Source organism: Pezoporus occidentalis, unplaced genomic scaffold, assembly GCF_034315485.1.
Source record: "Pezoporus occidentalis ecotype Australia unplaced genomic scaffold, CSIRO_AGI_Poc_V1 ctg174, whole genome shotgun sequence".
Lineage (NCBI taxonomy): Eukaryota > Metazoa > Chordata > Aves > Psittaciformes > Psittacidae > Pezoporus > Pezoporus occidentalis.
The window spans coordinates 591,395-663,483 of NW_026913576.1; positions in this window are offsets into that span (position 1 = coordinate 591,395).

Below are 72,089 nucleotides of genomic sequence, written 5' to 3' on the forward strand. Positions count from 1 at the left end.
CAAACACTTCTACCTTTATTGGCTGTTCTTAATAGGATGTTAATAGAAAATTTACTGCATTTCAAACTCTCTTAGCAAGCATGATATCTGTCCTAGTGAAGGCAACATGTTAGGAAATCTGTGTGCAATTGACTTTGTCTCTCATGTTTATATAAAAATCAATAAATGAAAATGTAGACGAGAGTCAACATGTCTCCAGATAAAATTGAGACTTGGACTGTGATTAGGACCAAACTTTTTTACTTTCAGGATAGTGACAGTTTATCTTTGATTTTGCACATTTTGTGTACTTACAGTCAGGATTTAAGAAGAAAGAACCAACCATTTGCCTCCAAGACAGTGTGAGATCCAGTATAAAGAACTGTCTAAATAATTTTCTGGTCAGACCATATGAGAAAATAAGAGACCTTCCACCTAGGATAGACCCATTCCAAGAAGGAGAGAACTGAGGAATAAGAATGACTGAACCCGTGGAAGAACTAGAGGACAATTCATTTTTAAGGAGTAAGGATCAGGAAAGGGACATGATTTTGTGAAGGTACTAGATCAGGCCCTATGGATTGTTGAGAGGTTAGTAAGAGTGTTGTACACATGTTCAGCTTTTCTGCAGAAATTTGTGTGCGCTGTTTTCTCTTTGGAGGAAGAATGACCTCAGTGCAATTCTGCCTCTCTTTTGTTTCAGTTGTCATAATATCTATGGAAGGTGTGATTGCAACGTAGTTGAGCTCTGGGGAGGGAGATCTGAGCAACTGAAGGTCAGCTGAAAACATGAAATTACAATGTTTGAAAACTATCCCAAATGTTTATGCCCTGAGGAGACCTTAGCACTCAGAGGTGAGCTCATGAGTACATCTTACTGTGATACACATCCATACTGCATTAGTGAGAATAAAAAATAAAATATAATAATTTCTGTTTGTTAACACAGTGCATGTAATATTTTAAGCACTAGTAAAATAGAACAGAAGCCCTAATAGAAGCCATTGGTTTGCCCAAAATATCTAATACATTTTAAGCAGCTATAAGGTAGAACATAGTTTCTAGGTAGTTATGAGTGATGTTATACATAAAATGCTAAAATCTCATTTATTATTTGGAAGCAGACGTGTAATTTCCTGATAATAATATCTCTGTTTTTCCTTTTGAATTTTTAGATTGTACTGCAAAATTTTTTTGCAGGTCAGTGTAAACGAGAGATCATGTTGAACAACTCACTAGAGAAGTGCCAAGTACTTCATGCTGACCAATTCTCACTAAACAATATAGATGTTATTTAGCTATGTGGGCAACAACTACAATGTCTGCAACAAAGCTGATCACTAGATTGTGCTAAAAAGCACTTTTTAAGCAAACATAAGCATTTGACCAAACCATGAACAATAGACATGCTGTTGTGAGGGGAAGATGTTAGGTAGAGCAGAACCAGAAGGACTGAACCATGAAAGAATAACAGAAAAAGAGAAGAAATTGTGAAGGGCGGAGAAAATAATTTGATTGTGATAAGCTAATTTTGAGGTAATCCTAACTTTTAAATTTTTATAATATAAGTTTCATTGACAATTATCATTAAGAGCAAGTAAAGCATGTAAAATGTTAGGAGAAAAACGTATTTGTCTTTTGCAATGGAGAGCATTCAGCATGGAACAAAAGCAGAAGATTGTGGTACATAGCCACTATAGAGAGGTACACATTGTGATAACACTTTATTTTATTATTTATTTGTTTACATATGTATTTGGACAGAGCTTTAAATGGCACATTTATTGACAGAAAAAGTTTTTGACAAACCCCCTCAGGTGATCATGCCTCTTTTAGTAGCCCATAGCTGACTGTCTAAAGTGTGACAATGCAGACATTTAATTTCCAACATAAATTCCTCTAGAAATATTCACTCAGTAACTATCAGGGAGAAGAGGTTACCTTGCAAAGGGGATCAAGATAGCAGAATAAGGTGGATTCTGAGGGAAAAGGGTAACATTGTTTGCACCAATGGTTTTGAAGGTGTAATTCTGATTCACACTACAAAGGAGAAAGAGCTTGTGTAACATGGACAAGCAATCTACGTCTAGCTGTTTTAAGTATCTATGGTGTATGGTTTTCAGTAAGAAAAGGCGCTTACACGGGAGACTCCTGTCTTATCTTTACATTATGGGCTTCATTTTGTCCAAGAGTCTTATCAGAAAAAAAGGATAGCAATATCTAGCTGAAAAAGTTGACTGAAGATTGCAAAGCACTACTTTCACAAGGGCTGGATAAGCTTGGAAGACAGGTGAAATGACAATAACAGATTTCTTTTGCTAATATTGGTCAAAGAAAAGCCAGAGAGAGGTCAAAGAAATAAGTAAAGGTTTTTCCAAGAATTCCCACACATCCATTTAATTCCTTAAATCCAGCTTCACTCTTAATTTATGAGATCTGAGAAAATCCTGTTCTCTTGCCTCTGCCTTGGGGAATATGCAAGTAGATCTGGCTGTACTAAGACTCTTGCACTTAGAGGTGTAGTGTGCTTTCCCTTAATAATGATGATGACAAAACCAGGTATAACTGTTAGAACAAATTAAGTGACTTTTATTAAAACAAACAAGGCAGTTCAGATCCTTTGATATATCCATAGTGCCTACATCCTGCAGATGTCTCACTTCAGTCAGTTAATCAGCCATTTCCCAGAGCATGGTAATTGTTTATGCAATCCACTTTGATATGTTTTATAGCATTTTGTTTAATCCTCCCCAACTTTTCATCACTGTCAAGAGCTTTATGGTAACATAAACCGTAATTGTGTAGTAAAGAAAACCACCTTATGTTACAGTCTACAACTGCTTTATCACTCTCATCCTAATATACATAACCTACACTCAAACAGCTAAATATGGTGACTGAGACTGGGCAGCATGCTGCTTTAATAGCGTGTAAACCAACGACTTCTTGACAAAGAACTTAACCTCTATCAGGAGAAAGATTCAGAACTGTCTTGAGGATTTTTATATTTCTCAGTCAATGACAGGAAAGGGAATATATTGCCATTATAGCTGGTAGACATTTTTCTGCATAAAAAAAAAAGCTTTCCTAAAAACAGAAAGATACAGACCTTCTCCAATCTCCCTTCTTCTCCCTAAGAAGACTTATTTTTTTTTTTAAATTGTCAGCATTCTAAAAAAAATTTTTATGTATAAATTAAAAATACTTTTTCAATTGATTCTCATATTTTTATTGAATGAAAACCGGAAACTAAGATTAAAATGAAAACTTGCAGAATATAAACAGATTATAAGAAATAGCTCAAAATCTTTTGCTAACATATTTTATTGGAAAAATAAAGTAAAAAACAGTTAATCAGGAACTGAAACTTATTTCAACTTTTCTTCAGGTCAGAAATGCATCAGGATCAGCCAGCTCCTCTGATCCTTTGTCTTATTCTGAATCCTAATTTCAGAAAAAAAACCCAAAAATATCTAATAGAAATCTTCTGGCAAACACAACCAGAACAAACACATCCTTCTGTGTCCTTAACAGTTGCCCCAGTGGTTGAGGTGGAGAATCAAAGGAATCAAAACAGGAAGGATCTTTCTGGAAAGAAGAAATGGTAAAACACACGTTGACACTACTGCTACTCGTTGCCTGCCACGCATTGAGCATGCTTGTCCTCTTTCCTTTATAGGAGAGAGGGTTAGGGTAAGTTGTTTGTTTTCTGCCACAGCCTGAGTATCTAGAGACAGTGCCTGCAGCCCTTACTGACAGCAGAAGGGTAAATGCACCTCAGACTTTGAGACTAGAAAAGCAACTGCAGTGACAAATAAATTCCATTTTGTCAGAGAGAAAGAAACCACAGTCATGAACCTGGCAAAATAAAATGTCAAGATTAAGATATATATACAGGAGACAAACCAAGTCCCTCATCCAATTCCACTCCCCGATGACGTCAGTGCCTTGTAAATTCATTTGTCTCTTGAAATCTCTTACCTTACCACAACTATTTTCTGATCTGTTCAGAGGTGCTGCCACTAATCCCTGTGCCACCCCACGACGACTCTGGTAAAGAAGGTATTCAGCATGTGAGAGGTGTTGATAGGCATCCAGGCATCCTCTCAAGTGTCTGCAGTCATCCTCTGCATTGTATCTTATAGCATAAGCCCCCCGCATCATTTCATGTCACAGCAAACCCACACTCCTCCAAGTCATAAGCATTGAAAACCATTGCACTGAAACCCAACTGTCAAGAAATAAACTTTCATCATAAAACTCAATAACTTTCCTCACTCCCTTTCCTCCTTTAACACTTGCTGGTTACCACTCACATAATCTAAGCCTGTGGAGGGATTTTCTAGGATTTATGAAAAGGATTTTCATGGAAATTAATCCATGTCAGCAGGTTTTGTTTTGTTTAGACTTCTCCTTCTCCTCCTGAAGAACAGATGAGCTATTTCCTCCTCAGCACATAGCCATAAAGCTTAGTGATATATAGTATCAGTTATTCTATTCTTTAACCTAATGCTGCATATTTCTTTACTACAGGTTTTGGTTGGTTTTGTGTTTGTTTTTTGGTTTTTTTTGGTGTTTGGTTTTTTTCCCTCCTTTCTTTCTCTTTAGGTTACAGAAGTTTTCTATATTACATTTGGATCATTTCCAGTCTTACTGTTGTGTGCCATAGTAAGTACCACAATGATCCTTAATTGGCAGTAAATAGAGAAAAAAGAGTCCTCCTTGGAAAGCAGCTGTTCTATGAATATGTGGTGTAACAGTAGTGTGAAGACTGTGGTAGGAAGGTTGAAGGTCACAGCTAGCTTAAATGGAGGACTTTGACATGCTGCAGTAATAATAACTCCACTCTAAATTTGAGGGAGCAGGATGGACAGGAATGTCTCACCCTTGGACAGAAATGAGACCACTCTGTTACATGAATTGTAATTTGTTCCCTTTTGTCCTTCACTGTGTTAATTGGATAAACATTTGAAGATTTCAGTGCGGACCAGTATGATGACTTCTTGCATTTCATACTGGATATGTTTGATAAAGTTTTAGACACCACCAAGAATGGAACAATGGGACTTGGATGTCAAATATGTTTTGTAATGTTTTGTGTATGAAGAGATTGACCTGCTTTTCCATAAGGGATGCTCTGACTTCATTGTTAACATGATATGAAAGGATTACCATTTTTCAAAGACAGGAAATAAATGTCATTTACTTGGTAATTTCTTCTTATCACCAGACAGAACAGAAGTTATCTCAAAACTCAATTTGTTTGAATAATACTCTTAAAAGAGATGGAGAGAAAGGTATTCACCTTTTGTATATGGTTGCAAATGGGCTGTACGCTCCTTTAATTCTCACTTAGAAAAGCTGGAGAGCTTTTCTGAGTGAGCAATTGCAACCAGGTGGCTGCAAACCATTGCCCAACAACAAATTAATTTACTTAGGTATGATACATCTTCTTGCTCTTCCCGTTATGGTAATTGAATATTCATCACATAACAAGTGCAGTTAATTAGCGGATTACTCATTTACTGGACAAATAATGAACATCTTATTCTGAACAAAGAAGGGGGATAGGAAAGCTATAGGGAGAGGAAAAAAAAAATTTTTTTTATAAGGCTATTATTTAAATTGGTCTTATTTTAAATAAGAAGACCAAAATGAATGACCAAAACTATTCGATTAACTTTTTTGTATTATTATTTAATGATAGCTATGCTGTATCCAGAGGTAGTGTAGTTCAGGCTTCATACAGAATAGGGAAGTTGCTTGCCACTATGCTCCTCCAGATACCAGTGGTAAGCTTCCCACAGTATCAGTGGGGCTGGATTTTACTTCTGGTATTTCAAAAAGAACAGAATATTACCATCACTTTAAAACAAACAGTAAACCTTTGAGATGTCAAAGTTGATAGAGTCACACTTTCTTTAATTTTTTATGCTGTTTTTTCCTGAAGCTTTTTTCCTTTACTTGCCCATCAGCATCATTCTTTTGTCTTCTATCTAATGTTTAAAACTCTTTCCAAAAGACCATTTTTTGTTTTTCCATTTGTGTAGAGTGCAGTCCTTGCCCATACTTCAGGCACTTGCATAGTACATTCTTGCTCTCACTAGCCAGAAAGAAATGTTTTATTGGTATGAATAGACATGGCTCCATTAAGCGGGATAGATCCAACCAAATTATCTTGATGGAGAATAATTCTGAATATTCAAGTTTGCTTACTGATATTGAACTTTCCCCCCTTTTTCTTTCTTTTCTTTTCTTTTCTTTTCTTTTCTTTTCTTTTCTTTTCTTTTCTTTTCTTTTCTTTTCTTTTCTTTTCTTTTCTTTTCTTTTCTTTTCTTTTCTTTTCTTTTCTTTTCTTTTCTTTTCTTTTCTTTTCTTTTCTTTTCTTTCTTTTCTTTTCTTTTCTTTTCTTTTCTTTTCTTTTCTTTTCTTTTCTTTTCTTTTCTTTTCTTTTCTTTTCTTTTCTTTTCTTTTCTTTTCTTTTCTTTTCTTTTTCTTTTCTTTTCTTTTCTTTTCTTTTCTTTTCTTTTCTTTTCTTTTCTTTTCTTTTCTTTTCTTTTCTCTTTTCTTTTCTTTTCTTTTCTTTTCTTTTCTTTTCTTTTCTTTTCTTTTCTTTTCTTTTCTTTTCTTTCTTTTCTTTCTTTTCTTTTCTTTTTTTCTTTTTTTCTTTTCTTTCCTTTTCTTTCCTTTTTCTCTTCTCTTCTCTTCTCTTCTCTTCTCTTCTCTTCTCTTCTCTTCTCTTCTCTTCTCTTCTCTTCTCTTCTCTTCTCTTCTCTTCTTTTTTCTCTTCCTCTTTTCTTTTTTTCCTTTTCTTTTCTTTCTTTTTCTCTTCTATTTTTTTCTTGTTTTTTTTTTTTCTGGTTTCTTGCTGAGGTACCTATCCATTATCCCAAAATTTGCCAGACTCTTTGCAGAAGAGGCAAAATGAATCTCTGAGATAAGTCTGCTAATGTCAGTGGTCTCATGACAGATTTAATTGCATCCAGCATGTTTAATCTGTGCCAAGCATAAATTCTTATTCAAAATTCAGTGGTGAGAGGAAACAATTCAGTTGTTCTGGATGAGGCTAGAGCAGTATTGTGTAGCTTTGGCAGCAGCTACATGGCATGCACTCTTTGTGGGAGGTTTTCTCACATTGTGATAGTTTATCATTAAAATACAACCTGTCAGCACCTGTCAGAATTGTTTTGATACTGGCTAAATTTTACATGCTCATGACTGTGCTAAAGCAAAGATATTGGACCAAAAACATCATATAATTGGAAGGAAATTTTGACAAATTGAGGGATTGAAGAAGAGAGCAAGGAAGGATGACGGTGAATAGAGTGAAAGAGGAGTTAAGAAAAGGCAAGAAATAATGCTTTCAGCTGGGTGGATTCAGGGCAGGCAGAGGAAGCAGGAGGTGGCAGCTACTTTATCTTAACAAATGCCCATTTGCAATTAATGTTCAGCTATTTATCTGTTGCATGTTTAGTTCAACTGGAAGGAATTGAAATTTACCCTGGCAAGTCACAGAGAACTGGAGCAGAAAGATGCTTTGGAAAGAAATTATACTGCTAGACTTTTGTGCCATACAAGAAGAAGTCTAGATTAGTTTTAGCATTTTACTTAAAACACTATTTTAACTTCAAGGACAGATGCTGGGTATAGCGTGTCAGAGCATGCTTAACCTAAGGGTGATATGTGGAAGAACAGGTTGAAAACTGTCCTTAGGACATTCCTCTGAGATAATAGTGGTGAGCTTCATCATGCTAGACTTGCACTCTTCATCTCTAGCAGTGCTTTTGGCTAGATTAAGGCGTTACTAGCTATGTCTTGGCATGCCACATACTGGAGTTAGAATAGGCAAATTACAAATGGCTTATAAAGGGGAACAGGCAGGTGAATGGGTTCATTAGCAATATAAACACAGCACATATACCTGACCCTCAGTGAAGGAGTCCCTGAGCTGATGAATGCTGCTATCTGGCACAGTGCATCAGGGAATGAACCATTTTGCACTGGCATTGTTTCCAAAAGCAGCTCCTCTGAGCCTTAGCCAGAGACGGACTAGACAGGCATTTGCTTGTTCCTGCCTACATCAGCAGAGGTTCACTACTAGTACTGTATTATAATAATTCAGTGAATCACTCAGTGGAAACTATTAACAACTTACTTCAAACTTTTATCAAATGGGTATGACAAGCCCAAACCTTCATTTAACATGCTGTTTCACACCACCAAAATGGTCCCTACTGAGAGCAAAGAAGGATTGCAGAGAGTTAAAAAAGAAGCTTTTTTTTTTTTTCAGAAAAAGGGACCATGTTACAGCTAGAAACTAAATACATGGTACAGAAATATTTCTCAGACTACTGATTTACTTTCAGTTATAATCCACCATCCAGTTTGGCAAACTGCATGGGCTTCAGAATGCAGTCACTTCAATCCTACAAATCAGTCTGCATCCAGAAGATTCAGGACACTGTCCCAACAGGATGCAAGTCTTGCTGCACATTTTCATATGCAGTTCCTTTACATTCTAAGCTTAATTGTTTAAGGGATTAAGTTTAAAACGTTACTTTTGTGTCAGAAAACAAAAATTTCTGGATTTTTTGGAAATTAAACAATAAAGCACCAGGTAAGTGGGCATATTATTGGACCTACCACCCTAACAGCTGTATATTCAACATCACTGGGAGATTGGAAGTCATCCAAAATATGAAATACACAGGTCTGTCTCAGCTGCAGAACAGGAACTTGAGTCCAGTTTACATTAGATAAGCACTGGTTTGTTCTCCACAGGGCTGTGGCTATTCCACAAGATCAGTCCAGAAATGCTACTCTGCAGTTAAAAAACTTTTCCAACAGAAAGTACAATTTTGATAAGGAAATATTTTCAGGAAATTATATATGCAATTAAAACATTCCTGATTGCTCCTTTAGTTAATATCCAGTCTCTTCCAGTTTGTGACCATGACTTGATAGTGCCGCCTTCTGCTAATTTTCCATGTGTATTTTGAAAGCAGCAGAAAGCATAGTAAGGGCTCAAGACAGCTGCAGATGGGAAAGGTGGAGTCAGCTCAGGGATGTAAGGGTTAAAAATGTTGTGGAATATTTTTCCCACAATGGTAAGGGCCACTGTGAGCAGGTGAATGGAATTAGTGATCTTACCAGGTGCCTGTCTGAGGGGGGAAAAAAGACACCAGAAGTGGAGCCTGAGGGAGAGATTTAATGATAAGGGGTTAGCATGAAAATATGTGGTTCATCTCTCGTCTATTGAAACTCATACACATGTTGGTTAAAGTTTACATGAAATCCTGCCATTTTCTCAAAGCCTCGATTATTGCAGAGTCATTTCAGAGGCTGCTACACTGGTTAATTGCTATCAGATGTGCTACATGAAACTCTTGCCAGTTCAGTTAGGTGAAAATCTGGGATGTTGCACATCCTCTAGATGAAAAGAAAATTCTGGCACACAGTGAAGTATGTGAGCAATGCACCAGCTTGAGTATCTAGAGCAGAGTGCAATATGAGAAATCCAAAGTGAAATGTTCGGTACCTCATAATTCAGTATCTGGCCTGTATGAACAGTTCAGAGAAACTCAGCTGTTAGACTGGAACTCTGACCCAGGAGAGAGGCAGCAGAATTATATAATGCAGGAGGAGCAGCAGCAGATATCCTAAGAAAGCTGGTTAGTTAAAGGCCCTCAGTTTAAAGACCGTTTTCATTATCTAAATTAAAAAAAAAAAAGCAATCCAAACAAAGAACTCCTTCCCTTCTAATATTTCAATTATTTCACTGAAGCATGTTTCTGTCTGAAATATTAGTAGCAGGATGTGAAACGTTCAAGGTCATTGCCTGTGCTAGGGATTGTTCTTCTTTTCTAAACAGTAAACTAAGTTAAGAAACAGACATGACTTGAAAAGAAGATATTGTTTCAAATGCAATCCATGTAGCACAGATGATCAGCCTGTCCTCTATTAATCTTGCTACACTTCATATATCTGAATCTATTATTTGTATAGTGTTTATTCTTTAATAAGATAAAATCAAAACCTGTATTCCCAAGAGCTCAGGGAGGTCACTGTTGTGAATTAATCACTAAGTAAAAAAACCTGTACTCCTAGGAAATTGTGATCAGTTCTGATCTGCATATTAATTGGTGGCTCCTTCAGGAAAGTGTTAAAAAGCAATTTTCAGTCAGACAAAATGAATTAATGCAATGGAAATGTTGCTATGTTAGATACATAGCTATCCAGCTTGGAAAGTCTCTGCAAAGGAAGACTGGTCTGAGCAAACGCACATGCATTTCCACCATCATATTGAAGAAGTCTGTTCCAAAGAAGGGAGGACTTGGAATAAGGATGGATGAGTCCTTCAGAATACTATTTTGAAGGAATGAATATACAGCAGAAAACTCACAGAATCAAAATCTGCTAGATAACACTTTAGCCAAGCAAGATCCTGCGCTTTTATCTGCACAAAAGGACTGTATTTTGAGTTGGACAGTTTAATTCTTTAGAGTAATGTTATTTTACCTTAAATAAACAGACCCACAAACTCCCAACATTTTTCTGTCCTGGACTGTATCAAACAAAATGAAATTCAGAATTAAATTGTTGGTACTTCTCAGTCTACTGAAGGTTCCAGGTCAATGATTTGACTGCTCCATCAGCCTTCCATATTCCAGCATGCCTGGGGACTGGAGGAATCACACTGCTTCAGATCAAGAGGGGTGTGTGTGTGTGTGTCTAGTAAGATGGAACCCTTTGCTAATGAACACCTTGGAGAGCACTGTGTGTGCTCTACTTCATGCTGAGTCATGCATGAGCTAGACACCACTACAGTGGACAGTATAAAATATTTTTTAAGCCTTAACTCTCATGTGTCATTTTATCACTCATTTCTGAGATATATATTATATATACCTTATTTTATTACTAATACATAATAATGAGATATGTCTGAACTTTTCACAGCCAGCTTTAACTTGGGCAACTGTAAATAATTATATATTGGCTTCAAACTTTGTCTCTTCTGTCTTTCATGTTGGTTTTTTTTCAAGCTTGTTTATGATAAGCTGCAATAGCCCAGGTTTTCACATAGATATTTTTAAGACCTCCCTTAATTGTGAAGTTGACTGTGATTCCTGATTTTCTATAGCCTGTTTTTATTCCTTGTAAATTCACCAAACAATGTGAAAGACTTCAAAATCTTTTGAAAGCTGTGTGTACTAAAGCAACAGGATCACCATAACCCACAGGCTCATTGATGCCTCTAAAAAAATCTAACAGGCTTTTTGGAGGCAAGAAATACCATATTTTGGAAGGATGGCTTCGATTTACAGAAAATACTATGGCTCTTCCCTGACATATTATGCTTAGATATGAATAGCTTGCAATACCAGTTTTATCACTTTAAACAAAATTAAGTAATAGCTCACATTTCCCAGTAACTCTGGAATCCCTTTGTAAACATCAGCATGACATTTTCTCTCTTTCAGTCTTCTCCTGATCTGATCTTGATGTCATATTGAAACATACATTGTGCTGAAAAGTTCATTACCTATTAGATATTCAGTAGTTCAATCGTGCAACACACAAGTCATAGGAACAGAGCCATAGGAGCAGCAAGCCATAGGAACAGAGCAGGGTTTGAGACAATAAGGTGACTGGAATGTCTGAAGGAAGCAGGGCAGAAATAAGTAAATGCAGATTTTTGCAGCAAGAACCTGAGCAAGGTGGCAAGATCTGAGAGAGACACCTGCATGTGATGCTGTCATGGTTTAAGCCCAGCCAGCAACCCAGAACCATGCAGCTACTCACTCACTCGCCCCCTTCCTCCCCTCTACTCCTGGAGGGGAGGAGAATCGAAAGAATGTAACTCCCACAGGCTGAGATAAGAACAGTCCAGTAACTAAGGTATAACACAAATCACTACTGTACCACCAATAATAATAATGATAAGAGAAATAACAAGGGAAGAGAATACAACTGCTCACCCCCTGCCCACTGATATCCAGCCTGACCCAAGCAGTGATCTATCTAGCCCTTCTGAGTTACTGCCCCCAGTTCTACATCCTGGGCATGACATGCTGCGGTACAGAATACCTCTTTGGTTAGTTTGAGTCAGGTGTCCTGCCTCTGCTTCCTCCCAGCTTCCCCTTCTCCCTGGCAGAACATGAGACTCAGAAAAATAAACATTACTGAGCAGCAACTGAAAACATCGGTGTTATCAGCGCTGTACCCAGGCTGAAAGTCAAAACCACAGCACTGCATCAGCTACTAAGAAGGAGAAAAATGACTGCTACTGCTGAACCTAGGACAGATGCAAATATCAAGATGAAGGATTTGGTGTGAAAATACAGTTAATAGTAACTATGTTAGAAAGATCAAATGCTCACCATATCCCAAAGAAAAGATTACAGTCACTTAAATGCAGTATCAGAAAGGTTTCTTTGAGAATACTAACAGTACTTCCAAAATATGAGTGTAGGATAGACATCCATTTATCTCCATAAATATTTATTTTATAGTTTAAACAGCTAGCTCACAATCATTTCTCAGTTTCATCCAAACATTGTCAGATGACCAGGTATTTAATGGCTAAGCAAGGAAAAAATAGGTGTGGAATAAGGAAGAATAAATTCAGCCTACCAAAAGCAGAAATAGTCTTGTGACTTTGAACAGAGGATGAGACCACTGGTGGCACAAGGGACTCCATGGGCAGCTAAATGAAGGCTGCCCAGCAATTGCCAAACATTAGTATTCTGGATGCTTGACTTGGATGGAAAACAGACATTCAAAATACTATCTTCAACCCTTCCTGTGTCAACAGCATTAGAAACATTTATTCCTTTCCCTCAGAAGAAGAATGATGGTTTTTCAGGTATGGAAATAAATGAGGCTAAGTATGTTTCTTTGAACAGCCTGCTTTCTAGCTGAAACTTTGTTTTGGGTTACTACGTAATTTTTTAATTTTTAAAATAAACATTATTGTAGAGAATCATTGAAATTTATAGAGAATTAATGTCTCTAGTGCCTGGAGGAGTTTATCTGTGAGCGCTTTAACAGTGTTTATTGCATTGAAACTCTACCCTACCAACAAAAGCACAGTTCAGATCAACTCTTTCATTTGCAAAGAAATCAGAACTACCTGCAGAAAAAGGGGGATGTTCAGTCACCGACACAGGACTATACAAGCTCTTTAGCACTTGAAAGAAATCCACTGATCAAAACTTTGTAGATTCTTCAAAGATAGAGAACCTGCTGTTAGCTTTTGGTTTTGATATGTTAGTTCAGTTTATGCAGCTATAGCAGAAAATAATGTTATCATTAACAATGTATTACTTCACTCGAAAGAATGACATGGTCCAATGTACTGTATTAAGGATGAGTAACTTTCTTCAAGTACATCTGCTCAAACAGCTCTAATTAGAAAGCATCAGACTGTAAATGTTTATTTAGGCTGAAGCAGTCTTGTGGGCGCAAAGCAATAAAGAAGCAGCACCAGGTTATAAATGCTTATTTGGGCTAGGATGTGATAATTGTGAGTCAGTTTTCCAGCACTGGACTTTGCAAATCTGGTTTGGAAATGAGAAGGCATTTCAAATGATTACCTATCCCACAAGAAAGCCCTTTACACAGTGCCTCAGTTCTGCAGATTTCTTCTCACCATTCTGTAGAAGAGTGTTGCATGTACATATTGTCAACTCAAGATTCAGGATGCTTCCCTGTTCATCTGTGATGCCTGCTGGATATCTGTTACTGCTGTTTGATGCTCAACAAATAGAATATTAATCCTTATGCAATATAGCTCTAGGATCAATCAGGTAGGCTGCTGGAGATTAAAAGAGAGGAATTGCAGTCTCAGATCAGAGTTGCTATCCATCTAGTCTGATAATCTGTCACTGATCAGATGTTTCAGAGGAATGACAGAGAGAGAGAGACCCTGTGGTACTTGCACACTGTAAAGTAATAAAAATCAGACCAAAAGTTTAAAATAATCCGTTTTTGTGAAGCTGTTAGAAAAGATTTGTAATCCCCTCTTAAACCATGACCAAAATTCAGGATTTCCCTTCCTTCTTGTTGCACAGGAAGGAGAAAAAGGAGATTTATCTGCTTTAATTTAACTTGTCTTCCAATTTTCATTAGTTTGTAACAAATAAGTGTCATTATTTAAAACTGTTTATTTCAAATTATATTTTAAAGTGCTCTGTCTCCCTTCAGCAATTATAGATACTTGAAAAATATTGAGGCTCGTTGTAATGGTTTAGATCAAATGAGAAAATTGCACTGATAGCACCATATGATTTAGAGATGGGAAGTTCAAACTCAGTGGGAAGTGTCTTTCAATTCAAAAAGCTCTTTCTCTCAATAGCAGAGAATGAATAAATGTTCAATATATAATTGTAGGTGGCGAGGAGAAGTAAGACACGCCAACCCAATATGGGTGATAAGCAAACTTCTACTTTATTTGTGGCGCACTTCGCTTATATCCACGTGGTGTTTAGCCACGCCTACTAGTCAGAACAGTATTGGTTAGTTCTACACAGCTTCCTTCACATTCTCCTCCCACATCCGGTTTCCGGTTACCTGTGAGGCCTACACCTTGCTTTCCTCTCACAAGGCCTCTAAGGATCCATGGCCTTGCTCTTAGAGCCATTCTGCGACACATGATTATATTTATCACACTGAAGATATTAAAATATTGTTTTGTTCAAGAAGCAAAACAAAATATGCAGAATTCGCCAAATTTGTATAAAACTGTCTTGGCTATATATCTTAAATGCTGATAGAGAAATATTTTATTTCCATTTCCTTATGCTCATGTTCAAGTTGATAAATAGTGTCTTGAGATTTATTAAATGTCTCACAAATAAAAATATGATTAATAAATTCAGCATATAGGTACTGTAAATCTTAATTGTATTTAGAGTTTATTCTTAAATCTGAATAAGTGGGCTATAATGAATATAAATTATTCATAGAATCATGGAATTGTAGAATGGTTTGAGTTGGATGAGACCTTAAAGATCATCTAGTTCCAACACCCCTGCCACAGGCAGTGGCACCTTCCACTAGACCAGGTTGCTCAAATCCCCGTCCAAACTGGCTTTGAACAGTTTCAGAATGGGGCATCCACAGCTTCTCTGGGCAACCTGTTCCAGTGTCTCACCTCTCTCATAGTGGAGAATGTTTGCCTTATATCTAATCTAAATCTACCCTTTTTCAGTTTAAAACCATTCTCCCTTATCCTATCACTACATGTCTTTGTAAAAAGTTCCTCTGCACACTTCTTGTCGACCCTCTTTAGGTACTGGAATACTGTTGTAAGATTTCCTCTGAGCCTTTTCTTCTCCAGGCTGAACAAGCCCAACTCTCTCAGTCTGTTTTCATAGGATAGGTGCTCCAGCCATCTGATCATATTCATGGCCCTTCTCTGGACTCGCTCAAGCAGGTCCACATCCCTCTTGTGTTGGGGGCCCCAGAGCTGATTGCAGTACTCTGGGTGGGATCTCATAATAGCAGAGTAGAGGCGGAGAATAGCCCCCTCGACCTGCTGGCCATGCTGTTTTTGATGCAGCCCAGTATACAGTTGGCTTTCTTGGATTCAAGCACATGTTGCTGGCTCATGTTGAGCTTCTCATCAACTAACACCTCAAGTCCTCCTTAGGGCCACTGTCAATCCATTCTCCACCTGTTTTGTGCTTGGGATTGCCCCATCCCAGGTGCAGGGCCTTACACTTGATTTTGTTGAACGTCATGAGGCCTGCATTGGCCCACCTCTCAAGCCTGTCAAGGTCCTTCTGGATGGCATCCCTTCCCTCCAGCATGTTGGCTGCACCACACAGCCTGGTGTTGTCAGCAAACTTGATGAGTGTGCACTCAATTCTACTGTCCACGTTGCAACAGAGATGTTGAACAGCGCCGGTTCTAATACCAACACATGAGGACTCATCACTGGTTTCCACTTGGACATTGAGCTGTTGACCACAACAATCTGAGTGTGACCATCCAGCCAAGTCCTTACCCATCAAGTGATCCACCTGTTGAGTCCATGCATCTTCAGTTTAGAGACCAGGATGCCATGCAGGACAGTGTCAAATGCCTTTAACAAGTCCAGGTAGGTGACATCAGTTGTTCTTCCCTTATCCATCAAAACCATGGCCCCATTGTAGAAGGCCACCAGATTTGTCAGGCATGATTTGCCCTTAGTGAAGACATGCTAGTTGTCACCAATCACCTCCTGTTGTTGATATGCCTCAGCATAGTTTCTAGGAGGATCTGCTCCACGATCTTGCTGAGCACCGAGCATATTACTTTAATATGCAATAAGTCTGAAAAATGCATTTAGTTTACATATAGTGTACACATTAATAATATACTTTATTAAAGGTGGAAAGAGAGCAATGCTGTGACTCCCTTGTTGTGCAGTGCTTATAATTTTGCTTATTTGTGTGTAATAAAAGTCATAGCCAAAAACCATCATGAGTCAGGCAGAGTACATCTTAGATCTGAAATCATTCAGTCTTTGCAGTCTCAGGCCCCAGGTGGTACTATGGTTTCATTTTCATTGCAAGCTTTTGTAATGATATCAAATCTTTATCCCTTAAAGCCACAGCTCCCACACTGCATAAACACCTAATGTTTCTGGTGAAGTAAAGACATAAATAAGTATTTATGGAATTAAGATAAGGTCAATGAACTGTGAGGCTAAAAGAGTTCATCAATAAAAATTAATGTGTTGAAAACTCATTATAAGGGAGGCCAACTCACAAAATGTTTAGAGTTCTTAGGAATGCTATGTTCCTGTTATATAAAGAAGGATACATGGATTATATTTCCAACTATTGCAGTACCCTGTCTTCTATAACACCACCAGAACAATAACAACAACAATACAATGGTAAAGGTATGATGAGAGCAGAGAAGAAAAATAAATATTAATCTTCTCAGATAATGCCTGGGTATTTACAAGTGAAAGATTTTGAAAGCTAGAAATAATATCTTTGTTCTGAATGCTTTTTATGGGTATTTTCTTGTTCAAGCCTTTGTTTTATTGAACGATTTGTCCAATCACATTTGAACCACTGTTAAACTTTAGCATTCACAACATCCTGTAGCAAGGTGCTCAACCATCTCAATATGTTTTGCAAGTAACAGTACATCCTTTCCTTTTTTTTTGAAACGTGCTGCCTGATAGTTGTATTTAGTGGTCCTGTGTTCTTTATTGAGAGAGGAAAAAAGAATAATTCCATGGTCATGTTCTACATATAATTCATGGTCTTATATGGGTTTCAGTAACATTCCTCCACAGGTATTTTGCCTTCAGTAAGAGTCCCAGGCTATATTCCTTGTTGAGGAAACCTTTCAGATTGCAGAATGGCTTTGCTTGCTTTATCTATTCCTTTCAAGTCACAAGTTATATGTTACAGTAGTTCAAGTATTTGATTCCAGTTTCCCCAAGAAGTCTTACATAAATGCTATCTAGTCCCACAGCATTCATTTTGTTGATTTTTAAAGTGGTTTCAGTCACTGCTACTTCACTTCAAACTGCTTCTTCTTCATAATTTCTCAAAAAAAAAACAAACCAAAAAACAGTTCCCAAGTGGGTGAACATGAGTCTGATATATTTTAAGTTTTCTACTGGAGCTCTGTTTTCCAAGTCCTTCTTTACTTTGATTGTCTACTGTCATTATTAACTATCTTTCAGGCTTCCTGCTCCAGAGATATTTCTGTGCTGTTGGCATCAGCCTTCTTGTGTTGCTGCAGTCATCACTGGAGCTTTTTTTTCTTCCATATTTTGCATATTCTGATTGTTGTTGCTTTGGTTGGAATGATAAATCTAAATACGCTATAATAATGGACACACTGAAAATAAAATTTTGAATCAAGTTCTGCACATGGCTCATTTCTTTCTTTGCTTGTAAATTCACCTGTGAGATTATAATACTGTTCTGTTTCAGCTGTCTAAAAATGTGTTTTTCTTATTCCGTCTTAATAAATCCATGCTAATTTAACTGTGTCTCTCTGTGCAACTGAATGCTCCTTTTATTACTTCTTTCTGCCCTGACGTGATTTCCCTTAGTATGTTTCAGCTACTCTTATTCACAGTATCACAGTATCACAGTATGCTAGAGATTGGAAGGGACCTCGAAAGATCATCTAGTCCAATCCCCCTGCCGGAGCAGGAACACCTAGATAATGTTACACAGGAATGTGTCCAGGCGGGTTTTGAATGTCTCCAGGGAAGGAGACTCCACAACCTCCCTGGGCAGCCTGTTCCAGTGTTCCGTCACCCTCACTGAGAAGAAGTTTCTTCTCAAGTTTAAGTGGAACCTCTTGTGTTCCAGTTTGTACCCATTACCCCTTGTCCTATCATTGTTTGCCACTGAGTAGAGCCTGGGTCCATCCTTGTGACACTCCCCCTTTATATATTTATAGACACTTATAAGGTCACCCCTCAGTCTCCTCTTCTCCAAACTATAGAGTCCCAGCTCCCTCAGTCTTTCCTCATAAGGGAGATGCTCCACCCCCTTAATCATCTTCGTTGCCCTGCGCTGGACTCTTTCCAGCAGGTCCCTGTCCTTCTTGAACTGAGGGGCCCAGAACTGGACACAATATTCCAGATGGGGTCTCACCAGGGCAGAGTAGAGGGGAAGGAGGACCTCTCTGACCTACTAACCACCACCCTTCTAATACACCCCAGGATGCCATTGGCCTTCTTAGCCACAAGGGCACAGTGTTGGCTCATGGTCATCCTGTCGTCCACTAGGACCCCCAGGTCCCTCTCCCCTACACTGCTCTCTAACAGGTCGTTTCCCAACCTATATTCTCCTGCCTGGCTCATTTATTGTACTGATTTTGTACTATGTTTTCATTTTTCTGTTTGGGATTTGAACCCTTAGGGATTCTTTGTTTCCTGGTAAGACAAAAGATTTATTTGTCTGCTTGATTCTAGGCTTCAGTAGAGTGCCACCTCTTTCAAGAAGAGGGACCTTCTTGATCTGAAACTTCTCCTCCATATCCCGTATCTGTTAAAAATATCTGATTTCCTGGAGATAGCTATCTTTGCTTCTCATTGGCAAATGGCAATCAAAATGACGAAGATCTAAGAAAAAGAAACAGTGTACTTGTGCTGGCACATATTTATTCCCCACAATCCCCAATGGATTGTCTTTGCAATGGAAAAGTTTGAAACTAAATGAAGCCCTGAGCTACTATCAATATGAACAGTAGACAATGTTTAAGACAGCCATTTTTTTTTTTATTTTTTTTTTAAGTCTAAATAAGCAAGGGAACATTTCTTTTAAAGTAGAAAACATTCTAAAATCACTATTTTGTCTTCTAATAAAAAATTGTCTTTCTAATAAAACTGTTTGGTATACGAAGAGGTACTCTCCATCTTAGCAGCTTTCCCTCATGACCAAATAAAACCCTTTAAAAAGTAAGAACGCTTAAGTGTTTAGTTTTGGAACATCTCAATAGCAATGATGTATACCATAGCACAAGGTGAAAATATTAGTATAAATTATAAATATAGGAAATTACATGAAACTATACTCAAACCCTCAAGAATCATTTTTTATACTCAATCATTTCCAAAGATTAAAATGTTATGATACAAAATAAACAATCATTTTTAGTACAGAACATTTTTCCAGGCAGACTTCTATGGTAGGAAAATATTTTAGATAATATGTCTTGACTACTTTACCAATGACTCACTAAGTGAAATTCGTCCTGACCAAGGAGTCTTAGTTCTGTTTTTGCTGTCCTATCAGGCTGCTGAAAGATCATGGCAATCTGCAGAACAGCTGGAACATTGTTCTCACTTTGACCAGGTTAATATATTGAGACAACTGCCATTCATGAGGATACATACCACTTGGAATGGTTCAGAGACTAAGGTGAACCACAGTACAATGTTTTTCAGCCTGCAGAATGAAGTATAACAAAATGTGTGTGTTGTAAGTAGATGCAATGATATTGTGACTTACTGGGATGCTGGAAAGATGAATTAAATGTATGATGCTTGGGCAAGGAGTGGTTTAGATAGCCCATTATCCCTACTGTGTGAGATGGGTCAATATACACCAACTCAGGACATTTTGAAAGCCTCAAGACAACTGGAATTGAAGTATATGAGTTAAGATAACCCCAGAACACTGGGAACAAATACAATTCTCTCCAGTTTTTCACTGGAGAATCAGCATTTTTTTTTGTTGATGTTAAGAAACCTTTCAAAATAGGAAGTGTGTGAGAAGTATTAGAATTGGCCTGTAGTTCAGATCTCTGTATGTTTTTCATCCTACATCTGCAAAAGGAAAAAAAAAAAAAAAAAAAAAAAAAGCAACACATTTTTGTAAAGTGTAATTGTGGTGTGATTTGAATGCCAGAAAGCTAGTGCCTAAGTGAGATGTTTGTTTCAGTTGTCCCAGCTGTATGTTGCCAATGTAGACTTCAGTTTAATTGCAGGCTTTCTTTAAAGTAAATCATTATCTGTCATTGTCATTCTAAAATGATAAAACATTAAAATAGATGCACTATTCAGCACTATTTAGACAGATCTGAAAACATTTTAAAAGTATGTATTCTGTAGTCTTTAGATCACAGAATTTTATGCATTTGCTAGAAAGACCTTTCAGATCAAAATATAAGCCAAATTGCCCATAAAATATTGTAAGTTGGTAGAGGAAAAGAGGATAAGCTTTCTCATTTCCACATTTGTCTGAAATTGGAAACATTAAAGAGATGTTCAATTATCATCATTTCATCAGGCTGTCTCTTCAGCCAATGAACGGAACAGGGATGTTAATAGATCATAGAATTCAATGGGAGGAAATCCAAAGGTCCCCAGAAAGATGTGGTAACAGAAAAGTGGATGTGACATGCAACCTGACATTTTAGGAGAGTCATATAAATATAACAAAAATAGTCTTGAATGGTCAAGAATGACCATTCAAAATTAAGGGACCTATATTTTGGCACCCTAGAAATATTTTAAAGTTCTTTCATGAAGCATGTAATACAAGTGTAACATGCCTCAGAATTTTTTAATTTGATGATGTGTCAGCCAAATTTAAAACTATATGATACTCCCCAACTTCTTTCCCTTTCTTCTGAATCAGCAGTATAGTTTCTGTATCAGAAACTGTATTCTGCCCAAATATTCTTTCCCACAGCTTCTTTGCTACATACACACTTGCTATCCAGTGGGGAAGTGGCTAAAGGGCACAGTGTGTGCAGGGACACAATCCAAGACAGCAGAGTCACTTTGTAGCTGAGACAGTCATGGAGCAACAGGTCTCAGATGCTGTGAGCAGTAAGTGGATTCATTCAGTGGTCATGGGATTTACGTTGAATCTGTGTGTCACCCTAGCTTAGTGGTTCTGACATATTGCTCCTTACAGCACCTTATTATTGATTTAAGCAAGTATCCACTGTTGTTGGAACTTTGCCTCAAACCATTTTCCCTCTTAAAAATCAGAAGGAAAAAAAAAAATCTGCTTCCCTAGAGGGGATAATTTTTCATCTAACCCACCTGCAGATTAAAATATAATGCAGCTCTGCATAATATTTTAGAACCAAGGTATAGTAAAATAAATTTTGTGATAAAGGAGAGCCACTGCCACATCTACCATCAACCCTCTTTGGAAAAGTGTGCAGCAAAGGAAAGAGAAGGCAAGAGAAATGTATTGCTTTTTCCCATGTAAACACAATCACTTTCATATAGTCACAAGCAAGCCAATATCCATTATCACTTGGCAACATAATTATAGCAACTGCACTTGGGTCAAAATGTTTATGCTTTGCTCCAGAAATATATTGAATATCTTCATAGCACATCGTAGTTTTCAAATCATGTTATTTAGAAGATGTTTGTGTGGTAGGATTCTAAGGATGACTTAATTAAGACTTTCTAACTGTATCTAGGGACACGTTCCATTGGGATTGCTTTTCCTTTAGATATCTGATACTGGATGCAATCTATTTCATTGCAAACAGTGTTTACTCTGTTTGTACAGTACCAGTCAAGTCGTGTTAGACCTGATCTGGTTGGAGATAAGAGATGCTCTCATCATACAAATAGTAATTTAGTTTATGAGCCTCAAGAAGTGCTTTAAAAGGCAGGAGTGATTTTTCTACAACTAGGATGGGCATAAAATCTGCCAGTTAAAGCTGGGAAATTAGGTCTACCTAAGTATTCAGTGTGTCAGGACAATTTGCCAAGAGTCTTCTTCAACCCCTACTCCTACTCCATGGAACAGTGTCTCAAAATGCTCCTCCTTTTGGACTAAATCCAACTGCCATTTAGATTGATATGCCAAGCCCATCTGGTTTCAATAAGATCCTCTAGGTTTAACAAGGCTTCAGCTACATTCTTTGGCTCTAGCTTGCAGAATGTGCTTCCAGGGTGGAGGATCTCTGTCTGCTATCAGTTTTTGGAAATGGATCTCTAGCTATAAAAATAGCACTGAGTCCCCTAAGGGCACCTCCACATTCTTAAAAAACTTAGCTCCCCAGTTCATTCCCAGGTCCTAACATCCTGGTATTGAGGTCATAGTAGATAGTTTTAGCACTGCAGACATAACCTAAAACTCTATGGGAAGGACTGTATGCTCTTTTTCCTCCCATAGCTTGGACTCTGAATTGTGTGAGTGCATGCTATCTGGAGAAAGGAGATGCAAACTTTTCAAGAGATTTCTAAAACAAAACTCTTCAGTTTGGATAGCACAGAAAACAGTGGGAGAATAACCAATAAGCATATACTGACCTTTCTTTCATTGTTCTTATTCTCTGAGACATGAACTATTTTTAAAAAAAAGTACATACAATTTTTTGATGATGTTTTTTTTTCGGGATTTTTGAGGGGATTGGGAGGGTGTTTTCTTTTGAGAGTGCTTTTGGTTTGTTGGGGTTTTTTCTGTTGTTTTGTTTTTTTTTTGTGGTTTGTTTGTTTGTTTGTTGTGGGTTTTTTTTGTCTTTTACCTGCCACATCACCACCTTTGCTTTAAAAAACAGTTTCTTCTCTTGTGCCTGAAGCAACATCCCTCTTCACATCTGGGCAAACAATCAACAGACCTTTTCTTACAGAAGACAGACCCATTCTCCAATGAATTCACCTACAAGTTCCCCTTAGCTGTTGTGTTTTCAAACACTTGACTTGGCATAGTTAATCTGCTTTTTTTCCTTTTTTTTTTTTTTTTTTGGTTTGTCTAGGGACTTTTTACTCCCAAAAGAGAGAGTTCCCTGCAGTGGATCTACAGAAAATTGCTTTTGCTGAGGATGCTTTGTTTGGGTAAGATATATTCAAGTACCTGTGGCCACCAGCAGGTGTTCTGAAAGACTCTGCTGTTCCTAATTTATAAGCAGTTAAGTATTTTACTGATTATACTCGTGACACATTTGGGACACAAAAATTGCTTTTCCCAAATAACTTTAATATTTGTGCAAAGTAATGACCTCAATAAAAGGTCATTAAAATAAGAAATTTTAGGTAATCTCCCAGTTACCTATACTTTACAAAATAATCACTTGTAAGATGGGAATACTACAGGTACTAATGTTTGAGTCATTGTGGCTCAAATTACAGATAAATTTGAATTTCTGTGACAGACAGGTTTAAATTTTTCTTTCAAGTATTTATTTTCTTTACCCCATTACAAAACCTATCTTTTTCCCCTTCATTTTGTTCCTTGCTTTTTTTTTTTTATATGTTGAATATCATATTGGGTTTGAAGCCTTCCCCGATATCCCAGATAGATCTCTGTGTACTTATAAAATTATACATATTTTTTTCTTCTAAAGCAATAATATAAGGAACAATAAGATCCATATGGACAGGTAGTTGGAATGTCTGTCTAGAATTGCAAGTGTAGTAAAACACTTATGCTGAGGATGCAGTGTCCAACCTAGATCAATTTCACAAGTTTGTGTTTAGGAATTGCTTGTCTAGTCCCATTTACTGAGTTTCCATTTGAGATTGAAGTGCACCACCTGCACCCCTAGAGTGCTCTCTCCAGCTGATAGAAACCTGGAAGGAATTCAGTGCATGCATAATGAAATGTCTCCAAGACCACTGCACAAGACCCTTAAGAGTCAGAACACAGACCCAGACCGCAGGAAATGGTGATGACACTGCTTAACTTCAGAAGCATGCTTCTAATCTGAACTAAACAGACATATAGATGAAATTCTGGACAGACCCTTCCTAGCAACAGATTAAGAGACATGATTGGGTCATAAAACATTTTATAGTATCTTTCTCCCTGATTTCTGCCAGAATAGAAAACATCACCCTTTTCACCTTTTATCACACTATCTTTCCTTACAAAAAGTGTACCCAAAAAGCAAGTGAAAACATTCTTGATCTAACTTCTATGGTGAGAGGGGATATTTTATTTACTTTCTGATATGTTTATCATGTGTCTGACATCATAGACAGATCAGATGATAGATAGCTCCTAACCCTGTCTCAACAGATACCTCAAATTACGTGTATTATCTACTTTAGGACTGAAAAAGGACCAAGATTCCACTGAAATCAGCAGTGTCAAAATTTTGCATATTATTGCATCAAAAAAATGTATCAAAACAACATTGTTGGACTGCAGTACTACAGTATCAAATACTCTCTGTCCACTGACTCCTATGGAAAGTGCAAGAAAGGCCTGGTTCTCCTGGACTGCAGTATCACAGCAGTGTTTGTGTCATGAGGAACAACACAGAAAACAGCTACAAACATGTTTATGGTCCTGAAATTTTGCTAAGAGCTGTAACAACTACGTGGGACAGAAATGGTTTTTTGGTATGAACTTTATGTAATATACAGGTGTGTTCTTTACATTATGTCTCTACAGGATAACTGTTCCAGTCAATGTACAGAATGTATAATGCTCTCTTAGACAAAGTTTTTTAACATTTTTCTATTCACTGTTCAGTGTATACTTTTGCAAGTTATCTACTGCACACTATTTTGATCTGTTCCTCATATGAGTTTTTCTAGTGTTTACCTGCTGATATATATGAGTGCTTCATAAACAATTCCTCCATCTTCACAACACCTCTCTGAGAGGACTACTTCTCTTTTATGCACAAAGAACTGAGACAAAGGGAGATAAAGGAGAAAAGTGTAAACTAATTCTGAGTGGCTAATTTGACATGTTTCAAACCTGATTATTTGCATTTTAAAGTATGAAATAGGGGTCTATTATACTGTAGAATTGTATCATACAATGGTTTGGGTTGGATGAGACCTTAAAGATCATATAGTTCCAACAACCCTGCCACAGGCAGAGGCACCTTCCACTAGACCAGGCTGCTCAAAGCCCTATCCAACCTGGCCTTGAGCAATTCCAGGGATGGGGCAGCCACAACTTCTCTGGGCAATCTGTTCCAGTGCCTCAGCACCCTCATAGTGAAGAATTTCTTCCTAATATCTAATCTAAGTCTACCCTTTATCAGCTTAAAACCATTCTCCCTTATCCTGTGTCCTTGTAAAAAGTCCCTCTGCACATTTCTCATAGGCTCCCTTTAGGTACTGGAAGATTGTTATAAGGTTTCCTCTGAGCCTTCTCTTCTCCAGGCTGAACAAGCTCAACTCTCTCAGCCTGTCTTCATACGAGAGGTGTTTCAGCCCTCTGATCATCAAAATGCAGACTTAGTTACAAACAAAAGTGCTAAGGATTTCTGTAAAGCAGATCCCAAGGGGGAGATGAACATCAAGAAGACAAACTAAAGGATTGTCTAAGCCTGTGGTGTCTAAGCCTTTAGCCCTCGCCTGTACTTTGGTGCTGTGGCAAGAACTTTCTTTCCCTCCTTACCTCAGTGCCCTTCCCACCCTGGGGAGGCAAACAGGGGAACATGGTCTGGAAGGAAGCTATGTCACAGTCAAACAGGGCAGTGATAATATTGTTAATGAGAATGGAAATTTGCAGAATAAATTTTTCAATTTTAACAAGTCCTTGGACATACTACCCTAGATATATAAAAAAAAAGTCTGAAAAACAATGAAAATTTTGGAGGCAATTGTCAGCGTAATTCCTGATTGTTTAATGCTATATCCTGAAACCTTAATTTTCATTCACTATAATATATTTATATGAAAATATAAGAATAAACATTGGTTGTACTGCACCACTTCACTGGAACACTTAAAAAAGAATGGAAATTGAAAGGTTTTTACCCAGAATGTAAAATAATGGCTGGTTTCCTTCAGTATGCACATGTTGTGGAAGAATGTTCAGATTTGTTTGCAGGAATCCTTAAGAATCTACATCCTCTCACTTATGCACAGCAAGTGGTTCCAATGCTGTACATTTAGCAACAACATGCCAATTAAAAAATATGACCTTCAGAGGAGTTGTGAAAAAACTACTGAATACCGTTGAAAAGGAAAGACTGAAAAAAGACCTTAATTTTCAAACAGTCAATGCTCTGTAATGTTTTTATGTCTATGGCAATAGGAAAACATTTCTATTTTTCATGTTCAGTCCAAGAAGCTCAAGCTGAAAATGGTATCATAGAGAAATAGGCTAATTAGTGTATACTCACCTGTCATTTCACAGGAACAAGATTACCTAAATTATAATTGCAGGAAAGGGAAAAGCAAAATGTTGTAGAAGTGCTTGAGACCCTAATAATTTGTACATCTGATTTGTGACAGCCACAGAGGCACCCAGCTCTCCATGCTTCCTTTGAAAACCAGTCTATATCTGTGCATACAACATACTTTCTGGTTTCAGACACATACTAGGACTGCTTGAACACTGGTGGGTTTTTGTTTGTTGATTTATGTTTTTTTTGGGGGGGGGTTTGGTTTGGTTTTTTGTGTGTTTAGTTTTTCTGGGCTTTGTCTTTTTGTTTTTCTTTTTTGTGTTTTTTTTTTTTCTTTTTTGTTTTCTTTTTTTTTTGTTTGCTTGTTTGATTGGTTTTGGTTTCTTTTTTTTTTTTTGTTTTTTTTTGGTTTGTGGTTTTTTGTTGTTTCTTTTTCCCTGTACTTTACAGCATTTCAAGTGATTTTTTAAAATCCCACATTCCTTACTGCGGGTTGCCAGTTCTAGCGCAGAATTCACCCATGAAAGCTGTTCTGAATCAGTGAAAGAGGAGAAAAAATCAGGACGCAGGTAAGCCCGGCATCCATGCAGGCAGGCTGTGGAAGGTCATTTGCTCTCAAGCTCCGGCGAAACGAAAACGCAAAACTCAAAAGGGATGAAAGGGATGCTGCTGGTTACCGCAGGAGGACAGGAGTCACTAGGTGGCAGAAGCGCTCCTTCTGCTACTCCTCCTACCCCTTGTGGTGTGGGCTGTAATTAGGTCAGTGTAGGGTAAAGTAGGACTGGGTGATAAATAAAGTAGGTTTTCTCTCCCTAGCACACACTGGAGTTTAATTTTGTTTCTTTTTAGGTAGTGTTGCAAGGTGTATTAAAACTTTTAAAGGAAAAAAAAAAACCAACCCATAAAAAACCTCTTGCCAAAATAAATGAAATTTAAGCTCACTGAGGAGTAACAGCAGCAAAGGAGGAGAGGAGAAAAGGAAAGATGACTCCTCTCTGGTGACATTGATATTCTGTTCAGAAGAACACTGAGGAGGGGGGAGGGCTGTACAGAGATGTGTGTTAAGTCTCAAATCCAAACAGGCAAAATGTGCAGTTTTGTCAGTTCTGGTGCAAAGCAATAACATGTACTCCTTCCTTGAGGTATTTTTGTAATTTTGCTACAAAAAAAAGGCAGTTTTAGTCAGCAAAACAAGACTGATTTCCCCTTACAGAGATCAGAGTAATGTGTCTCACTATGGAGGTGGTACTCAAGGTCAAAGATGAGATAACATCTCCTGCATCACTTAATCTCCATCTAACTGGGAGCCACATTACCCCAGAGCTCAGTGTGAGCTTGTGGAAAGGAAGGTACAAGTTGTCAGAACAATTATTACAGAATGTCCTTAATCAGATTCACAAAGCTGTTCTTTCTGGGTTAAATCATGTTAAGGACTTGATACTATTTCCCGTGAAGTCAATGCAAACCTCCCTTTGATTTCCATAACAACAGATTTTGCCCTCAGCGCAGCGCTTGACTTCCCAAAAGACAAGATAAAGAAGGAGTTTTCAGGAAAAGGAAGACAGAGGACAAGAGTAATCCTCTTCATGTCTTTAGGCTTTCCAACCCTAGAGATACAGGGAGAAAAATAGACTTACTTAAAACAGAAGATGACGTGGCTGAAAGGAACAGATGCAAAAATATAAACAAAATAAACAGTGATGTAGGTGCTAAAATACAATTTAGGTAGAATCTGAAATTCTGTCTAGATTTAAAGCGGTGATCCTTAAATATGATGTTGCAGAGGTATGCTAATATCAGAAACACTGAAAGCTCAGATCACTCCTCTGTTCAGGTCTCCATGTGCTTACCAGCATTGTTTTGGCCTGGGGGCACAGCTAACTCACTACTGCCTAAAACCCACCGGAAATTTAAGATAGGTAGAGTGTTGTATTAAATTCCCAGAAACTCCCAATTTGTTCAATTTATTTAAGTAAGGACAACTTACATTGACAGGATCAGATCTTAACATTGCACTTTTATTTATTTTAGTTTTTAAGCATGGCAAAAGGTAGTGGCTTTATCCACTGTTAATATAAAATCCTAAAGATGGGTAACCATAATGGGAGGACAATTTTAGTGACATCAGATTTTGTGTGTATTGGTATTTCTGGGTAAAGAGTTCTGACCAGTGGGAACTGCTGGAACCACATCTATTCTGCAGGGGAGACTTTACTGTCTCCCCTAAAGTCCTTGTCATCTGTTTACAGCCACTCCTGGACTGACTTCCCCTTGTCTCTCTGAGGTATTGTATGGCTGTTGTTCAAATGAAGATTTTTTTGTGTATGCAGAAAAGTATTTTGGTAATTCCTGGTTTAGCGGTTTTCAGACTCAAAAAGGAGGAGCCCTAAATCCCACCCTGAAGTGACTGTGATACCTACTTTTATACAGAGCTATGCTTTTAATCCCATTTCTACACAGCTTAGGACATTAGGTGAGGAAAACCTTAGCCTTTTTTCCACCTTTTGTTACTCAAGCCTGAACAGGTCTCTGAGTTTACAGTTGAATTCTCTAACAACTAAGCTGTTCTGTAAAGGGTGGGCATAGGTTCTATAAATCACCTGGCTTCTAAAAGCAATATGGTGAACTCTGCTCTTTGGAAGGGTACATGAAAGTAAAGATTTCATGGACTCAGGTTTCCCTTGTTCAAGTGAAATATGGGAGCTGAGTTTTCCCTTGCTTAGTGTTTTTCAATAACTGGAAATTTTGGGAGAGATCGCATTGCATGGTATACTGCACAAATCCTTGTGTGCACCAAATTGTATGGCAGTGCCTAAGAGACACTTGTGTCTCTTTATAGCCACTGAAATCCTATACTTGACCTAGGGCTATAACTTTGTTGTTTATTACAGCTAATGAATTTAATCAGGACACCAGCTACATTCGTGTATAGATTCTGATGTGAATTACAAAGATTTGAATAAGTTTCAGGGAAGAAGCAAGAAGAGGGAAAAGCCCAACATAGACCTAGTATCCATAACACCATTCTCTCCTAGATGTGTGTGTTCTATAGTGAGAATAATAGTTATCACAGCACAAAGATGCTGTGAACCTGAAATGTGTTAATATTAGATGCATCATTCAGATCCTCAGATGGAGACAGCTATGAAGGAGCAGAGTGTTAAAACAGTATCTTCCTTCAGTCCTATTATCTTTATTTCCCATCTACTTCTGTCCTGGTTTCAAGACAACTCCCTATTATACAAGTATAAACTATAACTACCCATCTCAGATTTTGTTACCTAAAGATTTTGTCAGACAAAGGAGAGATCAATTTCACCAGTGTCACTACAGGTTCCCATCTCCAGCAACATCTGGATGGTGAATTGATCTACATGTTGCTGTCCTTGTATTTGATCTGGAAATCATAAAACGCTAGTTGTCTATTTTGACTTGTTTAGTCAAACCCTATTCCTGCTTGAAAATGAGCTATGTTGAAGACTAGATTCCTTTCAACAAGTCTGCTTTTACCACCACTTGAAGAAGCATAAGAAAGGTCAAAGATCGTGGTGGTAGTAGTTGGGGCTAGTGGACTTCTGAGAGACATGTGATGTCTAAGTGATGACAAGACCAGAACAAGAGAATCACCAAGATTTCTTTCTTAGAAATCCTTAGTATATGCAAGACCTGTCTGTGGATTTAGAGTGCTAAACTTACTCTTTGACAAGTTAGATCCCGAAAGGATTACTTTTGTTACTACTAAGCTTGAATCTGATGTAGAACTAGGGTTGAATGTTTTCTTTTTTTTCATGGCATTTTTAACAGCTCTTGAAAACATTTTGTTGAAAAGTAGTAGTGGTTGGTACTTTTGGAACTGCTTAACTCATGAGCACATAAAATAGCTTCTACAACTGAAAAGTATTGCAGCAGCACAGAAAAAGAAAAAGACTTATAAACACATTATTTTCTCTTTCTAATTGAGGTCCAGATGTTGAAAAGGAAACACATGGACAGAAGAGAATTTTAGTTTTATTTTTAAACAAAACCAATACATTTTGCTTCCTTCACTTGAAGAATTTTATACAGCTTAGAGTTTCTATTTAATAGTTCTGTTATGTGATGCACACTAAGAGCTAGTGCTATGTTTGAGGTTACAAAATCAGCGGCACAAAATAAGATGCATTTAGCTTCATCATCTCAACTATTTTCCCAGAAGAATAAAATCATTGTGGCAAGGGAAGAATTTGTGTATTGTCTATTCAGTGCTCTGCTTCCTTGTAAGAATCAACTCAAACCAGAGATGCTTAATCTTTTAGACAGTGCAGCCACAAAGTCCATGACGGCACCATGTAAGTGCCTCATGCTCTTTTTCTCAGCAATATGTCATGCCTTTGTCTCATGATGTGGTGTAAGCATGTGCATGCCAAGCATATCACGAGCAGACACACAACACCTTCTCTCTCATGATATTTTCCAAATCCATGAATGCCCAAATTATCATATGACCAGCTGCGCATATACCCACCACTTCCAGTGTCATTGTTGGATGTGCAGGCTTATGGCAGAGGAGCACTCTGAAAGCTATATACAGCAGGGAGCAGGCACCAGCACCAGTTTACACCTAAAGCTGCACAGCTTCTGACTCTAGATGCATAGACATCTATTTCTACCCTGGGAAAACTGTTCAGTTCATAAACATTTTGGAATGGCATGTTCTGACTGTCACAACACTTCAAGCAGATGTATTAGTCTCCATTTGTTCTACAAATGCACTTTGCTGATAAAAGATACAGTTACTTGATTTCAAAATCAATTTTATTGTGTGTTGAATAGCTGAATATCGGTCCACTCATTCATGAATTTCTGCATGGGAAAGATGGTTTGTTCAGCAGAGATATCAAACTGCGGTGAACAGGTTGCTGCAGTTCTGGTGATGAACTTAATTGGCTTCCAGTGACAATAAAATAACAGAGGGTACTACAGGTCAAACTTCAACTCCATCAGCAGAGCTCTGTAGGGAAGCTTCCATGGTACCTGCTGCACTATTGTTCCCTCTATTCAGTACTACCAGCATCTTTCATTCTGATGAACACTAGGCCTTTTATTTAAAACAAAAAAAACAAACCAAAACAAAACAAAAAAGCTCGCAAGGGGTTCTATATGCCAGGATGGTGTAATATATAATTTGCATAAGAAAGGGTGAATAGACTCAAAATACCTCCTTGAAAAGCAAGGAGTTGAGTTTTCCTTTTTAATGATAAAGTCTCATGTCACACTATTTCATTGTGAGTCTCCCACAAAATCATTTGATTAGAAAAGCAGAGGATAATTGGCATGAAATAAACAAGGACACAAGAAGTGAGGCATTATGTGCTGTTTCCACAAATATTACTGCTAATTGTGTCAATTAAATTATCTAATTAGTCTACAGTAAATCACTTGAACACACACTAGCACAAATTCAAAGCATATGTCTCTACAGAGAAACTAATAGCTCCTAAAGGGTCAGAGTTTAGGAAAAAACATCAGACATGGCATAAGCAAAGAGTAACTCTGATCTGAATTTTGTTAATAATCAAGCATACCTAAGTAGTGTGCAGGTCATCTGCTGCCTGGGAAATGATCTCTAATAAGGTTTACATGTTGCATGCCAAAATCAGACCTTGACAAATCCTGACCATTCTAGGAAATAGCCCAAAGCCATGGCTGTATCACAGCAGGGCTGAGCCCACACTAAAAAACTCTTGTGAAAGGCAGGATATGTATGCTGGCCTGTGCTCTGCAAGCTTGGAGCAGGGCATGTCCATCTGGAATGTACTGCATAGGCCGACCAGTAGAAGCAAAACCTACACTAGTCAATTAAATGCTTTCGGGATCATTATCTCATCCACTGAGACCACCTTGCAGGGAACAGCCTGTGCCCATACATACAGTTAAATTTTCTTATAGTCCCAAGCAGCATGCCTGCAAGTTAGAGTGCCTGTTGGGAATGGTCCCTGGGCCATGCTGACCCACAAATATATCCAGATGTTGTTCAGGTGAGTGCTAGTTCAAACAGGCTGAAATTGGCTTGGGCTGTTCTCTTGCTTGGACAGTTTAGGCAGTGCTGGGGCTCTTTAGGGCTTTTAATTTGCTTGTGCGTGAGTAGTCACAATGTCTGTTTTACCTGCTGCATGATGCACACTTACAGTGTCAATGTCATTTTTATTTAGAGAGCATAAGTAGATTGATGGTGCTGGGATTATAGGTTTGACTAATCTAAAAACCAAGTTCTTCTCCAAACTAAAACCTTTATCTAAAAATTATTTTTATCTTTAGCTATAAATAGAAGGCTTTATCTAATGCCACTCTCATACTCCTACACACATACATGCTCCAAACTCAGGCCAATAACCAACTTCGTCATCAAGATCTTACCTTAATCTTTGACAGCATCCCTAGTAAGATACGTTGTCATGTGTGAAAAATAAGAATGGCCTTAAAAGACTAAAGGCTGTGAAAACCTCACATTCTGATATTTAATACTTTCTGGGAATAGTTATTTCCCATTGTCAGTACAACATATAAAAGAAGCAAGGAGTGTCCAAAGAGTAGTCAGCTACAGAATCTTTTGGGAAAACAGTGTTTGGAGGAAGCTTCTTCAAAATAATGAACAGGAGGCTGTAATTTTCTATTTGGCACCATTTAATGTCATTGTTCAGTGATGTTTTCATTTGTCACATTTCATGCATTTAATAAGAAATAAACTAAATTTTTATTTAGTTGTGGTGTGAGAAAGCTGACTAAATTAACCCTTTCATCTGTCAAGCTGAGTATCATGTGCCCTACTTTTTAAAAATATAGTTAATCTTTTATATGAACACATCTGAATATAAACTCAAAAGCTGAATCTCCATAGAAGAATATTTAGATTGTATCAAATGGCAGTTGAGAGGATTTTTAAGCATAAAAGTGGAATATGAATACCAAAATAATTTAGATTTCTCAGCAGCAAATTAAAGTTTTTAATCATCTCCTCAAGTTGCCAAAATGTTCCCAGTAGATGTAAGCCCAAGCGTCAAAGAAGAATGTTAAAACCTTGAAGAGCAGCAGATTTGGATGAAAAGAACTTTTGTCTTCCACCCAGTAATTAGCCACTTCTCACCAAGAATGTTTACATACCAACTGTAGAACTTACTGCCTTCATAACTGAAATTACTTCCTTGTTTAGCATACTCAGGGATGCACCAAAATTCTGGAATCTCTTTTTTTTTTTCCCCTCTGAGACAATATTTCTCTTTCCCTTTCCCTTCACCAGAAAGGGATGTTTACAGTCTATAGAGATTCACAGCAATGCTGTGACTTGTGCATTTCTGTCATTTTTCCAGAAAGCTATAATAATTGTGTGTGTGTAAGTGCTTCTGTCTATAAATGCAGGAGGCAAGTTCACAAAAGTATCTCTGTGCTTATCTAAATTCTCATTTTACAGATATTATAATCCTAAAAACTAAACAATGATCAGGTTTTAGTTTGTGTTACCTTTTTCTTTCTTACTAAAGAGTTTATATTATTTAATGACACAGTCATTCAGGAACAAGGCATTTATTAAAACGTTTGCAGATATGGTTCCAAGGATCGGGTGTGTCTTGTAGAAACAATAAAACTTTCAGATATAAAATATAAGTATATTCACACTTGATATTCAGTATTGCCAAGGAAACACCCTACACGTTCATCATGACTAGATCTCTCTAAATAGTAACTATGATACTTTCTTCCCCTCTCAGTTATGTCATTGTTGCAAAGCTTAAATCTTTTTTATTTTATTATTTTTATCTTGTTTCATGAATCTGTAATTGTAGAAATGAAAAAACTGCATAAGTCTTGATTGTCTAGAACAAATAAGAAAGTCGATATTTCATGGATGAGTTGATACTGGGCATATCAGTTTTAGAAAGTAAGCCAAACCTTTATAAGCTTGATTAGTTTAGCTTCCTGCTGGTCAGTCAAAAGTAGGGATGGCCATGGAACAGAGCTTAAAAGCACAGCCTGGCAACTGTTTTCTGATACATCTCCCTCTACTTAGCACTTTTTAAACCCCGTCTAAAAGATTGGTCCAGTTTTAGGTGTCCCAGTACATGAAAGTCGAAGCAAGGTCCACCAACATAGTTGAGCACTAGAGCACTCATCTGGGGAGCAGAGACAGGGCTGGCTCAGCCTGGAGTGGAGTACAGAAGACCTAAGAACAGCCCCCAGCATCTGGGTACAGGACAAGGGGAGGAGGTTCAATAAAATGGCAGCATTGAGCTCTTCACAGCAGAGCTTGGTGGGAAGATGAGAGACAACATACAGAAGTTGAAAAAGGGGGCTGGGCTGGATATCAGGAAACACTTTTTCACCATGAGGGCAGTCAAGCAGTGGAACAGGTTGTGCAGAACCTGTCCCCAGGGGCATTCAAAACCCTCCTGGACAAAACCTTGAGCTACCTGAGCAGCTGATCCTGCCTCAAGCAGGAGATTGGCACAGAGATCAATCAAGGTCACTTTGAGCCTGAATGATTCTGTGGCTGTGTGATTCTATAATCATAAATAAAAATTATTTACATATATTTATCTGCCAAAAATTGATGAGGAGAGACATTTAACAACTACCAGCTGACTGTTCACTCTTAGCAACTTTGGAGTTTTGCAAAATATACTGCAGTATGGACCACTGTTCATAAGAAATAACTATCTCTTGGAAAAGAAATGACATCACTGTACCCTCCTAATCACTGCTGAGAGGGTATGCATTTTATACTGTGATATCTTCATGGAACATATGCTACAAACAAAACAAAGATAATTTTTGCTTTGATGTAGCTGACTACCTTTGATGCCTCAATTAATTTGGGCTGGGCCAGCTGCCTTACAAGTCTTTGCTTTGCCAGGCCTCAAATTTTGTGCTATTGTAAACGTCCTTCCTGTGCCAATAAACATAGTTAGTGTTTCAGGTTAACTTTCCACTGAAGTGTAGGAAGACATTTCCTTCTCTCCTAGTTTCCCTAATGGATAGGTTAATAGGTTTTCACTGTGCATTGAGTTTTTCAGCAAAGGCAGCATTTCCGTTATGCTGTGAGAAATAGGTGTCGTATCTCCAGAGCATGGGTCATCCAAGCAAAACAATCAAGGATGTTACACCTAGGTTTTGGGATTACTCTATCTCTCCCTATCCAATACTGCTCTCTCCCTTCTCACACAGCAGCAGCTGCCAAAAGCATTGGTTTCTGGATCTCCCAGCGGGAGCTCTGGTGGGCAATGAAGCGATACTTCACTGTTTCTGCTGCATCTGCTGATCCAGAAGTTGTTCTCATTTGCTTCTTGAAGAAAAAAGCAGTGGGCTGTGTTCATCTTACAGGTCATGACTGGATCATGGTACTTTCCTTTTGTGAAAAAAATCCTTTGTACAAATGTCCTGGGTTCAGCAGTAGCAGTCATGTTTCTCCTTCGTGGTAGCTGGTGCAGGGCTGTGTTTTGACTTCCAGCCTGGGAACAGTGCTGGTGATACCGATGTTTTCGGTTGGTGCTAAGTGATGTTTACCCTGACCAAGGACTTTGTGAGGCTCATGCTCTGCCAGGGAGGAGGGGAAGCGGGGAGGAAGCAGAGACAGGGCGCCTGACCCAGGCTAGCCAAAGAGGTATTCCATACCACAGCACGTCATGCCCGGGGTGGGGGGTAACTGGGAGTTACCCGGAAGGACACGGGCTTCCGGGTGGGACTTGTTTCTTGGCTGGTGGTATTGTATTTTCTTCCCTTGTTATTTTCTCTTATCATTGTTGTCATTGGTGGTAGCGGTGGTGATTTGTGTTGTACATTGGTTGCTGGACTGCTCTTGTCTCAACCTGTGGGAGTTGCACCCTTTCGACCCTCCTCCCCGTTCCTCTGGGAGTGGGGAAGGGGAGAGCCCCGGGCGGGGGGCCCTTGATTGCTGTCAGCCCAGCACCACTCACTGGGAGTGAGTGAACAAGCTGTCTGGCTGGGGTTTAAACCACGACAGTTCTTTTGGCACCCAACGTGGGGCTCGAGGGGTTGAGATAATGACAGACCTGTTCAGATTAATAGTCATTCGTCACAATGCTGATTTATTGGCTTTCAAGGTTGTTCCTCTTGATCTCACAGTTTCAGTATATTGTATCTTACTTCCATCTGGTATTTGCTGTATTAGTGTTTTTCAAGTGTGGCGCTTGGGCTAAGGTTTTTGTCTCATTGTACTTTATGGTAATGACTTGTAATACAATAGAATCATTGATCATGAAACTGATCTGGCTTATGTTCCCAGTGTGGTCACCACCTTTATACTTTGGGAGGTATATAATAGAAGTGCTTAGCAATTACACATCTTTTTTCTCCTTCTCAGGTGCTCAACCTGTGCAGGAGACATCCTTTACCTTCCCAGTCCTCCCCCCAGACCATTTACATGTGAAAGTTTTGAAGTTTTTGAATGGCCTTTTAATGCTGTTGAGACTTGTTTGCTGATTGTGATGGGAATCACCATGCTGGCATGCATACAGAGTGTGTTTTGCCCACGACTGATTTCAAGAGTTAAGCAGATTCAGGTTTGGGTCTTGTCTGGGGTCAAAAGACGATGTAGGAGGACCAAGAGATTTTCCCTGAGGCTGGACAGCCATGAGTGGCAGGGTGTGTGGGATAGTATGGACAAGTATCTAGGTCAGTGGGCCCCTCCAGTACTTTGGAATTTCACCACCGAACATCTGCAAAATCCAGAAGAATTAGTAAAACACTTAAATGAGGTGTGTGGTCATTCTGGCCATACCAGAGATGGACAAATCATGGCAACGTGCTGGGGCTTGGCCTATGCTTACAGGGCCTTGTTCAACACTATCCAGCACCTTCAAAAGGCAAAAAATGTCCCTGGATCTGAGGGCAAAGCAACAGTCAGTGCAGCTACTCCAGCTCCAGGCACAGCAGCTTCACCACCCCCAGTGACAAGTACAGTCGCTACTCAAACCACAGTGATAATCACTGCAGCCAAACCAGAGGACCAATTCGTACCAATATTGGTTGCCCCTGTACACAAGAGAAAAAGCAAAAAAGAGGCAAGAAGGGTGAAGCAAGATGAAGAAACAATGAATTCACCACCCAGTCTAGCATCTGATCAGGAGTCATCATCACATGACGAAGAAGAAGAAGAAGAAGAAGAAGAGGTAACTTCCCGACCTCGGACCTCAACCGAGCTACGGAATATGCGAAAAGGTTTTACCCGTCAACCAGGGGAGCACATCATCACCTGGTTACTCCGATGCTGGGACAATGGGGCCAATGGTCAGGAACTAGAAGGTACAGAAGCCAAGCAACTGGCATCACTTGCTAGAGAAGGGGGAATTGACAAAGCAATTGCAAGAGAGAAAAAGTCCCTCAGTCTTTGGAGGCGGCTCTTGGCAGCTGTGAAAGAAATGTTTCCATACAAGGATGATGTTATGAGTCGTTTGGCCAAGTGGACTACTATAGACAAAGGCATCCAGTCTCTGAGGGAATCAGCCATCGTAGAGATGATCTATCGCATCAAGCTGAATAACGGGGATACACCTATGGATCCAGATGAAGTTGAATGTGCATGACCCATGTGGCGAAAACTTACACAGAATGCACCGTCATCATATGCCCATTCATTGGCAACAGTAACCTGGAATGACATAGTACCACTAACAGTGGATGAAATGGTTCATAAACTCCGAGAGTTTGAAGACAATCTCACCCCTTCCATCATCTCAGATGTGGAAAAACTGTCCCAGGACCTCGAACAATTGAGGTACGATCTATCTGATTTATCCAGCTCCTCACGTGTACCAACACACGTCTCAGCTATTAACAAAAGGTGTCCTATTGTTCGAGAGAGGAGATGCAGGAGGTATACGCCACGGGGTACCCTATGGTTTTACCTGCAGGATCACGGAGAAGACATGACAAAGTGGGATGGAAAACCTACTTCAGCTTTGGAGGAACGGGTGAGTGAACTGAAGAGGGGAACAAGGGCCAAGACCGATCCTCCCATGAGAGCTACGGCTTCAGTCTCTGGTGAGCAGTTTCCCAGATGGAGTGGAAGAGCTGATTTTACTCCAGCTCCTGTGATAACGAAGAATAATCCCTTTCACCACTACTTAAGTGTCCAACACTGTAGTGACCATTAGAGGGGCCCTGCCTCCAGCCAGGTGGAGGTAGGGGACAATCGGATTTACTGGACTGTGTGGATCAGATGGACTGGCACATCAGTCCCACAGAAGTATAAGGCTCTAGTAGATACCGCTGCACAGTGTACCCTGATGCCATCAAGCTGTCAAGGGGTGGAACCCATCTATATTTCTGGAGTGACAGGAGGATCCCAAGAGTTGACTGTGCTGGAGGCTGAAATCAGCCTAACTGGGAGGGAATGGCAAAAGCACCCTATTGTGACTGGTCCAGAGGCTCCATGCATCCTCGGCATAGACTACCTCAAGAGAGGGTACTTCAAAGACCCAAAAAGGTACCAATGGGCTTTTGGTATTGCTGCTTTGGAGGCTGAGGAAATTGAGCAGCTGTCCACCTTGCCTGGTCTCTCAGAGGATCCTTCTGCTGTGGGGTTGCTGAAAGTCGAAGAACAACAAGTGCCAATTGTGACCACAACAGTGCACCGGCGGCAATATCGCACCAACCGAGACTCCCTGATTCCCATCCATCAGCTGATCCGTAGACTGGAGAGTCAGGGAGTGATCAGCAGGACCCACTCGCCCTTTAATAGCCCCATACGGCCAGTGCGAAAGTCTAATGGAGAATGGGGACTAACAGTAGACTATCGTGGCCTGAATGAAGTCACACCACCATTGAGTGCTGCCGTACCGGACATGCTAGAACTTCAGTATGAACTAGAGTCAAAGGCAGCCAAGTGGTATGCCATGATTGATATTGCCAATGCATTTTTCTCAATTCCTTTGGCAGCAGAGTGCAGGCCACAGTTTGCTTGTACTTGGAGGGGTGTCCAGTTCACTTGGAACCAACTGCCCCAGGGGTGGAAACACAGCCCTACCATGCACCAGCCTCTGGGAAAATCGAACGGTACAATGGACTGTTAGAAACTACACTGAGAGCAATGGGTGGGGGAACTTTCAAGCATTGGGATACACACTTACCAAAGGCCACCTGGTTGGTCAACACCAGAGGATCTGCCAACAGGGCTGGCCCAGCCCAGTCAGAACTGTTACATATTGTAGAGGGGGGACAAAGTTCCTGTGGTGCATATGAAGAATTTGCTGGGGAAGACAGTCTGGGTTATTCCTGCTTCAGGTAAAGGCAAACACACTCATGGGATTGCTTTTGCTCAGGGACCTGGATATACTTGGTGGGTAACGCTGGAAGATGGGGAAGTCCGATGTATACCTCAAGGGGATTTGATTTTAGGGGAAAACAGCCAATGAACTTAATTGTATGCTGTTGCCTGCTGTGTAATACTTTTATAGCCCATCAACTAGATGTCTCCAGGTCACCAGTGACTAGCCCTGACTTCCCTCCAACCATCATCCCAACAGAGAATGAGCTTTGATAGAACTGGATGAGTTCCACAGTAAAGGAATGACCAGCATCAGCAGGTAACGATCCAATACTGCACACAGACTTTCCTGCCCTAAAAAATTGTTACAAGAGATGGAACCTGACATCATGGACCAAATGGACTCGGCAGCATTATAGGGATTGGTCTATGCACTAAGAAAATGATCTTTCTCTTGTTCTGTGTGCATATGGATGTGTATATGTGGGAGAGCGATGGTGTATTGAAATTGTGGGATCTGAGCATGACGTGAATGGTATGGAATAAGGGGTGGATAATGTCCAGGGCTCAGCAATAGCAGTCATGTTTCTCCTTCGTGGTACCTGGTGCAGGGCTGTGTTTTGACTTCCAGCCTGGGAACAGTGCTGGTGATACCGATGTTTTCGGTTGTTGCTAAGTGATGTTTACCCTGACCAAGGACTTTGTGAGGCTCATGCTCTGCCAGGGAGGAGGGGAAGCCGGGAGGAAGCAGAGACAGGACACCTATCCCAGGCTAGCCAAAGAGGTATTCCATACCACAGCACGTCATGCCCGGGGTGGGGGGTAACTGGGAGTTACCCGGAAGGACAGGGGCTTCTGGGTCGGACTCGTTTCTTGGCCGGTGGTATTGTATTTTCTTCCCTTGTTATTTTCTCTTATCATTGTTGTCATTGGTGGTAGCGGTGGTGATTTGTGTTGTACATTGGTTGCTGGACTGCTCTTGTCTCAACCCGTGGGAGTTGCGCCCTTTCGATCCTCCTCCCCGTTCCTCCGGGAGTGGGGAAGGGGAGAGCCCGGGGGCGGGGGGCCTCAACTGCTGTCAGCCCGGCACCACTCACTGGGAGTGAGTGAACAAGCTGTCTGGCTAGGGTTTAAACCACAACAACAAATGAAGAAAAAAAATTTGGACAAAAATTATATATGCTAGTACAGGTTTTCTCTTTCATTCTCAATTCTGCCTCATACTAACTCAGCTAATAGATTCCCAAGTAATTCTGGCATTCAGTTACTGAAAAGAGGTAAGTCTCAGTATCACAAGCAAATGTGTATGACTCTAAAAGAGACAGATAAAACCACACCTATAGGTCTTGCATAGTTGTGATGCTGTGAAGAAACTTCCTCAAACACAGCTGAGCTGAACATAAAGGAAAAGAACCTCAAGGTCACTGAAGACTGAGCAAGGAAGCAAGGGTATAAAAGAAGAAACAGACCTTGATTTTTTCTTCAGAGTCTTCTTCTGACTTTTCCCTTTTTTCTATACTTTTTAAGTTATTGAATGCCCCTGGTGCATGACCTTTATCAGCTACATCGTGAATCCATTTTGACTATTTAAAGGTGGATGTCATTGATTTTATTGACTGTTCCACTTCACAGACAGTGCAGGTGTTCTAATGAAACTTAGCATAAGTGTTACAGTCTTTAAAATTTGCTTTGTTTTCTACCTACAGGCCAGCATAATTCAGAAATAATTAAGCATTTATGTAAAGGCATTTCACAAAGCACGCTCAAATATAGTTGTCAATATACATACAAGATTTTTTTTCCTCTTGGAAGGAAGCAGTCTTGTAGTGACGGATTTAATTTATTTATAGTAATAATCAGAAATTTGCATACAATGAGCAAATTTTCCAAATGCAACATGTTTCAAGAATTGCGCCATTTTAAAAATGAAATTGCTGGAGCTTTTAAACAAACGATTACAGCGAAATTACAACTAAGAAGTATTTACTAAAAAAATATATTCTTTATATAAAGATCAGGAAAAAAATGCTTGTACACCATAAACTACAGAAATATGTCAATATTCTGAGAACTGGCTTTGTTTGCTGGAAACACTTGTTTAATATGGATCAAGGGATTATGTTGTCTTTATTTGCCATTTAGCAAAATTTCATTTGGATGACCCAAGTTTTTCTATTTCATGTGCTAAAATTTCTCCTTTATATGTGAAAGAAGTCCTGCTGATGAAGAAAATGCATGCTTCAGAAAATGCCTGAAAAGCTGCAGGAAAATTTTGTATCTCTATGCCACATAAAATTATTCTAGACAAAAGTTAATTGTGTTCCTGAATGTCACTTGGTACTGGATTTGCTCAGGGAAGATCCATCCAAAAGATTGCCTAACAATGGTGAGTAGCCATTGATCACAAGAGGTGCAAAAGCAGCTGCTTGCATGCATATGTGTGTTCTTACAGGTGTGCATGTGCCACGGTTCACAGTTCGCTTTCCCCTCATTCAGGACAACCTTTCTCACTGAATTTTGCAGAAGGTTTAGAGGTCCCTGGCAGCTTTCTTCTGGCTGCATGCTTCAATTAAGCTATGTCCATATTTGAGTGTCTCATATGTGTCTGACCTCAGAGATCTGTGTGTGAGACAGTGTAAGATTTGGAAGAAGATGACTGGAAGGGTAGTGATAGGACAACAACTTTGATGTAACTCTTTAGATACAGTATGCATGTGCTAAGTGTACCTTAAAATTTAAAAACAAACAAACAAAACAAAACAAAACCAAACCCCCAAAACCTCCCAAAACTCCTTCCCCAAATGGCTTATAGTCCAACTATAGGACAGAAATAAGAAAGGTGGATCTAATTTCATGGGGCTCTAAATTCACTTCCTTTTCCAGCAATAGCTAAATATTTCAAATATAAAGAGGAACTATAATAACACCATTGCCTACTCAAGTCTAGGAAAAAGAGTTTATTGTTAAGAACTTTTCAATTCTGTCTTCTGAAAATATTTGTTGTAAAGTTGGATTATTACGAGGTTGGGTGACACATGAAGTAAAATTAAGAAATAAGAGAGAAAAGGTTTATTAAATGAGTACAGAGAATGATGAAATTATTAAGAGGGAAAGGAAAAAGGAGAGCTGACGGACAGTTATGGAGAGAATGCACGTAGAAATAGGAGGGAATAAAATACCACCTGTGGCTGGAGCCTACTGGACCATGTCCCTCTTCTATCCTCTTTACTAAGAATTGTTTCTGGAGCAGGATTTGCAGTGTTATCCAGTACACAAGCTCCAAAACCTGCTGTCTTCCTGTATCAGGGAACTTGCAGGAATCTAATGGTTACATTCAGGCCAAGCTGGTAAGATAGTACACTATACACTAATAACAGAATCACAGAATGATTTGTGTTGGAAGGGACCTTAAAGATCATCTAGTTTCAACAACCTGCCACGGGCAGGGACCCTTTCCACTAGATTAGGTTGCTATAATAATAACAATACCACTAACAATAAATATGATAAGGGTATGTCATTATTCCTGGCTATATTACACATTTGAGGTGACACACTTCTTTTCAAGTCCTATTGCATTCTGCTAAGGTAACTTCTGCCCACAGCACATTCAGCCAGTAGTGAAAAGCTGCATGTTGGAAAGCAAATACAGTGCTTGTCGTTGGTAGAAGACACAGATTTAGCTTCCCACTTACTAGGCTGAAAAATGTATCCGGTACTGTATTGCTTCAGGCTTTGGCAGCATACACAGTGTGCATTTTTGATACAACACTGGCTGATCTAACCAGACACAATGTGACCCATGTAACAAATGGAGCTAAAAAGTTATTTGCTTCTTTAATGGATTAAAACTAAGCAATTCCTTTAACAAAAGCATTTGCAGCTGCCTTTTCATATTAAATATTACTGTGCTTATTAGTAAGTATTTGACATTACATCCATATTGCATTTCTGCTTGTTTGTTCATTCCAAAAGCAGAAACATCACCAAGATGATATTTTGGAGACATTTGCAAACTTCATAGAATGCCACATGTAGATCAGACTCTGCAAACTAGGACCTACTGAAACCTCACAGCAGTTTTCAGACATTTATACCTTGTCAATTTGTTCTCAATAACAGCAGCACACTGTAGACACAATGCAGACATTAAAACCAGGAATTGCTTTCTGCATATGCTTTCTGCATACTGGAAAAAAAATATTTAGGTAGTTCTTATTGTGAGAAGGGGAAGAATACCCTGACCTAATCAGTACAGTTCTCTAGTGTTCTATTTACAGACCTGGCACTGCAAAATGCAGCGATGTACTGCGCTGTTTGGACAACTGTTGCAAATCCAACCACCTACAGAGTCAGCATTTCTGCTTTTGTATGGTCACTACTGGAAATGAGAAGGACTTGCTCTGCTGTCTGTTCCCAGTTGAGATAGTTGGGAAAACATTCTGCAGTGGCTCAGAGGCAAATTAATATCCTTGACAACACCTCATCTAAAGAAAGCTACTTTTAGATTTGCTTAGTCACAGACAAAACTGCCTGCAAGAGTTGACAGAAACAGGGGTCTAAAGTTTCCATGAGCTATCTATGAGCCATGTAGCCACTGCTGTTAGACAGAGCCAAGAGCTTAAGGAATGCTTATTATGCATAGAAACATGATAGGAAACAGCAAGAGAAGAAAATGAGATAAAAACAATAGCAATGACAGTTGACTCATGTACTGTTCCAGCTCCCAGGAGTTTGCTGCTGGCACAATGTACTCTGCTGAAGGAACACTGAGTACAGCTTGCACCTTGCAGTAAGCACTCTACCCAACTCTCTGGTGAGCCATTCTCCTGCTCAGCCTACACATTGTCTATTTTACCTATATTGTCCAGGGCCACTTAAATCAAGGACAATTTTGTTAATCTGATAAATTACACTAGAAACAGAAGTTAGAATTCATTTTTATTCTTGTCCAGGAAAAATTATTGACTGTTTTGTTTTTCACCTCCTGTCTCGCAAATCAGAGAAACTTATGAATTTTAGCAGGGTCTTGGGTGTCTGACTCTGAAAAGAAAGATCGCCCTGGCACATAGAAAATGTCAAAAGGCAGTCCTTCATTTTAGAATCAGGTATTGTCATGGGTGGCTTATATTTCCATTTTATGAAAATTCATCGTCCATAAAAGTGGGCTTAATAAGTCAACACAGAACATATGCAAACTGTTTGTGGGCATCCTTTTCTTAGCACAGATTTGAAAAAAAAAAAACAAACCAAAACAACCAACAACCCAGGCAGTCAGTGAGGTACAAATAACATTTCACTATGAGTTTCAGTGCTTCTTCCTCCATCTCTTGACATTAGCTCTGGCGCCATGCTGTAAGCCACCTTCCACAGTTCTTCAGATACTACAGATATAACCTGGTATTTAACATACATTAGAACTGATATATTCACAGTCAGTCTTGTTATTTTTATTTTCCTATTACTGATACTAGAACAAGAAAAAATATCCATGGTCAAAACACAAAGTGATAATATTCCTATAAGCAACTACTGAGAGAAAAATGCTATGTTTCAGATCTGGGTCTTGAGTCCTGTGTGGTCAAACAGCTTCTTGAAACAGTCACAGTAACATTAGTCAGTAAGGAACAGTTTAATATTGTCCGAGTTAAAGGGACACGCTGGGAGAAAAACCACTGTTTTGGGTAGCACATGGGCTGCTTCCATACACTTTGCTCCTGAGGACAAACCCATGAACTGTATGATAAAACTAAAACAGAACATGTAAAGGTCATATTTAATTGACTGATAAAAAAAGAGTGCAAATGACTGTGACTAGAGAAATAGACATGTCTGCATATAGCCTTGCAGGGATCTGCAGGCAAGAGAATGCACTACATGTTGGGCCTTCAGTAAAGTTTAGTCATTCTGAGCTTTGCCAGCACTAAAGGTATGGAGTAAGTGTTGGAGAACATGCATGTAAAGGAATATTCATGCAGAGAAAATAACTATGTTCCCAAATGTTTTGCATCTTAAGTTTTTTAACCCTCTCTAGTTCCTATGAACCAAAACATTCTTATTCATTGAACTTCTATCTGTAAGACGGTAGCATTTTGTTGCCCAGTTGCAAGCCACATTACCTTGTCCACAGAGTTCAGTTTGGAAGGCCGTTTGGAAGTCATTTAGCTATCATCGTTTATGCTGTTCCCACTATCTGGTTACAGAGCTCTTGAGCCCTTTTAGAACTTTTTTATTTTATTTGCAGTTTAAAACTTTCTACCATAGTTTATGCTTCCCAGTTTTAGATGTTTCTTCATTAAGAAGATTATGATTTTAGTTGCATTCTCACCTAAGGGTAAGTATACAAGCCTGTGTTTGGAGAAAAACTAACGTTGCCAAAAGGAGTATCTATTTGATGGTTCAGGCACAGTAAGTTCCCATTTGCTTAAAATATACTGTCTGGACCTCCCTTCTGTAACTCATGCATTTATTCAGCCACAAGTTAAGCTTCTGGCTAGAAGATGCATGTGCACAAATTATACAGTATTTCAGAATATACATTATTTCAGACATGACAAAATCACTAAGCATAATAAACCACAGAAAAGTTACAGTAACAGGATAATACAGTTATTTGAAATATAGCATATGTTTTCAGCTAACATTTGTAGTTACATTAGGTATCATTGATAAGGTTAAAACAACTTTTGTGCACTGGATGGCAACCTGGTGCATGAGTTTAGAAGGAAATTCTACAAACAATTCAGTGATGAGGCAAGAAGAAAGAGATGGCAGCGTCTGGTTTGATTTATTTGGGAAAAAGAAAGAAAAGAAGTGGTAAGAGACAAGCAGGTGACAGGCCTAGTCCTCTTTCTTCTCATTACTATGGAATTACTTGATGATATTCTGCATCTCAAACAGGTGAAAAGCATATAATTAAAAATTATATGTATTTATATACGTATACAGACATATATACTTATGTAAGCATATAGTTGAAATCTACTGACATTTCTTTTTAGAGAAGAGTTGTGGTATTAGACCAGCAGATTGAACTATAAAATTGTGTAAATGTAGCGCTGCTCAGGATTCAAAAATGAAATTGAAATATATGAGAAACAACCATGATTTTTTAGCCATTCATGCTTTTCCACACATACTTCTGCAGCAGAATGAGTATACTGCTCAGGCTAGTTTTCCCTCTCTCAGCTATTTGTACCACAGCAACCATAGTATCTAGGTGCCAGTTTTGACAAAGTTTCACTGGGAAAGAAACAGTTATTGTAGGTTTCATTGTGAAATAGCTGGTTATGTGTCAGCAGCTGCTGCAGAGAACTGCAAATATATCAGTGGCTGTATGGAATGAGAGAGAGATTTGGATACACATCACTGAGTGCTGCAGAGACTGCAGCCTGTACTGTATTTCTAGAAGACTGTGCTGTATTCCTGTTCTGTAGATGTGTTTTCCTGGGAACGCCTTTGTCCTGGGTTCAGCAGTAGCAGTCATGTTTTTCCTTTGTGGTAGCTGGTGCAGTGCTGTGTTTTGACTTCCAGCCTGGGAACAGTGCTGGTGATACCGATGTTTTCAGTTGTTGCTAAGTGATGTTTACCCTGAGCAAGGACTTTGTGAGGCTCATGCTCTGCCAGGGAGGAGGGGAAGCCGTGAGGAAGCAGAGATGGGGCGCCTGACCCGGGCTAGCCAGGGAGGTATTCCATACCACAGCATGTCATGGCCGGGGTGGGGGGTAACTGGGAGTTACCCAGAAGGACACGGGGGCTTCTGGGTGGGACTCGTTTCTTGGCCGGTGGTATTGTATTCTCTTCCCTTGTTATTTTCTCTTATCATTGTTGTAGTTGGTAGTAGTGGTGGTGATTTGTGTTGTACATTGGTTGCTGGACTGTTCTTGTCTCAACCCGTAGGAGTTGCACCCTTTCGATCCTCCTCCCCGTTCCTCTGGGAACGGGGAAGGGGAGAGCCCCGGTGGGGGGGCGGCCCTCGATTGCTGTCAGCCCGGCACCACTCACTGGGAGTGAGTGAACAAGTTGCCTGACTGGGTTTAAACCACGACAGCCTTTAGAAGGATCCTCAAAGGGGTAAGTTCAGCGCAAAGAGAACCTGAAAACCAGAATTAAATATATCTCCTTCAATCATTTAGAGGGGTGTTATGGGTATTATAATAGATTCCCTAATTCTAAGACTCAAATTGAGATAGCAGTATTGCCTTGGCAGCGAAAACTAACGATAGTGATAGGTTGATGCAGCGATTAACATTTAAGTAGATTTATATACAATAGTTGAATTATAGTGTAGCTACCACTAGTGTAATCTGTAAGTTTGATACTGTGCTTACTTTATGTACTTTATAGTAGGTAATCATCTGATACGTGCTTTAGATCTCATGAAAATGGATCAATAAATCAATTACCAGGTAGTGCATGCCTCAATGCTTACAAGTACAAGTTATATGGGTGTATATATATTTTAAGTGGGACCTTTGTACTTTAATACATGCTTCTAGAATTTAACTGCTTTTAGATATGTTAGAAAAGTAAGATATACATTTCTCATTCTTGTGACATATGAAGACTATTATCCACTCTAATTACAAGTTATGAAGTTATGTATATCTTTAACATCCAAACCTCTTTCTACTGATGGACTCAGGAAATAGTTTGTTATCTCACATATTTCTTCAAAATGCAGTATTTAATTCTTCTAATAAAAAAATGTACATGTTCTGATATGAAATGTATAGAAAGCAAAAGAAAAAGTTTATATTCTTATCTGAGCCATGAGCTTGTGCCATAGGTACATAGCCACAATGCTGTTGTCTCTGTGGCTATTATCCTAAAGAGTATTTTAAATAGCTATTTTCTGTTATGGGCTGTTTTTTGGAATTAGGAAAAAAAAAGAAAAAGTGACCCATTAAAGTTTAAAGCAAAACTTCCACAGGTAATTTGAAGGGTCTGAAGAACAACAGCAGTGGAGGTATTAATGGTCTAGATACCCTTGCAGCCAGGCCATATTTTACAAGCTCAATAATCAAGAAGTCAGATCGCTGAAGTCCTGGTGGTATTAGTGTGTCATCCATCTCTTCCCATAAATACTGTGTTGACACAATTTTGCTTGTATTCTGAGTAGTTTTGAGTAGCTTATCGACTACCATGTGTTGCTTTTCACCTTCCTGATTATTTAGTTTTTTAAAACACAAGTGGTTGGATCACAATGTGATGTATCTTGGTTTTTTTTTTTAGTTTTTGTTTGTTTGGTTAGGTTGGTTTGGCTGCTTAATATAAATATATGTACCTATATATTCAGGTCAGTCAAGGGAACATTTTTATTGTTGGTCTGGCATGATTTTCATACCTCTGAAGAGCATTCAGAAAATCCCTTGTAGCTTCTAAGCCATGTCTAGTAATGACAGATTTTGTGGATGTTCTTTATACTAGACACAAAGTGAAAATCAAGAAGAAATTTTCAGCATGCAACTTCAGCTGTGTGTTCTAAGTGCAATTTTGAATAAAATGTTCATTCAAAACATTCAAAAACATTCAGAAAACGTTCTTTCATTCTTTATCTACAATAAACATCTCCATGTCCTTGTAAATTGTTAACATTTGTACCTGAAAAAAAGACGTAGTGAAGCTTGGGTTTTCCCAAGCTTCCCCACCCCCCCCCCCCCCCCCCCCGAAAAAAAAAAGAAGGTGGGAAGAAAGAAAAAAGGAAAGGGAAAAATTAATAAAACCAGCATAGAGCTAAAGTTAACCTTAGCAATCACTTTTTTTCTTCACTTCAAATGTAGTTTCATTTCAAGTTTGGGGCACATGTTTGGGTCATTTCTTATTTTATCAAAACAGTTTTCCCATCTTAATTAAAATCAGTGGACTATGCAATTCTGTTAGATTGGAGGAAAGGAGAGTTTGTTAATTTACATTTAAATAAAACTGATTTTCTGAACTTCTGATGTGGTTGCATTTTTAATATCTTGTGCTTCATATTATATTTATAAGTGGTACCACTGGAATTTTGGAGTCTTGGCTCACATTTCTGACTGTTATCCTTCAGTAGTGCTTTTATAGCCATTGTAATCTAAGAACAGAATCAAGGCAAAACTTCTAGGTAGAAATATCTTTTCTTTTTATTACATCTGTTGGTGTAACTGAAAGAAGAGGTAATCTGAAGAACTTTTCTGAAAACAGTGTCCTTTTTTTCCCAGCTGCTCTATTTGGTTTAATTGAAAGTATTACTCATTACAGCTTGGAATGTATTAATTCTGTTGTGATGTCTTGAGTAGCAATTTTCCTGCCTTGAAATTTCATGACCATCAGAGTTTGAAATTCAAATTCCTATTGACAAATTCCAAAGTTTTCAATAACTAAAAAGACCCCCCCCCCCCCCCCCCCCCCCCCCCCCCCCCCCCCCCGACCCATTTACTCTTTCAGGGGGGTTTTCCTTCTTTTTTTTTTTTATTTTATTTTTCTTTAATCTTAGCTCTAGTATTTTAGTTCTCATTGAAGACTTCTTGTAGTTTAGTAGTCAGGGCATTAAAAACCCTTTATAGTACAAATGAAGCACTAAAGAACTTCATTTAACACCTGAACTATGTGCAATTAATAGGAATTCTCTGCAGTAAAAAAAAAGATATAGTATTTACTTGCAAGACAAGATTGGTACAAGTTGCATATAGATGCATACTGAACCCAGCACAATGCCCAAGAAAGCTGACAGTTTAAATTTGCTCCTTTCAGTGTTCATTAGGTGAAGAATCTTCCTTAATGATTTTCTATTTAATAATTCTTTCTGTATGGAAACCTGAAGAGGCTTCCTCATATTTAATTTTGTGCTCTGATATGTCCAAACAACTTCATTCTTGCAGTCCTTTTGGACTTTACACAGTTTCAAATTGAATAATGCTTAAGTTATTTTGCAGCTGATAATGTATATTTATGGGTTCAGCACTAATAGTGACTGGAAATGATTCACTGATGTGAAGAGTTAGTGTAACATTTTTGAGAATGCTTTTAGTTTGGATTCAGTTGTTGTCACTGAATATAGAATTATAAAGAAACAATTTCCATCTGGTGAGAACAGAATACTTTTGGAACATATTTGAATTGAAGTAGAAAATAAAAAAAAAAGTTTTCTGACAAAATATAAAAAATTCTGAAATATTTTATTCAGTACCCACTATTATCAGTGACTATACTACAGTGTCTAAGCTAAACAAAACAAAACAAAACCCCTAAAAAAGTGTTTTAAAGAATGAAAATCAGATTCCCTCTTTAAAAGCTCTCAAAAAGAACTTTTTGAAAATTTCAGAATATTTTGAATCATAGACATTAATTCAAACTGACTTTGCATTAGGGCTATCAGTCGTTCTATTTTACCTGATGTGTTGGAATATTTATCGAACAAAGAAAAATGTAGGTGTTTGGTTTTCACAGAAATTCAAAACTGCACACTGATTTTGTCGTGGTAAAACCCTATCAGACTTACCGCAGAATTATTGACTACGTTTGCCATGCATGCACAATGGACTCAGTATTCTGGGACTGTTTCTCTGAATGAATATATGAGAATTTTTGCTGTTCCAGTGAAAAGCTTTTCATTTTGTCAGACTACTATTTCTGGTTGGTGACAACACGTACTATATTTGCTAATGTTACTGGAAGTGCCTTTTCCATTCACATCCTCCTTTGAAGCAATTAACTAATCTAGGGGTGTTAGCTACTTGCTTTTCTCCTTGTTTGCAGTCAGTGTGACTCTGGAGTCAGGCAGTTAAAAAAGAGATTAATACTTCATTTAATTCTATCAACGTCAATTATACATGAGTTCCTTTACCTAGGAAAGCTGAATGCTCAGACTTGATCTTAAACTCTGGTCTGAAGAGAGCGGGCAGTCATTCTGCCTGGGATGATGGTGTTCTATATAAAGCAACAAAATGTTACCTGGATTTTTCTAATGTTACATTGTATAAATTTAAATATCACTCAGGTTCAGGGAAACTTTTCCACCATATGGAAATGTCTGTAGATATGCTTAGACACTTAGGCTGTCAATGTTACTCCTTAGATTCAATTGACAGCTCCCACTATCTTAATGGCAGCTCTGCATCTACATCTTCTTATATAATACCCAAGCAATGCGTCATGAAAGATGATATGCATTAAAAAAAAAACAACAAAACACCCCCCCCCCCCCCCCAACCCTTGCAAATCCTGAACTCTTATTTCTCTAGGAAAAAAAGAAAGACAGATATAAACTTAATTATTTTGATGCAAAGAAGGGAATGGCTCTGTTTCAAACATCTGTTGCCAGAAATCTAAAGGATTTTTTAGGATCTTTTTTTGAAGCTGCTAAAACATTGCAGACCATCCATACAAATGTTACAGCCATCCATACCCAAGGTAAACTCAGTGATATCTTTTGAGAGTGTGAGAGTTATGTCCTTAGGATAGGTTGATTTTATTTTTTCTTTTTTTTTTTTTCTGCAAAATAGCTTGCAGTAAATTTAAATTTCCTCAGCTTGTAACTGACCAGAACATTGTGTCATGACCAGTTACTGATTGATTTAATTATGCTCTGCAACAGAACTTGCCAAGAAACCAAGGCGTGAGGAACGGTTACTGCAATAAGCTTGGAAATTTCAGCGAGAAATGCACTGTACTTTTAAGTTTCTAGTCTCCGCACACTGACTGCCTATTAACATTGATGAAATTTCTTGACTGATGCTTTATCATGAACTGTCTGTTTCCATGGGTATAATATTGGGCAGTTATGCCTAATACAAAGGTAATGTTCATCAACTAAAATGGTTGTACTACCTTAAAATTGGTTCACATTTTGGTGTTGCAACTATATAGGTACCTAATATCTTGCTGAACCCATCTGTGCATTCATGTGTACAATACAAACGTTTTTGCTCCTATAAGTAGGATTCTTACAGATACTGTGAACATTTTTTTAGGTTAAAATCATTTGCTTCCCTTTTCATAAAATGCCAAATATTTCAGAGTTTTAAAAATACCTTCTCTTTTTCATAAAAAAAAAATTTCAATTTCTCATTGTATTAGGAAAAAAAAGGGGGTTATTAAATTCTGAGTGTTACTGAATGTATATTTCAAAAAGGGCAGTACAGAGCATAGTGTGGCAGCAAAGGTAAAATCAGAGCAAGGTGAGGTGAAGCAAAAAGAAACATTTAATATAAATGAATAAGGTTGAAAATAGATAAATTATCTGCCCAGCTACACAGAAAAGTATTGACAGTGCAGTATAGACACTTTATGTCAGGTATACTCCATTTTCCTCTGTCAAATGTAATCAATCATTTGTCAGTATCTGTGAAAATGCATTTCAGAAATGTAAACTGAATGTAGATAAATTCAGTATATACAAGAATAACATATATCAAAAGGTGCACCTACCTAGCATGTTTAGCAAATCATCAAAGCAGCGTCCTTCAACTGGAAGGACAGTGACATATACTAAAAATATAGCAAGACAGAAATAAAAATACTTGAGCTTGTAACTGAAAAAATATTATCCAAAAAATGGCTTGTGTCATCAGTATAAGAAGTTCACTCATATCCTGAATGAACTGAATGTGAGTCCTGATCTTGCAGAGAGTTAAGTGCATCCTCAGAGAAGTCCCCCTGGGTAGTCAGAGCTGACTGTAGGTGAATAAATATTTTTTTTAAGAAGTTACAGATAAATATGGCTGAACACTATCCATCACTGGTTTATTTTGATATGACTACTCAGTACAAATGAGGTCTACTTAGGATGAAGTTATCTAACTTGAAGTAGGATCTGAGACCCTTGTGAAGGCTTATATACTCCCTGTATAATGTACAAAAGAAATTACATGCCTTGAAATGGGAACGGGAAGATCAGGCTGTGGGGCAAAAGGCAAGCTAGGACTCTCCTAGGAGAAATAGGTCTAAGAAGAAGCCACTGTGCACTGCTTTTTTTTGAAATGTTTATTAAATTTTATTGTAATAGAAAATACTCACAAGTACTGTATCAGGAAAATAATTTAAAATATGTACTAATTGAAACTTAAACCAGCAAAGATTTGTTGCAATAATTCTGTTGAGGATGTGCAAAGTGAATCATTGTGCCATAGTTCTTTTTTTATTTTCCAAAAGAATGTAATAACATTGCAAGAAAAATATCTATATTAAAATGTAATACTTTGTTAAAAGGAACAGAAAAAGGACCAAATATTGATGGTTACATTTTGTATTGAGGACAAAAGCAATGTTTTTCTTAAAGAGGCACTTTTTCAAATCACTCTGATATTTTTTTTTTTTTAAATTCATAAACAGGAAAATGCTCAGGAAAATTCTTCCACACCAGGAAATACTGAATTCTACTTTTTTACTGTCATTCTAATTAGATTTACCCCATGATTCTAATTAGAAGATGCCCCATGATTCAAGTCAATCATAGAAATTTTTCATGTATCTATCTTTAATGCTTTCGTCTTAATATTAAATTAATAACAATTTATCATAAATACTGAATTAACATGGCACTCTTTTTACTGACAGTTTAATTCAGTCTTACAGAAAAAAAATTAGGAACTGAAAGTCTGGAATAGAAGTGATGGGGTTTGGGGTTTTGGTTGTTTTGGTTTTGTGTTTTTTTTTCTTCAAAAACTTATTTTAAGCTTAATTAAATAAATTCAGTCAAGATGCACTGTTCCATATATTGTTCTGCAGTACAGTACTGTAATATGTGATGTTTTCACAGGGAAGAAATTCCTTGCTTTGTATTTCATGAAGACTGTTTTCCATCAGCTCTTTTTCAGCTGAAGTGTGATTTTTACTCTCAGTAAAGAAAACAGGAAGGTTAAAATAAACAAATAGATCAAGATGAATAGATTGTATAGCAGAGTGTCAAGAGAAAACAAAGGATTGCAGTTTTTGTGCTTTTGAAAGTTACTAGATTATAGGGACTGGCAAAGAGAATAAACATTTGCATAGGTATCTGACATATGATTATACCTCAGATGATTTATGTAAAGCCTTGACAGGCTACAGTGATGAGCATGCTAGAAATACGATAGATAGATGAATGGAAGGCACTCAGTGAGGGCAATGTGAATTGGAAAGTCAATATCAATTTGAAAATCAATTGGGAAGAACAAGACCGCTCAGTTTGTGTGCACAAAATACTGGGCTAACGGCTGTCTATAAATACAAGGTAGGGATTTTCAAATCCTACAGAAAATATTTTCTCCAGCAGTGTTCAAATGTCTTCAATAAAACATGTATGATTCAATTGTTTGCAGCTCAGGAAGTCACAATCTTTATTATACCAGAACCTTCTTTCCGTTTCCAGAAGCCTGCCCTTTCTATCTAGGATTTAGAGGAGACTCATTTCCCTTCCAGCAGCATGAGAAGGGCAGGGTGGCAGTAACTCCCTGACCTCTGGCGAACAACCCCACTTTAGATAGCTCTATTGGTGGAGACACTTGGTTGCCCTTATCTCCATGCCACTTTGAAAGAGTTAGCAGGATTAAAAACCTCATTGTTCTTATTCCAGAAAACACCAAACATGTAAAGGACTCTCAAAACCCTGCACCTATTTATACATAAAACTACTTAAGGGCAGTCATTGTCCCTTAGTGGTCTCTTAGGACCACACTAACTAAAACTTTTAAAATTACCTTTAATAGCATGGATCCAAAAATATATTAAAGGGTATTATGGTTAAAAGCCAACAGTTCTAAATGTAGAAAATACCAGAATTAATGATGATTAGACTTAATTTAGGATATATGTCATTCATTCCTTAAACACTAGACTAATTTTGATCGACTCCTAGATTTTTTATCGTTTGGAAAAGCTTATGCGCAGCATATGAGAAACAGCTCAGTATTCATTCCACTCCCTTTGTTCAGTGTTCAACATCATGCTTTGTTTACTGAATACCATTTAATTCAGCATCTGAATACAGAGTTATTAATATTCTCAGGAGTTTTTCTATGACAGTGCTACAGTATTTGAATGTGCCAAAGGAATAATTCTTTTTGGTATTTTTGTGACATGAAATGTTATTATTCCAATTTAATAGACAGGGATGTAAGATCCACGTACAATTTTTTCAGAAGATTACAATAATTTTGGATGCCCAACTGAAGATGGCCTGATTTATTAGACAACTTATGGAATCACAACATTATTTATCCAAAGAACAACTTGTGCACAGTTCAGTAGCAGACATAGGAACAGAGTATTTCTGAGAAGCAGATATGAAATCTTTGTGGACACTAAATATTCATTTGAAAATCAAGTTCTAGATGGCTTATCTAACACTCCACTAGGACATTCTTGTAGGGAGGGGGATCCATCCATTTCTCCTAGGCAGTTCTAGCTCTTTAAGCCATAAATCATGCTTTCTTTTCCTAGAATTCTTTAATTCGTGTTTACACAATAAGCAGGGGAAGAGTTCCTATGACAAAGGCCTACACAGGGCAACTCTGGCATACTGCAGACAACAAAAGTAGAGCTGTTAGCCTGAGGACAAGAGGATGAGAAAAGGATAAAAGTGCAAATATTGTACTTTTAAGAGGATCTGCATGAACTTCAGGATGCCCCCAAAAGAATGATAAAAAAAGAAATGATAAGCTTACAAGGTCCATTATGTTTGTTGTCATAAACAACAAGTAAACAGAACTAGAATGAGAAGCATGCAGAATGAAGCTGCCTTCACAGACACTCACAAAAGTAGGCTTCCTTCTCTTGCTACAAAACCACAAAGAATGCATTCTTCACATTCTTAGTATGGAAAACATGCCACTCCTTATCTCATGACCATTCATCTAGAGGTGTTTGTATACTAAACCAGAATCTCCTTCCCAGGGACTTGGCAGTATTAAACACCTTTCCTGCTACAATTGTCATTAATTTACTGTCTACACTCTGTTGCTGACATTGTTTGAATGCTAAGGAGTAGATGCACAAAGTTCTGCTTCACCTCTTTCTTACAGTGGTAAAAAACATACAAACAGTTCTTTGTGGATCACAATCTTGTTTTACTTTCTGTTGAGAGAACCAGATACAACCCTCAGTTTGGGCAGGTGGAGAAAGTAAGGAGTAGGCCAGCCAGCTCACTTGATAGCATTGACTATAAAGCTAACAAGGCATCAACAGGGATACTTTTAAGGGTTTCTTAGGACCTCTCTCCTCGGCAGACAGAAATTCTTAACTAGCTTCCCAATTTTAGGATACTTTTGTGATCTTTAATTCATCTTCTGTTTGTACTTTATACTTTTTCTTAAATCAAAATATTCCGAAAACATGAAGGCTTCCAAATGGAAATACCATACGTCTCTAAATGTCAGCTTATTTTCATCTATCCTGCCAGTCTCCAAGTTTTGGAGTTTGATTTGAGTTATATGAATATTATACAATTCAGAATTCAGAGAGCATGTGTATTACTGTTTCACCAAAGCCATTGTAATTTGTACTGAGGGACTCTTTAATGAGACTCACTTCTGTCTTACAATTTCAAATTGAGTTGCTAACATTTACAGTTTCCTGTGCCTGAAATTTTTAATGTAAGTGCTAAAACTTAAAAAGTGATTTCTTGAAGACTGCAAAGGGTCTTAACGTACTTGGTAATATAAATTACAAGTGAACTATGCTAAGGCTGTTAGCATAGGTAATCAATCCACATCCTGTAAGAGGGAATCTTGCTGGTTGGAGTATTAGTGACTTTTTCTAAAAATTCAGTGTAACCTAAAGACATAATGCTACCTGCTATGCTGGACGTTCTTCAAAGCTGCCTAGGGGCATCAATTTTCATGTCCTTAGACATTTTTGGAAAGTCTAAACCAATTTTTACTCCTACGGTGTGCATAATCATTATTGCATTAAAGTATTATGAAGGTTCTGCTTTCTTAAATTTGCAAAACATCTAACTTGAGCAGTGATGTTCACTAGTTGATAGTACTAAAATTCCTGTGTCAAATAATAGACAGGTAAGACCCAGAATATAGGCCTGTCAGCTTCTCTCTAGGTTATGCTGCCCCAGACCATCTAAAAGTGCTTTTTCTAATGCAGTCCCTGAAAGGCATTTTAACAGCTATAATGAAAAAAAGATACTTTCTTGCTTTAATTAATACATATGTATTATTTAAAAAAATTACAGTTGTTGCTTTCATTAGCCTGATTTTTTCTGGTCTTAGTGAACACTGCCTGTGCAATTTTCCAATTAAAATTACAATTCTGTGACTGTAATTGCAGCTTTATCTACTGATCCATCAGTTCAGTACAGAAAATGATCTGAATTGTTAAGCTTGATTACTTTTCCCGAATAGCCATCAAGGTTATATATTCTATTCTAACTGTATCTGCACAAACCTATGTAAAGGAGATTTCTTTATTATTTAAACAAAATGTAAACCAAATACTCAACAGCACATGTACAGCCTCTCAAACCAAACCCTTTTTCCATCTTTTGAACGTTTACTTCTGATCAGACTCTCAAAGACACCTTAGAGGGCAGTTGTTTTTTTTTCCTTAGTTGACAGTAGATCGACCAGGAGGGTAAAGTTACTCAGTTTTCCTAAACTAAAAATTGTATTCATAAATCCAGCTAGTCTAATCAGTGCCACTTTTAAGTTATGTTTTTTGTTTTTTTTTCTCCTTAAATTTGCTAACACTTGGAAAACTATTTAAGCATTCAGATTTTTCACAAAACTGGGAGTTGCTGAGCCCTTGCACTTAGGTCTTTATCATTTGATACACTATGTAATAGAGAAGCCAGAGTGCAGACAGTTCATCAGGGCCTGAGTCATGTCATAAAGCTGAAATAAGCATTTTGTTGCTTGAGGTTCTCAGTCCAAAATAATTGTCTTTATTGATTTATTACTGTGCACATAAACTTACAAAAGCTGGAAAACATCCTTCCCACACTGAAGCAGCTAAAATGCCTTTTGAGGGTTTTTATTAGAGGGAACACTTTTAGGTGATCTGGGGAACTGTACCTCAGTGAAAAGGAGCTAGATATAATCGCATTTCAGCATACAAGATCCTCTGAGAGGTACTGCAAATAGATTAAGTTTTAAAGCAAATTAGAAGTATGGTAGGTATTGCCTGTAACGAATTAGAAGATGGTAGATTGTGAGAGAAATACAAATGAAAATAGGGAGTTTTAAAAAAGAATGAGGTAGAATCAAAAAAAGTAATGGTTCCACAGTCATGAAAACACTGTTTCATAAAATAAAACTTCATTAGTGAAAAAGGGTGAGACAGGAAACTGAAATAGAAACAAAAAACTATATGATAATATTTTATTTTAATATTTATTTCTTTATTTGTTTTCATTTATATCATATCTAAAATATTACATGTACATAAATATGATTTGTATATACAGATATTTCTCATATACATGAGAAACATAAAGGGGAACAGATAATGGCCAGTATAACAATAATTAAAAAGGATGAAGTTCTGAAAACTGATAAGGCAACATAAGGATACTAGAATAATTTTGCTGCTGAGAGAATCCTAAGAGCAATATTAATTGCAACCTAGATATGACAAAATTATTAATAACAGTTATTCAGTAAATGAAAAAAGAGAGAAATCATTAAGTACCCCTGCTTAGTATATCCTCCAAGAAAGAAGTGAAATAAGAAAAATAAACTAGCTCTGTACTGACTGAGAAAAATGTCAGGCACTGCTTATTGTGAATTCACAAAGAGCAAAGTGGAGAGAGTGAAATTATAGTTCCAAACTCAGCAAAATGGCAATACTGAAACAAGATACTGTCAAAAAGCTGAGACTCCCTGTTGTTTCCAGAGATTCTTCCAGAGTAACTTAAAAACTGCTGTCTTACATAAGTCCAAGTTAAATTCTCATCTTTGTGGAGGCAACAGAGCCTGGCTCCTGCTGAGAGGACCTGATGCTTGTATCTTCTCTCCTTGTGAGGTAGTGACTTCATTTCTCAGAAAAAAAAATCTGAGAGTGTATTTTACATTTTAGGACATAAAACTGGTAGAAAATCACAGCACTGCATACTGCTAAACTTCAAGCATCATCTACCATGAATAAATATATTCAATTACGATAATATTCAAGAGTCCTTAAAAATTGGCTGAGGAAATGTCTCTTCCTCTGATGTTCATTTTAATAAATTTTCAAGCAAGAAAATTCCAGCAGCTTGAAAAAAATATAATCTGCCATATTCAGTAGCTGGTAAGCTTGTATCAGTCCTAAGCAATAATCAAAATCCTGGTATAAAAATTCACCTATAAAAAGTTCAGTGATAGAACACAATTAATGCCAGCTTTTACATAAATTAGATCTAGCCAAATAAACCTGATTCTAATGCTTGTTTAGATAGAGAATTTGGCTGGCAAGTTAAATGTGCAGATGTCATATACTCAGACCATTACAGGCACACCTGGCTGAGAGGTTTGCACTATCTACCACAACAGTGGCTGATGCCTCCACCCAGACTGAGCTGCTCAAGTCAGAGGCTGCAGTGCAAACAAGAGGAAGTGCCTCAACCTTTCTTCTGAGCCCAGGACAGGGAGCAGAGCTGCCTGCAGACAGTGTGCCCAGACAGAGAATGTCCTGCAGTAGGTGTGTAACATCAAGAAGGCTAAGAACACCTGGCTGCAAGCAGAGTTGCAGTGGAACCACAGCCAAACAGCCAAACCTCCCCTACTGGCTCACAAAGAAGGGAGGGGGGCAATAATGCAGAAGAATTGAAGCTTGCAGTGATAAGGACCTGCAGGAGGTAGACACTTCCTCCAAAGCCTGAGATGCCCTTGCAGAACTGCTTCAGTGGTCTGCAGACTGAAGAGGAAAGACCTGTCACATCAGCAGGGAGACTGAAGCTGAATACAGCAGCCCAAGCTGTTCCCTGTGTAACAACTAGCGCAACTAAGAAAAGGTGATGGGTGATAGCAGTTCTGGGAGGTACAGAAGCACCCATTTGCCAGCCTCTCTAAAGAGGTATGCTACTTATTGGGGTCTTGTGAGGGGGATGTCACTGAGAGACTACCAAGCCTTGTACAGTCCACTGACTATTATCTGCTGCTGTTGTTTCACATGGGCACCAGTGATACAGCCAGGAGTAGTCTAGATGACTCTTAAGATTCCTTCCACCCCAAACCATTCTATGGCTCTATGACTCTATGATACGATGAAGTATGGCCCAGAACTCTGATTAAAGTTACACAATAGCAATAGATCACATAAGAAATTGATCCAACAGATGAATCTCAAGGGAGAACGTTTCAACTGGGAATGACCTCTGAGTAGCATTTCCAGTGGAACTCCATAGGGATTAGATAATTTGACAATCAAATTTTATGCAGCGTTCTTAGCAATGGTCCAGAAATAAACAAAAATCATAGATAAATCTAACGGATGATGCACTTGGAACTATGCGTAATAAAAATGAAGACATGGTGTCCTGGGTTCAGCAGTAGCAGTCATGTTTCTCCTTCGTGGTAGCTGGTGCAGGGCTGTGTTTTGACTTCCAGCCTGGGAATAGTGCTAGTGATACCAATGTTTTTGGTTGTTGCTAAGTGATGTTTACCCTGACCAAGGACTTTGTGAGGCTCATGCTCTGCCAGGGAGGAGGGGAAGCCATGAGGAAGCAGAGACAGGGCGCCTGACCCAGGCTAGCCAAAGAGGTATTCCATACCACAGCACGTCATGCCCGGGGTGGGGGGTAACTGGGAGTTACCCAGAAGGACACGGGTTCCGGGTGGGACTCGTTTCTTGGCCAGTGGTATCGTATTCTCTTCCCTTGTTATTTTCTCTTATCATTGTTGTCGTTGGTGGTAGCGGTGGTGATTTGTGTTGTACATTGGTTGCTGGACTGTTCTTGTCTCAACCCGTAGGAGTTGCACTCTTTCGATCCTCCTCCCCATTCCTCCGGGAGCGGCGAAGGGGAGATCCCCGGGGAGGGGGGCCCTCGATTGCTGTCAGCCCGGCACCACTCACTGGGAGTGAGTGAACAAGCTGTCTGGCTAGGGTTTAAACCACGACACATGGAAATAGGTTTGATGCATGATTTCTGAGTAACATCGGCCCACTTACACACAGATAGATTCAGCAGAAAAAAATAAGTCAAACATCTTGTAGCAAGCAGTGCAGGAACTTTATGTGGAAGACAGGGCTGTATAATGAAAAATCAAGATTCCAGAGAGGATATAAGAGCTATAGCGGACAAACAACTTAATGTTTCTTGTCAGTGAGTTACTGTATCAAAAAGACTAGTAGGAAAAGCAGAAGTGAGACATTCAGTTTCTCTATTATAAATTTTAGAGAGGTTCAATATTGGAATGCCATTCACAACTCTTATGCTCCCACTTTTTAAAACAATGGCACAAAATTTAACCATTTGTACAGAATTCAGCAAAGTGCCACAAAAAGCTGTGTGAATGATGGAATTTTGAAAAAAAGGCCTAAGTGCTTATAAGAACAAGATGGAGACGTGAGCTGGTTACAGTGTAACTGTATTTCCATGAGAAGGAGATTAGGTTCCTTAATTTAGCAGTTGAAGGCATTGCATTTTGTTATATGCAGAAACAGTGCCGAGAAGCTGAAAACAAATTCAAATGAGAAACAAGTCAAAATATTTAACAGCTGGAATGGTAGTTATAGATATATTCTAAGCAGGAATCTTCTTACTATGAATATACTTACTCTTTCTTCGCCCAGTTAAATTTATTTTTCTTCCTTTTCTTTATTTCCATCATTTGCATGAAATGCTGAAATGATCTATCTGGGTAGTTATTAATGTATTTCTATCCCTATTAAAATAATAGAAAACAAATTTACCTAGAAAGCCAGATCAAACTAATCTTTAAGGTAAATTGCTGCAGCTCAGATGTAAATGTTGGAGGGAATGGTGGCCAACTTTTAAACCAACAAGCACTTTTAAACATATTGAAAACCATCAACATGAATTCTGAACAGAATTAAGCAAGAAGATGCATAGTTGATTGATGTTTTGGGATAACGAGGGTAAAAATATCAACTTTTTTTTAATTTACTTTAAAAAGGTTGGACAAAACTGTACTTCCATGGCAATATCAATTATTTTGAAAGTGTAGGAAATTTTCCTTTTCCAGCTCCACTGTTGCTGCATTTCCTGGTTTCCTCTTTCTGTCAAACATTGTCCTAAACCTAATCTCACCCTTATTGTAAAGATTAACACTAAACATAGACTAGGCCTTGGGCAAAGTTCCCAGGCAAAGTGTCTCACAGCAAGGTTCTCCAGACTTTACGCTTTCTTTTCATAACTCCTTTTTCAGTGTAACTGCAGCTGCACCTCAGGCTTTAGTCTCTCTCTTAATCCCTATCTCAATCTTAATCCTTATCCAGATGTGCACAAGTCCATGGGGCCTGATGAGATCCGTCCTGAAGGAGCTGGCAAATGAAGTTGCTAAGCCGCTGGCCATCATATTTGAGAAATCGTGGCAGGCAGGTGAAGCTCCCGATGACTGGAAAAAGGGAAATATAACCCCCATTTTCAAGAAGGGGAAAATGAATGACCCGGGGAATTACAGACCAGTCAGTCTCACCTCTGTGCCTGCCAAAATCTTGGAGCAGATTCTCCTGGAAGGCATGCTAAGGCACATGAAAACCAACAAGGTGCTTGGTGACAGCCAGCATGGCTTCACTAAGGGGAAATCCTGCCTGACCAATTTGGTGGCCTTCTATGATGGGGCTACAGAACTGATGGACAGGGGTAGAGCAGTTGTTATCATCTACCTGGGCTTGTGCAAAGCGTTCAACACTGTCCCACATGACATCCTTGTCTCTAAATTGGAGAGACATCAATTTGATATCTGCTCTGTGGATAAAGAACTGGCTGGATGGCTGCACACAAAGAGTTGTGGTCAATGGCTCAATGTCCGGCTGGAGACCAGTAACGAGTGGTGTCCCTCAGGGATCGGTGTTGGGACCGGTCTTGTTTCACATCTTCATCGCTGACATGGACAGTGGGATTGAGTGCGCCCTCAGCAAGTTTGCCGATGACACCAAGCTGTGTGGTTCGGTTGATACCCTGGAGGGAAGGAATGCCATCCAGAGGGACCTTGACACACTTGTGAGGTGGGCTGATGCCAACCTCATGAAGTTTAACCATGCCAAGTGCAAGGTCCTACACCTGGGTCAGAGCAACCCCAGGCACAGCTACAGGCTGGGCAGAGAAGAGATTCAGAGCAGCCCTGTGGAGAAGGACTTGGGGGTGTTGGTCGATGAGAAAATGAACATGAGCCAGCTTCAGTGTGCGCTCGCAGCCCAGAAAGCCAACTGTATCCTGGGCTGCATCACAAGGTGCGTGACCAGCAGGTCGAAGGGGGTGATCTTGCCCCTCTACTCTGCTCTTGTGAGACCTCAGTTGGAGTATTGTGTGCAGTTCTGGTGTCCTCAACATAAAAAGGACATGGAACTGTTGGAACAAGTCCAGAGAAGGGCCACGAGGATGATCAGGGGACTGGAGCACCTCCCGTATGAAGACAGGCTGAGAAAGTTGGGGCTGTTCAGCCTGGAGAAGAGAAGGCTGTGTGGAGACCTCACAGCAGCCTTCCAGTGTCTGAAGGGGCCTACAAGGATGCTGGAGAGGGACTCTTCATTAGAGACTGTAGTGACAGGACAACGGGTAATGGGTTAAAACTTAAACAGGGGAAGTTTAGATTGAATATAAGAAGGAAATTCTTTCCTGTTAGGGTGGTGAGGCACTGGAATGGGTTGCCCAGGGAGGTTGTGAATGCTCCATCCCTGGCAGTGTTCAAGGCCAGGTTGGACTAGATGATCTTAAGGTCCTTTCCAACCCTAACGATTCTATGACTCTATGATTCTATGTCGACTAGTGAAAATATAGAAATCTTTCTTAGGTTCAAATAAATTCTGTCTTGGAAAACTTTTATTCTTTTGTATTTTCTGGGCTTATTTTACCTTTAAACATTGACCTCTCAGAAACTCATGGCAACAGTAAAGAAACCAGTGCTTTTTATGAGAGCAAAGTCAGACTAGTTTTGGTAACAAAGGTTGGAGGATCTTTATAGAATCATAGAATGGTTTTCAAGTTTTCCAACAAGAACTTTCCAACGAAAATTTTCCAACAAAATTTGTTCACACTGAATCTTCTCACCAAAGTCCTCCTTTCAGTCTTTAGCTGAAAAAGTTATGACCATATGTAACTTCTGCTCAGAGTCAGTGATTTCTAAAAAATTGTGATGAGAGAAATATGGCTTGTGAGAAACGGAAGCTGCATGTCTCAGATCATCATCTAATTCATGAAAAGGAGGCACTTGTGTTTATTTCGTATGTATTAATAAAACCTAATGGCTAATATGTGGTCCAGTGTGCCTTTTCTGGGTGTTTTGGGTTGTTTATTTTATTTGAAGCCTGTGACATGTATGATTTCTGACAGCTTTAGAATAGGATGCACCTTGAAATCAACCCTAATTTTATTGGCACTAAAGAAGCATCTTCCTGTCTCATTTTCATTATGAATTGCATTTGAACTTTTGAATTTGAATTCCATGAATCTTTTACAAAATGAAAAATCATAATTTATAAAGCCACATTTTTTTTTCATCTGCAAGGGAGTGTTTTCTGTTTTTTTTTTTTCTTCCTTTGCATACAGTTGAATCCATTCTTCCTAGAAGATATAAGCTGACTCCTTCCCATTTAGTGTCTGTTATCCCACATTTTTTGGCCTATGTTTGACATGATGAACGGCAATTGAATGAAACATAAAGGATTCTATGCCTGTTGTTTAAAATAGAATTATTTGCATGACAATGTAACTGGCAGAAATAGAAACCAAGAGTGAGGGTAAGCATGAATTTAAACTGGCTGCTGCTTGGTCTCTGCTTTAGGGTGAACTGAGGCACTTTTCATGCTCTGACACGTAAAGACCAGAGGCACCATTCAACTCCCAGCTGAAAAGCCTTACAGTGTTTGGTATGGGGATAACACAGGATTTCAGAGAGTTTCATAGCTCTGTGGCTGTAGGATTTGGATGCTTGTTGGGATAACCTCGACTGCCTCTACTGGGATTAGATGACTACATTTGAGCAAGTGAGCTTAGCCCTAGATGCCCATTGATTCCATTAACTCCATTAACTGAAGGTTGATCACTTATTGTACATGCAGATACTTACCAAAAGACACCTATTTTTAAGAGTCTTGATTTGGAAACTAATGCCAATTCAAATTGCTATTGCCATGAAATCATCAGTCTGTTTAGATTAAATGTGCAAAATGTGAATCATTATTGATGCATATGTCGTGGTTTAAGTCCAGTCAATAATTCAGAACCACCCAGTCGCTCGCTCACTCCCTCCCTTCCTTCCCCCTGCCCCTGGAGGGATGGGGAGGAGAATCGAAAGAATGTAACCCCCATGGACTGAGATAAGAACAGTCCAGTAACTAAGGTATAACACAAACCACTGCTTGCTACCACCAATAATAATAATGATAAGGAAAATAAGAAGGGAAGAGAATAAAACCGCCCACCTCCCACCAACCGAAACCCAGCCCAACCGAGCAGTGAATCTAGTGCATCTGAGTAACTGCCCTCAGTTTATATAGTGGGCATGACATGCTGTGGTATGGAATACCCCTTTGGTTAGTTTGGGTCAGGTGTCTTGTCTCTGCTTCCTCCCAACTTCCCCTCCTCCCTGTCAGAGCATAAGACTCACAAAGTCCTTGGTCAGAGTAAACATGACTTAGCAGCAACTAAAACCATCAGTGTTATCAGTGCTGTTCCCAGGCTGAAAGTCAAAAGCACAGCGCTGCACTAGCTACCAAGAAGGAGAAAAATGACTGCTACTGCTGAACCCAGGACATACATACAAATTCCTTCATGAGTCCCAAAATCTATTATGCATAGATTCAGGGCCTGATGAAGTCAGTATCCATAAGATTCACTGACTGAGCTACATCTGTAGGTAAAGTCTTGACCAGGTCTTGCAGTCCTGAGACTGAGCTCCTGATGAAAATGGAAACCTCACTGAATAAGCCTGCCTATGTGTGTCAAGGTCCTAGTGATCATTCACAAGTGGATATTTCATTGGGAAAAACCTCTCCATTTTTGAGGAGAAATCAGACATGATAAGGTCCTCAGAAGGTATGACTTGGTGTTAATATTCCCACCAATATGAGTCTTTGTTTCTAGAACTGTGCTAGGATGTTTTTGTGAAATTCTTGCATAAAAACAGCTAAAAAAAATATTGTTTACTCCAGATTATTCTGAGAAATTATTGACCCTTTTATTTTTTTTTTTTTTTCCAGGTAGAAATCAATGTAAGCCATGGAAAAATTCTCCTGGTCCAAAATGAATACTTACAGTTTGTCAAAACAGTAAGTGAAAACAGAGTTTTACATCGGATAGGCCTTAAAGAAATGTAGCTACATAGCCATCAGTACATATATATACTTCATAAAAAAAGTGAACTTCATTAAAAACTATTGGGAAAGGCAATGTAACTGTTCTGTGATTCTGTGATTCTATATTGGGTTATAATTCCAGTTTTATAAATCTCTTTCATTCTGAAGTTACTGCATAAAAGAGAAACTGATTCACATGGGTTCTTACTTGCTGTTCTGGTGTTAGCACATTCACAGAATTATATTTAAAACTCATTATTTTCTGTTCCACACAGATAATGCTACTGCGTAACTGCTTTTCTAAGCACTGCAGCTATAGACAAGCTTCAGTTCTTTTACACAATTCTCTATTTCATGTTTCTTCTTGAATTATCAACTCACGGAGTCATGAATTTGTAAAAATTGCCACTGGCTTTGAATCAGCATCTTATTCTTTACAAAAACAGAAGAATGGACAGAACTGTCCACTAACTAAACTATCATTGCTGAAGAGAATGGTTTGAAAAGCCTTCTAGCAATTGCAATGGTGCAGTAGCTAAAAAATAAGACTGTGATTGTTTAAGGCTGAGACCTGAACTGGGAGACATATAAGACATCTATATATGGCAGAAATTGTGTTTGAGACCTGCAATATTGAGTTTTTAATAGTGTTTTCTGTAGGCTTAATAATTCTAAATTAATTAATAATATGTATCACAGATCAATTAGTAAAAGTCAAATTTAAAATCAAGCAGATTCTCTATAGATCTCTACTGGGAAAATGTATATGCATATTTAAAAGCAATTTTCAAATAAAATCTCTTGTGCATGCTAACTTCAGAATAATTGGCCACTGATACTGAATACTTTTCTGAATACTTTATGCATTAGAACACTGTAGTGAATGTGTGAATAGCTTCATTTTAATTTTTTTTTGTCCTACTAGGAAAGAAGCAAGACTGACAGTACAAAACAGATTTTAAATTGAGATATAGGAATATGAGAAAATACATTTCAGTCGTAATGATGACAGCATTAGAATTTTAGATTACTTTTCTCCTTATTTAAAATTCATTGGAAATAAATATAAACTTTGAGTTACTTGTTGGTTTGGTTTTTGGGGTTATTCTTCTTAGCAAGCTCATCATGAGAAGAAGCAAACACATTTTATAGCATTAAAAATAGAAGAGGCAGAAGTTTTGAGGTTTATATTCAGAGTAAAGAGAAACAAAGAACCCAACACAGGAATTTTTCAGGAAAATGCTGCTACCGTAATTACCAATCACAGTATGCACACAAAAGCAAAAGGACTTGGGATGGTACAACTGTGGAAGTAGCACTTCTGAGAAATCATTACTCATGTTAGCTGTATTTTTATTAAAATATTATCTTGAATGCATTTTTGAAAACTATGAAATAAAGTTAATAGTCTCTCAGCTGTAGAAAAAAACACCCAAAGTCTAGTTTCTAGTAATTTAAGAATGCCAGCATAAGAAACAGATGGCAAGAAGCTCACTATCCTTTGGAAAAATCTTCTGTTAGTGTTAAAAGCTACACCTGCTGAAATGTGTGATCTTACTTTAAATGTGGAAAAGCATTAATAGGAATGTACAGCAGTGTGGTTATATCTCTTAATTGGTATACCCTAGTGGAAACAAACATGCTAATTAAGCGATCATCCCAATTATAACAGCCTGATAGGAATACACAGTGCTAGGAGACATTCATTTCTATTTCAGCAATCGCTGTAAAAATAATCACGGTAAAAAGCCTGAAATATTTAAATTACATAAAGGTAAGTGACTCATTACAGAGTACAGAATGAGCATGAAGGGAAAAGGATTTCAGTAGACAAATTTATGACATAGAACAAAGTTACAGTTTCAGTCTTCTTTATGGACTATTGTGGCCAATACCAAATACTCATTTTGATTTAACTAGGTTTTCATTTTTCTACTTATTGGACAGGGAAATTCATTACATTCAATGTATTTTCTGAACTCATTTAGGTTAAGGCTTTAATTCTGGTGCCAATGTAGAGATTGATTTCAAAGTTCTTGTTCAGAGCTCCTACTGGAACATTAATCTGGAACTCTTGTTTCAAATTCTTCTTGTGCTCCTTTGGGGTCTTGCAATAACTTTCAATGAAATTTGCCTCCACACTCAAACATGCTTCAGTCACATGAAGACCCTTCTTCAGTTTTAGAAGGCTGGTACTGACAGACTCAAGGTAGCTGGTGAGTATAGCCAAATGAGAGAGGTGTTACAGCTTCCAGACACAGCCTATTTAGACAACAAAATAAGTGTTTGAATGCCTGACACCTTTTGGTCTGTTTGTGACTCCAAAGAGATAGGGGTAAAAATAAAGAAAATTCAAATGTAAGTAGAGAATGGAGATAGCAGCCAAAATGCTCAGTGTCTTCTGAAGGAAAGTCTTTTTCATGGAACTATGGCCCATTTTCTGTAGTCAGATCCAATAAGGGCTAACAACATATTTTTCCCTTGACTGAAGTGCATAGCTTGATTTGAACCATTTGGTTGAGGACAAGATCAACATTTATCTGATTCTTACAATGTCATCTCTAGGTGTACTGAACAGATGACAGAAGTTTACAGGAAATTACAAACAGTGTTATAGGATCATATAATATATTGAATGAGGACTGGAACAGAAGATTACTTCAAGTGATACATTAGGAACTCCATTTGGAGATACGCTTGTTCCTAGAAGACAAAGAGTCAAATAAAATATACAGCTATTACTAATATGTAAATAAGAGCCTATTGAATCCAGCATTTTGCAGGAGGTTGCACATACTGCCACAAATTCTGTCTTAAATTCACACAGAACTAAAAGAGAGAGTTTCTGCACTAATGCTGTGGTTTAAGCCCAACAGGTAGCTCAGAAATGCGCAGCCGCTTGCACACTCCCCCCTCACCCCCCTTTCTCCCCCAGCTCCCGGGTTTAAACCATGACAACTAACAATATTGTCATGGGTTCAGCAGTAGCAGTCATTTTTCTCCTTCTTGGTAGCTGTTGCAGTGCAGTGTTTTGACTTTCTGCCTGGGAACAGAGCTGATAACAATGATGTTTTGGTTTGGCCAAGGACTTTGTGAGCCTCATGCTCTGCCAGGGAGGAGGGGAAGCCAGGAGGAAGCAGAGACAGGACACTGACCCAAACTGACCAACGAGGTATTCCATACCACAGCACGTCATGCCCAGGATGTAACTGGGAGTTAGACGGAAGGGCTGGGGGACTGCAGGGTTGGAGGAGGTATCGGTCAGAGCTTGGTCGGGCTGAGGGGGGCGAGTTATCGGTTGGCTGGTGGTGAGATGTTGTATTCTCTTCCCTTGTTATTTCCTTTATCATTGTTATTATTGGTGGTAGCAGTAGTGATTTGTGTTATACCTTAGTTACTAAACTGTTCTTATCTCAACCTGTTGGATTTGCATTCCTTTCGAATCCCCTCTCCGTCCCTCTGGGAGTAGGGGGAGGGAAAGAAGGGGGGGGAGTGAGCGAACGAATTACCTGACTGGGTTTAAACCACGACAAATATTAATCGCTTGCTAATAAAAAACTTTCCAGCATGTAGCACAAAATAACATGTCTGATAACAGTTTTACTCCTTACTGTAAGCAGATGTAAATAAGTACAACTTTGACTAGCCTTTTCCCTGTTCTGTGTCAACAAATAATAAAAGGTACTGTATTTATATCCAGTACCTCACAAAACACTTAACACATACCTTTGTGGTCATGAGCAATAGAATTTCTTATTATCAAAAGGGCATAAAATGTGCCCTTTTTGTTTTGTTTTTTTTTCCAAGTTGAACATATACAGTAAGACTCTAAGAATACCAGCACTTTTCTTTGGTAGTTCCTTTCCAGTCCCATTCCAGCTGCGCCCTGGGCTCTATGACTGTGTCTCAGACCTCACCCCAATGCTTTCCTGAACTGTAGGAAATTCACTCAGCAGAGCCTGAGCTTTTAAGAATCTGCTTGAAGCTGCTTCTTTAAGATTTCAGGTATAATTTGCTATAAAATGAAGTCTTAGCCTTTATATTTCTACTTATTTTGTCAGGTATTTCCATTTAATTAAAGGAAGAGGCAGTAAATGAAAGCACAAGTAGAATTTTACTGTTCGGTTACCAGGCTTGGTATGAAAAATATAAGATACAATATGTATTAGACTTCAGAGATATGGGATTACCCTCTACTTGGGTAAAGGGTGAAAGACCTCTGAGCACAAAATAGTTGCTGAATCACCAGAACTAAAGGAAGTTAGGTAATAAAAATGCCAAATGGAAAAGAACCAAACAACCATGTGTTACCCTTGTTTTGTAATTAAATATAAGACTGGAAAAAGTCCATACTAGCTTTGAGGTTCCTTTTCTGAACCTCAGATTTGGAAATTTCCCTGTCAAATTTGTGCATGTTTTCCTTAAAAAGTATTCAGAACACTGAGTGATCAAATTCTATCAGTCATTCATAATGTGATTTGTGACCCCTTGAATTTGCAGCATATATAGAGGTATAAATCCACATGTTTCTCTCTCAAAATATGCATATACTATACATATACACATATGTATAGGCATACGTAGTAAAGTTAAAGCCCTCAGAAGCTAATGAATGTACCACACCTACAGTTTAGGAGCACTAAGCAGAATTGTGCAGGGAAGAAAAAGTCCTACAAGTGCATCTGTGCTAACAGTTTGTGCGTTTCACTCCAGTCAGTTGCAATGAAAAATGTCTGACTCTTTCAGCATTACCTAAAATATAGGGTTTACAATGAAAGCATCATAGACCCTTGGTACATGTGTTGATAGCAGAACAACAAGGCATTTGCTGTAATAAGAAAACCAATTGAAGAGACTCCTTGTACAGCTGAGTGGCGGCACTAGAATTTCCAGTGTTCAGATGTAATTAGAAAACGGCTGTGAAGGAAAATCAATTGTTCCTGATCGT